General features: G+C 49.7%; 1 pseudogene; it reads left to right on the forward strand.

Annotated features, from left to right (window-relative positions):
* The first annotated feature begins 8,008 nt into the window (after positions 1–8,008).
* Positions 8,009–57,795, forward strand: LOC123442041 (annotated as a pseudogene).
* The last annotated feature ends 14,294 nt before the right edge of the window (positions 57,796–72,089 follow it).

Here is a 72,089-nt window from a genome sequence, read left to right on the forward strand (position 1 = left end):
CGCTACCTGGGCTTCGGTTTTAAATGGACTGACCCATTTAGCGGGTTGTAGCACCGAGGTTTTGAAAACCTTCTAAAGGTTCTAACTGATTTTTTCCGGTTTTGGAAAACTTGTGGAAGGTTTGCTGAACCGTTTTTTTTTTCTGTTTTCTTTATTCTTTTCTATTTTTTTTCTGTTTCTGTTTTAAAAAATATTCTGGATTTAAAAAAAATGTTTTTGTGTTTTAGAAAATTGTTCTTTAAATTCTAAAAATGTTCACAACCAATAATTTTGTTCATGAATTTGAAATTTGTTCATGTTTTAAAATTTATTTACAATTCAAAAAATGTTCTCAGTTTAAAATTTGTTCGCAGAACATTGATTGTCCCCAAGAAATGGAATGCTCATGTTGCAATCTCAACATGATAATTCATGCATTATAATCCCGACAAGCAGTAAGATCCATCACATCATCCCATGCGTCAGTTGCAGTAACTTCTATCAATAATTCAAGAACTCCCCGTAGATATCAGGATCCTAAGTCGTGTACTGAAGCTTGGTTGCCAGAATGGTCGGTGGACAGAAATACCCAAGACATGTCTATACCCTGGAGCACCGTCTGCCTTTTTGTGAACATACCACATGCAACAATGACCTCCGATCTCCACATGTAAAATTCCTGAAGTGGTCAATCAAAGCAACTGAACCATGCTCTTAATGTTTGTTGAAAACATTACACCCTCCCAAGTATGTCAGTACCTAATCGGAGCAGCCTTTAATGTTTGTTGAAACTTCCATGTTGCAGATTCTGATGTGCTAAGGGCATCTCCAATGGTTGTATGATCACCGTTGGTAAAATTGCCACATAGATGATTTTGATGACATGGCGCATAATAAAAGAAGAGAGAGAATGGGATCGTATGAACTTGAAGCAACGGTTCACGCACAAGCTCCGAGGCAAACATGGTTATTTCTTTCATGTTTAGTGGACCCGCTTAGTTATTCTACATACGATTAACATACACTTCATTAAAAAGCTTGTATGATGTGCTGTTGGTTGTTGATGTGGACACTTATACCAACGATTGAACATACGGACTGTTGGAGATGCTCTAACACGAGCAAGGGTGTAATGTTGCATGCACTCAAATGCTTGAACAATACAACATTTATTGGCAAGTGACACTGACACAGGAACAGATGTTGAGAGCAACAAGCTCATAGTTGTTTTTTTTTTTTGAAAGAGGATGACCCCCGGCCTCTAACTAGCTCATAGTGAGAGTAACATTCACTTGGTCATGAAAAACTCTCAACCTCTAAAACAATAGCAGCTATTAACTCCTTCCTTCCCATAGACAACTAATTTCTCTTGTCCAGCAGTGATAAATATGTTAGTGATAGTTTGTAATAGAACGACAACTAGCTCATGAAGTAGAGCTATAGAAAACCCATCAATTATAGTAGGCTCAAAACTTTGGATCGAAATGCCACAATTACTGATGTATACATCATCGAACTAGGAATTATCATAGAACTCCATGGTATACAAAAGAACACGCATTATCGTCCTCTTTTGTTTGTATAAGAAATGAGATACTTGGGAGGTGTATATAAGCTTGTAAGTGCCTTTCTGGGTGCATCTATGCAATTCATAATCTAGTCACATACAAGTCTTTCTTAAAAGAAGGCAGCTCATATTTGCAAGACAGGTTGAGTAAATAGGCAATTTTTTAATTAAATTAATTCACAAGTAAATCATGACATGCTAATATTTGATCACGCAAACACATACTACGCTAACAAGGCGTGGCGGGCCGCAACCCGTGGCGGGATGAGGCGTGGCGGGCGGGGGAGGAGTGTGCCAGCTCACTTCTCTTCTTTAGCTTCAATAGCATGCGGAAGAGAATTCTTTATAAGAAGGTCCAACTTCTCTCAAACTTTCGGACAGTATTAAACTTTCCACCACTACTAATGCTATATAACCCACATGATCTCTCGTAGGTATTCTAAAATTGTTAGATGGCCCCTAGGCAAGTGGTATGCTGCTCTGATGCAATCCACATAAGCAAGTAGCGGGCAGAAAATTAAGTATCCCAGGGTCCCATTGTTTTGCAACAGCATATTGTATCCAAAAAGTGTAGTTGAAAACCAGCTCCTCTCAACAAGTATTTACGACAAGCAAGATTTCATAACTGCCAAGTAGAAATAAGAGGCAAGTCAATTTCATAGTAACTACTTTTTCCGTTCTTTAATACAAATCTTTTTAAAGATTTTAATAAAAAATTATATACGAAGCAACATGAATAGATCTATATTTTAAAATATATTTATATATAAGTTTTTAATAAATTTTTTAAAATATATATTTAAAAACAAAGGGAGTAACTACGTGGAAGCGAGCATGGTAACCGATGGAAAAGATGGCCAAGGTTCGAGACGTGATTCGGCTTGATTGAGAACTGAACCCAATTGCTCCATCGTAGTGGTGACTGCACGTGAAATATTGCCCCACGTTCAGTTTGACCCGAGTCTTCTACACTCACCTGCTGCCACCTTCCTGCCATCCAACAATGCTACATGTACAGGCATTTACATAACGACATGTACAATGATGCTATTTTAGGAGTGTCATATAGGATAAATGATGAGGTGAAAAAAAGAGAATTTGAAAAAAAGGTTTTGTCTTTTTTATTTAAGAGAAGACAAGAGGTGATCTCTTAACACAATATGTCTCATCATATTTTTAGAATAACTTATTATAAAAGATAAGGCTAAGAGATGATCCATTGTAGAATCTCTTTTTTATACATGCCCTAAGCTTACGTGCTGTCTTTTTTAGATAAAACTATCTTATCAACCATTGTATATGCCCTAAGCTTACTGTCTGTCTTCTTAGTTGATATATTTTAATTGGATTAGGGGTGTGTGAAGGGCTCCATCTGGATGAAAATCAGGGGGGACGGTGAAGAATAGTTTAGAAAGGATTCGTAAGCTTGGGGCAAGTACATTGGTTTAGATGGCACCAATCTGAAATACATACCCACGTCATATATAGTTTCTGTTATAGACAACTTCTACAATGGATTTTTTCTAACAATTGTCCGCCTAGGATTGTCACTGTCTGAAACATTAAAAAAACAATCCATGCGCTACAAACAACATGAGTACCAACGCCAGCCATACAACAGGAAAGGGGGCGTCATTAGCCCGCTATTTTCACGCGATTAGACCGTCTGCCGAATTACCGACGACCTTTCCCTTTTCTCTTCATCTTTCTCCTCCACCTCACTAAATATTCTAGGTGGCACCTTGTGACAAACCGAGACCGACGTTCTAGAAGATTTTCTTTTTATTCCGTTTTCGTCGTGTGATTATTTTTATTTGTCGCATCATCATCGCATCGTTCGCATCATCTGCATTGCATCGGCATCTTCGTTGCCGTCAGTTTTCAAACTTGCATCCGTTAGTAGTTGCCGGTTCTCTCCGTTCTCGTCGTTGCCCGTGTTGAGCCCGACCGCACTCGCACGCGCCCGCGGCATCGTTGAAATCTTGTTTTAAAAGTGTGTGTAAAACTTTCTCTGATTGGATTGAAACTTGACGTGCGGTCTTATTTTAATATAGGTAGGCTGTGTGTCAAATTTCGTCGCAATCGGAGTCCGTTTGGTACCCGAACGGTCGACCGTAGCGGCACCGTCTCCGGTCTATCGTCAGACGTTTTTCGGTGTTTTAAAATCGCGTTGCTGCGCCGCACCGTTTCTCTCTCTTCCCCTGCTAACCTACTCTACACGGCCACTTAACCCGTGCCCCGCTGCCTCCTTCGCCTCGCTGCCCCGCACCGCCGGCCGAGAGCTGCGGTGTCTTCTCCCTCCGGCCGCCTTCGACGTCGCCGGCCCTCGCAGCGGCTCGCCGGAGCACCTTCGCCGGCCGGAGCCGTGGCCGCTGGAACCCACCTCGCCATGTCGCCCGCCGCGCGCCACCAGGAGCCTTCGCTGCCGGAACCCGTGCCCCGCCGCCGATGCATCGTCGCCCCTTCGTCGCCCGGATCCGGCCGCCTCCCCCGCCGGCGCTCGCCTCAATTGCCGCCGCCTCGTCCCCGATCCAGATCGGATCGGGATGAGGGAGTTGACCAGGCCAGATCGCCCCCCCCCCCATGAGCCAGCCGGCCCGACGTCGCGTGGGCCCGTCTCTAGCGCCAGCCGGCCAGAGCGCCCCGGCCCGGCAGCCTGAGGCCACTTCCTCGCCTCGGCCTCCTCATCGCATGGGCCCATGGCGCAAGGTGAGCCACCCCCGAGCCCTATTCCCTGCCGCCGGCGCTATATTGCTAAGCTACGCCCTCTTAGTTTCGGCCCATAGTATTTTTAGGAATTTTTTCTGTTAATTAGTTTTTTTAGAAATGCTAGATATTAATACGCCCGTAACTAATTAACCGTGTATCGGATCGCGATGAGTGATATATGAAACTTGATTGTTTTTTCGCGTAGATCAATATTTTGCAACTTGCATGCATGTTTGAAGTGATTTGACTTGCCATATGCCTAGTTTTGCGTGCTGTCCTAATAGGAGTAATCCCGTGTTTATTTTTCGTGCGTGTCCGGATTGCTCAAACCCCGTAGATAAAATGCTCATGTTTTTAGGGACCTTTTGACATGTATTTTAGAGTGGTTGTTTGTATTTTTGCATGTAGGATTTCGTAGCTAGTTTGCTATACCGCGTTTAGGACATAATCTCGCATATACGTGTGGCGATATTTTTGTGTTGCAACCCCATATGTTATATATGTTTCCGGGGTAAAAAAATCCATATAATTTAACTGTGCATTTAGTTTTAGCTTTAGATCAAGTTTGCGCGCGTGATATTTTACCATGTTGCCCTTTTGTTTATTTTGTGGGATTTAATCCGTGCGTGATATGAAGGAGTTGTTAACTAGAAATATGCCCTTGGATGTGTAGACTAGCCCCTGGTGATTTTGGTTGCAATAGAAATCCATGTTTAGGTGTGGTTTGCTTGCTCTCAACATGCTAGGAAAAGTGCTGATTTGGAGATGCTGAAATATTTCTAAGTCTGAAATATGTTATATTTTGTTGCTGTCTTGTCATGAGTTTATCTGGTGATCTGTATCTCTTTTGAGGTTGTTGCAATGGAGTTAGTTGTAGACTTTAGGATTCTCTAGCATGCTGTCAATTTTCATGCCTTTTGGAGTCCTGTAGCTTATGGTTTTGTTGCTGCCAATATGCCTTCAGATCAAAAACTGCAATTTCATAAACTGTGTTTTTCACTAAGTCTGAAACTGCGTGTGAGCAACCATTTTGTGACTTCTTTTCCTGGTGATCCATGCCTCCATGCTAGATGTTATTGGTTGTATGTTGTAGTGCATCTTGACCTCTATTGCCTCATGCCTTGGTTGAGCATTTTGGATTTGTGTAGCTCGTAGTTGTGGGGTGTAGAAAATGCTATGTGGCTGATTTTGGCAGATTGTAGTGATTTCTTGTTTAGCTCGTAGTTGTTGAAGCGTTGCTCCGTTTTGATTGTGTCCTACATGAAACTTTCTTAGAATCTCGTGTAGTTTCATATTATCTTGCTGGTTGTGTGTTTTGAAATGTTGTGGATGCCATTTGCACACATATTGCATTCATGCATCATATCTTGCGGTGTCCATATCTTTTGAACCGTAGCTCCGTTGGAGATGTTCTCTATGTGTATATTGCTTGCAACGACGCGTAGAATCACGTGAACCTATTTTTTTTTTTTTGTTTAACAAATATTAGAAGATGCTAGTTCAGATTTGGATAGAATTATAAATTAACATGCGAGGTCGTTTGGGAGGTGCTGTATGTCATTTCCGACCTCATTTAAAATGCCTAGATAGGTAGTTTAATTAACGCTTCACCTCTTGCCATGTTTAGCCACATTTAATATTGCCGTGTACCTAACCGGGATAGAACTAAATAATTCGTATGTGTAGTTTCGTCAATATGCAACTCGTTGCATATTGAACTTCACTTAATGTGTAGTGTTTGATTGTCGTGAATTGCCATGTCATGTCTTGCATATATTCACAGTGCATGCATCATATGTGTTGTGCATCGTGTGGTGAATATCGTGTGTTGATTCTTGTTTCCGGTTTCCTTCATCTTGATAGATTTCCGCAAGCGTGTCGGAAAGTGAGGACCCGTTCGACTACATCGGTTCGACTACTTCACGGAGTCATTCTTCTTCCAAGCGGATCTCAGACAAGATGACCATTTCCCCAGATACCATTACTATCATTTCCATGCTAGTATTATCGTTTCTGTCGCTATGTCTTGTTTCCTACCACATGTTAAATCTCAACCTCTCAACAATGCCATGAAAACCTTCAACCTGTTCACAACCTAGCAAACCACTGATTGACTATGTTACCGCTTGCTTAACCATATGTTAGCGTTGCTAGTTGCAGGTGCAGTTGCTTCCATGTGATAACATGGGTTCCTTGTTATATCACCCTATTAAATGTTACTTAATTTAATGGACCTATATACTTGGTAAAAGGTGGAAGGCTCGACCTTTGCCCCCTTAGTTTCGACTACCGATGTTATGTTCCATATTTGAGCGCTCCTAACACGATCGGGGTTGTTATGGGGACCCCCTTGATAATTCGTTTTAGATTAAAGCTGGTCTGGCAAGGCCCAACTTTGGTACTACATTTTCCTAATAACCTAATAAAATTGCATAGGGACTTTCCGGACCCCGAGGATAATTAATCAACCCCCGGGCCAGTGCTCCGCATGAGTGTTGGTACCACCTGAGCGATGTCCGGCGCCCCCTGGTCACCCAGGGTTTAGCGATCCCGACGTCTAGCTCATTCGTCGTGTCCTGAGAACGAGATACGCGGCTCCTATCGGGATCGTCGACACGTCGGGCAGCCTTGCTGGATTAGTTTTATCTTTTACGAGATATCTTGTGCATCAGGATTCCGGTGATGCTTTGGGTAATCTCAGAGTTGAGGTTTTCCACTAAGGAATCCGATGAGATCGCGAGCTTCGTGATCGAGGATTTCTATGCGGCTTGTGGTAATTTGTGATGACTAGTTGGAGCATCCCTGCAGGGTTAAATCTTTTCGGAAAGCCGTGCCCGCGGTTATGTGGCAACGTGGAAACTTTGTTTAACACTGGTTCTAGACAACGTGAAGTTAACTTAATTAAAACATGCCAACTGGGTGCGTAACCGTGACTGTCTCTTTCGTGAGCTCCTTCTCCGATCGAGGACACGGTGGCGTTATGTTTGACGTAAGTAGGTGTTCAGGATCATTCATTTGATCATCAGTGGTTCACGTCCATTATGCGTAGATCTTCCCTCTCTTATTTATTGTACTCGTAAGTTAGCCACCTCATATAATGCTTAGTCGCTTCCGCAACCTCACCACTTAACCATGCCTCACCTATTGAGCTTTGCTAGTCTTGACACCTTTGAAAACGAGATTACTAAGTCCCCTATGGCTCACAGATTACTACAACACTAGTTGCAGGTACATGTAAAGGTTACTTGACGCGAGCGCATTGATTGTTCATTTGGAGTTGCATCTTCTTCTTCTTCATCATCGATCTAGGATGGGTTCCACGCCGGCAGCCTAGGATAGCAAGGATGGACGTCGTTTTCTTTTCTCGTTTGTTTTCGTCCGTAGTCGGACCCTGCTTTTCTTCATGATGTTTAAATATTGTACTGATGTGACTCTGATGTAGCTTGTGGCGAGTGTAAGCCAATTTCATATATCTCTTCTTTTCAGTACATGTACTTGTAACGATATCCATTCTTGCGAAACGACGAGATGCGCTTCTATCCCTGACGAGGCCCTCGTGCCAAATTGAGGATAGGATCACATCTTGGGTGTTAACACAGCTCCTATAGACAGCTCAGTCAACCCCATTGTACATGCCCTTATGTAGGCATTCATACGTATAGCATTTTTGCCTTAGCACCACCCACTAACGGCGCACCATTCCCGCGCCTTCCTTCCTTCCCTGAACCCTAACCCTCCCAGCCACACCGCGCGATGCCCTCGCCCCGCCGTCGTCGAGGCGGGCGTGGCGGACGACGCGGCCGTAGTGCACCGACGGCGCCGGTGTCCGCGGATGAGGCAGAGACGAGGACTTGGGCGGAGCTGCCGCTCGATGCGATCTCGGCCATCCTCCACAAGCTCGAGCTGTGGCGCCGCATCAACATGCTGGGCCACGCTGACCTCGACCACGAGCTCAACTTCACCGGGATGGCGCAAGCCGTGGTCCGCCGCAGCGCCGGTAGGTGCGAGGCCTTCGGGGACGAGTACGCCGCCGACCACGACTTCCTCCTCTACCTCGCCGACCAGTGAGATTTCCAATCCCCCCATCCCTTGTTTTTGTTAGGTTAAATCTTGATTAGGTTAATTAATTTGATCCTGTTTAAATTAGACATGCATCGTGAGTTCGGTTTGGACTCTTGTGTGCTGTGTACACGGGAGTACTAGTCATAGTGTTAGAGCATATCTAGTAGAGCCCTCAAACCCTTAAATTTAAAACCAGCTTTAAGGGTTGAGAATTGGTCATTTTTGACACTTTTAAGGGTTGAAAAACAGGGGCAAAGACTAGAACCCTCAAACCCAACCCTTATAACAGAATATTCCGTTATAAGGGTTGGGTTTGAGGGTTCTAGTCTTTGTCCCAACCCCAACCCTTAAAACTTTCATTTGACATATCACAACTTTCACTAGAAAAACACAATCAACCTTCAAAAAAACACGAAAATGAAGATCATTGATGCATGGTTTAATAGTTTACATCACACAATCATCATCTTCCCCCTCTCATCGGCACCATCACCAAAAAGTTGCACCTAGCGCCATCTCCTAGACCACTTCCACGTTCATCAAGCACCTCCACTGTCACCGGTGGTGGAGTCCTCCACACCGCCATCACCACCACCACTCATCGGTGCGTCACCTCGAAGAGTAGAGGACGCACCACGGAATATCCTCTTCCTCTCCGTGATGTCCTGCTTGTACTCCTTCCACCACATCAATTGGTCTTCATCCATGTCCTTCTTGGACATCATCATGTGCTCCTTCTCTTCCACCATGAGTTCTTTCCATGCCTTTGCTTCTTTGACCTTGATCATCCTCTCCTCCATGTCGGCCTTGCGCTTGGCATCTTCACGCCTTGCTTCAACTTGTGCAAGCTTCACCTCTTCCTTCTTCTCATTGATAAGAAGCTTTGTCTCCAATGTCTTCATTGTTAATGCCTCCCTTATGCTTGACGCCTCACCTTCCATCTTCTTCCTTAGCTTATCCTTCTTGTTTCCAGCGGGCTTATGCTCGTTCCTTCCCTCCTATTCACTATCGTCCATCCTAAGCATTGCCGACTTCTTGGGTGCGGTCTCTTGATCCCTCAACTTCCACTTGTCATAAGTTTGAAGAATTTTCCAAACATGTTTAAATGGGAATGCTTTTCCCTTGGAAGCGGCCATCCCCTTGTACCTCAAGTCGGCAATTGCTTCCTAGAAACCCACCAATAGCATAGTAAACATATATGTACTCACATAACAATAGCATAAAAAATCAAAATAAATATGAAAACCATATATGTACTCACATAGTCACTCTCCACGGTTCCACTAGGCGGTGCATCCTTCATTTGGTCCATTGCCGCACTCCAACGAGCACAATGGGGCTTCATCAACTCCCACCGGCCTTGAAGCGACCGGTAACTACGAGGGATGTACCCACCGGTCTTCGGCTTGATCTTGCAATAGACGTCCTCTATGCGTTGCCAATAGCGTTTACCGGTTTGATCGATACCGGTGCTTGCATCCAACCCCACATGTGCCCAAGCACGAACCAAGAGAATATCTTCGTCCTCGCTATAGTTTTTCGAGCGCACGGTGGGTTTTGCAACGACGGCGAACGTCTCCTCCTCTATCTTGGTCACCTCCTCCTCATCTTCCCCTTCCTCCTCCTCATCACCCTCTTCCTGCAAGTCATCATCAAACCCAAAGGGTTTGAGAGGAGGAGCGCCAATGTCCACCTCCGCTTCTTTGAGAATCCCCATGAACGAGGAGCCCCAATGTCCACCTCCGCTTCTTCGAGAATCCCCATGAACGATGTTTGTGGGGCAGGCATTCCGTCGAGCACCTCGTGCACGACGGGCGGAGGTGCGAGGGCCGGGGCGGCCGTCAGCTTCTTCCTGGAGGTGGTCTTCTTCACCTTCGGCGCTGTTGCCCCCTTCGGCCCAAGGGAGGGCTTTTTCCTCACCTTCGGCGCCGCTGCGGCCGGGACGACGGAGGCGACGACCGGGGCAGGCTGGGGGAGGACGACGTGCTGGCCAGCATGCCGCCTCTTCGCGCCGACGGCCACCACTGACGGCACCTCCGGCGCGGGCGGAGGGAGCGAGGACGGGGCCGATGCAGGCGTCGCCGAGGCCGAGGCCGGGGGCGGGGCGACGGGCGGAGGGAGGGACGACGCGGGCGGGGCGGCCGGGCGATGGAGGAGTTCGGTGGCGCCTCCATGGCTCACCGTGGGGGCGACGGGATCGATGAGGCGTCCGACGGGAGGGAGCACGCGAGGGGAAATTTCCCTCCCGCGCAACGACCGGTGGAGTGCGGGTTGGAGGTGGGTTTTCCTCTCCAATCCTCACTTTTACAGATTGGGAGGGCAACCCGAGATCCAATCCGTAAAAAAATTAAAGGGTTTAGGGGTTTAGAGGTCTGTTATTTGCCTTTTTTCGTTTCAACCCATAAATAAACGGTTTTTTCTGTTTATTTGAGGATTTAAGGGCTCTACTAGACATGCTCTTAGTACGCGTTAATTGGCGAGTCCTGGTTCGAGTAGTATTAGGATTGGTGTTGTGTCCAACTAGGTTAGCTTAGCTGAGGCGTCTAGGTTCGTATATATATACAACCCGAGACGTGAGATTGTAACGTGAGGTTATGAAGAAAAGGAGAAAAAGTAATAAAGAAGAAAATTAATGGTAGGAGACATACCCTTGAGAAAAAGATTTGTGCGCGTGTGTTTGTTGTGATTTGATGTGATCGATCCATTGGACAAGTTCCAACCAAGAAGAAAATTAAGGGTAAGAGACGTACCCTTGACAAAAAGATTCGTACGCGTGTGTTCATTGTGATTTGATGCGATAGATCCGGTGGGCGAGTTCCAACATTTGGTATCCAGAGCAAGGTTCAAGGCGAAGTTGTGCTTGCCCCGGGTTGGCGACCCACTAGCGCCTCGGGGCGGGTCATGATGTCGCTAGGTGGTACAGCGGCAAGGAGGATCTGGTGATTGTCGTTCGGCGGCCGAACGGCATGGAGGAAGGCGACATGCTGTCGTCGGCAAGGTGGTGGAAGAAGATCGTTGACGGGAGCGGTGGTGCCGAGGTGCGTTGCCGGAAAACCGTCAAGATCATCGTCCGGGGAGTCAATGTGTCATGCAGGTTAGCACATCTCGTTCGTCATCGTCATCGTCGTCGTGTCAGTGTCGTCGTGTCCAAGTGCTCGTCTCTGTGAGGAGGTGTTGAAGATGAAGCTTAGATCGTCTATGTGTCTCGACAGGAGGATCATGTTCAAATATGTGGGGACGGTGAATCTCTTCAATGAGGCCATGTCTCTACATGAGGCTGGAGTGTATGGTGTAGTGCACGGGGTGGTGTGATCCACAAGGAGACGACATGTATCTCGTTAGGGTGGATAGTGTAGTCCATCGGGTGGTGTATTCCACAGGTTATTAGTGAGGCTGGGTAGTCCAAGGCATATTTAAGGTGGTCCGTAAATTCGTCAAGTTTAAATTAAGAAGAGATTATTGCGATCAATAAAGCCTATTAATTTAACTTGTCGTTGTGCGAGATGAATGAGTCGACAAGGGATGAATCTTCAACGAGCCAAGACCGGAGAAGAACGGAAGACAAGAATCAAGATTAGACAGTGATTGTTAGGTTTAATCTTGACTAGGTTAATTAGTTTGATCCATGGAGCGTGAGTCCGGTTTGGACTCTTGTGTACTGTGTACACGGGAGTACTAGTCATAGTGTTAGTACGCGTTAACTGTTGAGTCCTGGTTCGAGTAGTATTAGGATTGATGTTGTGTCCGACCAGGTTAGCTTAGCTGAGGCGTCTAGGATCGTATATATATACAGCCCGGGACGTGAGACTGTAACGTGAGGTTATGAAGAAAAGGAGAAAAAGTAATAAAGAAGAAAATTAAGGATACTTCTTCTTCGGTACAACCTCCTAAACACAAGGACGGCTGAGATTAAACGATACCCCTTCGTAACAAAGGGCAGGATGGTCTTTTCCCCGTCCCGACGTACGCGCGTTAGCCCGACGGGCGCCAGCTGACGAACCGGCGACGTACAGGAGCCCCGGAATACGCGTCGTACCCGCGTCCACCCGTTGCGACGTGGCGTCTTCACGTCGGTCTGACCGCGGTCAATCCGTCGGTTCCCGAGACCGCGCCATTAATCCCGCGCTGCGTCGTCAGTTCGCGTCGGTTCCCGACGTCGCCGCCATTAATCCCGCGTTGCGTCGCCAGTTCGCGCCCGTTCCTGAAGCCGCCGCCATTAACCACCGCGTCAGCGCCCCCGTCGCCAGCTCGTCTCGTCGGTTCCCGAAGACGCCATTAATCGCCGCGTCAGCGCCCCGTCGTCCGATGCCGCTGTTAGCCCGTTGGTTCGCCGGCTCCCGAGGCGACGCCGTTAATGGCGGCCCCGTCGTCAGAGCCCAGTAGCGTCGGTTTCTAACGCCGTCGCCGCTGGTCCGCTGGTTCGGCGACTCCCAAGGCGACGCGCATTCACTCCGGGGGAGTTACGCCGGCCAGCTGCCCCGTTGCCTCCCCTCCCGTCGGTGCGCTATATATACCCGTCGTCCCGCGGCTCGTCGGCACACCCCTCGTTCCCCTGCTCTCCTTCTCTCCCCCGCTCTTCGTCGTCCCGCCGCTGGTCCCAACGTTCTCTTCCTCCCTCCCCCGTTCTCCGTCGTCCCGGCGATGGATCACGCCGGCGGCGGCGCGTCGGAGAGCAACTGGCCCTAGAGCCTCGACAAGCCTCTAACGTAGGAGCTCTACGACTTCGGCCTCCTCGTCCCGCCGGGGTGCCGCCTTGCAAAACCGTGGAGGATTTGCAAGGACGGCTATCCGACGCTGGAAAACCCCGCGACGCCGGAGCAACTCCGGGTCCATCCCGGCGGCCGCTACAACACCCGCGGCCGGCACGCTTATTGGGATGAAAAGAACTACAATGACGTCATCAGGCGTTACCAGCAGGCGGCGGCGGCAGGCGGCGCCGGCGGCATCCCGGGTCGCGTCGGGCGGCGATCCCCCACCCACCTCCGGCGGCCCGGTGGTGGCCCCGGCTGTCCCGGCGGAGTACGAAGTGCCGCCGGAACAGTTCGTCCTCCGCGAGGACGGCGACCCCGACGACTCGCCGGGGCTACTCGTCGCCATGCGGGCGTCTCAGGCGACGGCGGTGGCCGTGGCGGTGAGGGAACAGGCGGAGATCGCGGCGGCGATCCAGGCGACGGCGGCAGTGGGGGCAAACCCGCCACCCGTCGGCGATGACGACGACGTCGACTCGGACGCCCTCGTCAACAGCTACGACGACGACAGCGACGACAGCGACGACGCGGTGGACGGGCCCGCCGTCGTCTACCTGGACTCCGATTAGATTATAATTTATTAGAATTTAGTAATAATTAATTAAATTTTATTTTAAGTTTTTAATTATGTTCGAATGTAATCGGGAACTATGAAATTTTATCAAAGTTTATTATGAATCTAAATTCAGTGTTTACATTGTTATTATTATTATTATTTATTTGAAATATTTAAATTGTTTACACTAGTTAACTAAATATTTAAATTTTATCTAATATATAAATTTACAAAAATGAAAAATACTAAAAATAAATAACTTATAATTTTTCTTAAACGATATAAACATTCATGAAATTATATTAAATAATATATTAATAAATTATAATTTTTCTTAAACGATATAAAAACATAAAATATTTTCCCAACTTTTGTCGGCACCGGAGAGTAGACATGCAATGATTTCACGCAAAATTTCGACGAAATCGGAGACCAAACGCACGTTGCGTCACGTCTGGCATCTGTTTTTGCCGGTTTTTGAATTAAAATTCGTAAAAAAAAGCACGGATTGTCAGAAAATTCTAAAATATGACGTGTCGCCTTGTGAAGTTCATCGTGAAGCGTGGAAAAAAAATGAATTTTTTTCATGCAGGGTAGTTGCAAGATGGCGTTGTAGCGCCCCTTCCGTCCATACCGACACCCATGGGTTGCACATGAAGTACATGGATGCATTCATGAAATTCACCCAACTTTTGCCGGCAGCTGAGAATGCACATGCAATGATGCCACGCAAAATTTCGACGAAATCGGAGACCAAACGCACGTTGCGTCACGTCCGACATCTGTTTTTGCCGGTTTTTGAATAAAAATTCATAAAAAACGCACAGATTGTTGGAAAATTCTAAAATTTGATGTGCTGCCTTGTGAAGTTCATCGTGAAGCGTGAAAAAAAATTGAAAATGTTCATGAAGGGGAGTTGCAACATGACGTTGTAGCACCCCTTCCATCCATACCGACACCCATGGGTTGCACATGAAGTACATGGATGCATTCATGAAATTCACCCAACTTTTGCCGGCACGTGATAATGCATATGCAATGATGCCACGCAAAATTTCTACGAAATCGGAGACCAAACGCACGTTGCGTCACGTCCGGCATCTGTTTTTGCCGGTTTTTGAATGGAAATTCATGAAAAAACACGGATTGTTAGAAAATTCTAAAATTTGACGTGCCGCCTTGTGAAGTGCATCGTGAAGCGTGAAAAAAATGATTTTTTTTCACGAAGGGGATTTGCAAGATGGCGTTCTAGCACCCCTTCCGTCCTTACCGACACCCATGGGTTGCACATGAAGTACATGGATGCATTCATGAAATTCACCCAACTTTTGCCGGCACCTGATAATGCACATGCAATGATGCCACGTAAAATTTCTATGAAATCGGAGACCAAACGCACGTTGCGTCACGTCCGCATCTGTTTTTGCGGTTTTTGAATGGAAATTCATAAAAAAGCACGGATTGTCAGAAAATTCTAAACTTTGACGTGCCGCCTTGTGAAGTTCATCGTGAAGCGTGGAAAAAAATGAATTTTTTTTCATGAAGGGGATTTGCAAGATGGCGTTGTAGCACCCCTTCCGTTCATACCGACACCCATGGGTTACACATGAAGTACATGGATGCATTCATGAAATTCACCCAACTTTTGCCGGCACTTGAGAATGCACATGCAATGATGCCACGCAAAATTTCGATGAAATCGGAGACAAAACGCACGTTGCGTCACGTCCGGCATCTTTTTTTGCCGGTTTTTGAATGGAAATTCATAAGAAAAGCACGGATTGTCAGAAAATTGTAAAATTTGACGTGCCGCCTTGTGAAGTTCATCGTGAAGCGTGAAAAAAATGAAATTTTTTCATGAAGGGGATTTGCAAGATGGCGTTGTAGCACCCCTTCCGTCCATACCGACACCAATGGGTTGTACATGAAGTACATGGATGCATTCATGAAATTCACACAACTTTTGCTGGCACCTGAGAATGCACATGCAATGATGCCATGCAAAATTTCGATGAAATCGGAGACCAAACGCACGTTGCGTCACGTCCGACATCTGTTTTTGCCGGTTTTTGAACGGAAATTCATAAAAAAAGCACGGATTGTCAGAAAATTCTAAAATTTGATGTGCCGCCTTGTGAAGTTCATCGTGAAGCGTGGCAAAAAAATGAATAAATTTCATGAAGGGGATTTGCAAGATGGCTTTGTAGCACCCCTTCCGTCCATACTGACACCAATGGGTTGCACATGAAGTACATGGATGCATTCATGAAACTCACACATCTTTTGCCGGCACCTGAGAATGCACATGCAATGATGCCACGCAAAATTTCGACGAAATCAGAGACCAAACGCACATTGCGTCACGTCTGACATCTGTTTTGGCCAGCTTTTGAATGGAAATTCATAAAAAGCACGGATTGTTAGAAAAATCTAAAATTTGAGCCTTGTGAAGTTCATCGTGAAGCGTGAAAAAAATGAAAAAAATTCATGGAGGGGAGTTACAAGACGACGTTGTAGATCCCCTTCCGTCCATACTGACAACCATGGGTTGCACATGAAGTACATGAATTCATTCATGAAATTCACCCAACTTTTGCCGGCATCTGAGAATGCAGATGCAATGATGCCACGCAAAATTTCGACGAAATCGGAGACCAAGCGCACGTTGCGTCACGTGTGACATCTATTTTTGCCGGTTTTTGAATGAAAATTCATAAAAAAGCAAGGATTGTCACAAAATTCTAAAATTTGACGTGCCGCCTTGTGAAGTTCATCGTGAAGCGTGGAAAAAAATGAATTTTTTTCGTGAAGGGGAGTTGCAAGATGGCGTTGCAGCGCCCCTTCCGTCCATACCGACACCCATGGGTTGCACATGAAGTACATGGATGCCTTCATGAAATTCACCCAACTTTTGCCTGCACCTGAGAATGCACATGCAATGATGCCACGCAAAATTTCGACGAAATCGGAGACCAAACGCACGTTGCGTCACGTCCGACATATGTTTTTGCGGGTTTTTGAATGAAAGTTCATAAAAAAAGCACAGACTCGTGGAAAATTCTAAAATTTGACGTGCCGCCTTGTGAAGTTCATCGTGAAGCGTGAAAAAAATTTGAAAATGTTCATGAAGGGGAGTTGCAACATGGCGTTGTAGCACCCCTTCCGTCCATACCGACACCCATGGGTTGCACATGAAGTACATGGATGCATTCATGAAATTCACTCAACTTTTGCCGGCACCTGATAATGCACATGCAATGATGCCACACAAAATTTCTACGAAATCGGAGACCAAACGCACGTTGCGTCACGTCCGGCATCTGTTTTTGCCGGTTTTTGAATGGAAATTCATAAAAAAACACGGATTGTTAGAAAATTCTAAAATTTGACGTGCCGCCTTGTGAAGTTCATCGTGAAGCGTGAACAAAATGATTTTTTTTCATGAAGGGGATTTGCAAGATGGCGTTCTAGCACCCCTTCCGTCCATACCGACAGCCATGGGTTGCACATGAAGTACATGGATGCATTCATGAAATTCACTCAACTTTTGCCGGCACCTGATAATGCACATGCAATGATGCCACGCAAAATTTCTACGAAATCGGAGACCAAACGCACGTTGCGTCACGTCCGCATCTGTTTTTGCTGTTTTTGAATGGAAATTCATAAAAAAGCACGGATTGTCAGAAAATTCTAAAATTTGACGTGCCGCCTTGTGAAGTTCATCGTGAAGCGTGGACAAAATGATTTTTTTTTCATGAAGGGGATTTGCAAGATGGCGTTGTAGCACCCCTTCCGTCCATACCGACACCCATGGGTTGCACATGAAGTACATGGATGCATTCATGAAATTCACCCAACTTTTGCCGGCACCTGAGAATGCACATGCAATGATGCCACGCCAAATTTCGACGAAATCGGAGACCAAACGCACGTTGCGTCACGCCGGCATCTTTTTTTACCGGTTTTTGAATGGAAATTTATAAAAAAGCATGGATTGTGAGAAAATTGTAAAATTTGACGTGCCGCCTTGTGAAGTTCATCGTCAAGCGTGAAAAAAAAATTGAAATTTTTTCATGAAGGGGATTTGCAAGATGGCGTTGTAGCACCCCTTTCGTCCATACCGACACCAATGGGTTGCACATGAAGTACATGGATGCATTCATGAAATTCACACAACTTTTGCCGGCACCTGAGAATGCACATGCAATGATGCCATGCAAAATTTCGACGAAATCGGAGACCAAATGCACGTTGCGTCACGTCCGACATCTGTTTTGCCGGTTTTTGAATGAAAATTAATAAAAAAGCACGGATTGTGAGAAAATTCTAAAATTTGACGTGTCGCCTTGTGAAGTTCATCGTGAAGCGTGGAAAAAAATGAAATTTTTTCATGAAGGGGATTTGCAAGATGGCGTTGTAGCACCCTTCCGTCCATACCGACACACATGGGTTGCACATGAAGTACATGTATGCATTCATGAAATTCACCCAACTTTTGCCGGCACCTGAGAATGCACATGCAATGATGCCACACAAAATTTCAACGAAATCGGAGACCAAACGCAAGTTGGGTCACGTCCGTCATCTGTTTTTGCCGGTTTTCGAATGGAAATTCATAAAAAGCACGGATTGTCAGAAAATTCTAAAATTTGATGTGCCGCCTTGTGAAGTTCATCGTGAAGCGTGGCAAAAAAATGAATAAATTTCATGAAGGGGATTTGCAAGATGGCTTTGTAGCACCCCTTCCGTCCATACTGACACCAATGGGTTGCACATGAAGTACATGGATGCATTCATGAAACTCACACAACTTTTGCCGGCACCTGAGAATGCACATGCAATGATGCCACGCAAAATTTCGTCGAAATCAGAGACCAAACGCACGTTGCGTCACGTCTGACATCTGTTTTGGCCAGCTTTTGAATGGAAATTCATAAAAAAGCACGGATTGTTAGAAAAATCTAAAATTTGAGCCTTGTGAAGTTCATCGTGAAGCGTGAAAAAAATGAAAAAAATTCATGGAGGGGAGTTGCAAGACGACGTTGTAGATCCCCTTCCGTCCATACTCACAACCATGGGTTGCACATGAAGTACATGGATTTATTCATGAAATTCACCCAACTTTTGCCGGCATCTGAGAATGCAGATGCAATGATGCCACGCAAAATTTCGACGAAATCGGAGACCAAGCGCACGTTGCTTCACGTGTGACATCTGTTTTTGCCGGTTTTTGAATGAAAATTCATAAAAAAGCACGGATTGTCACAAAATTCTAAAATTTGACGTGCCGCCTTGTGAAGTTCATCGTGAAGCGTGGAAAAAAATGAATTTTTTTCATGAAGGGGAGTTGCAAGATGGCGTTGCAGCGCCCTTCCGTCTATACCGACACCCATGGGTTGCACATGAAGTACATGGATGCCTTCATGAAATTCACCCAACTTTTGCCTGCACCTGGTAATGCACATGCAATGATGCCACGCAAAATTTCGACGAAATCGGAGACCAAACGCACGTTGCGTCACGTCCGACATATGTTTTTGCGGGTTTTTGAATGAAAGTTCATAAAAAAAGCACAGACTCGTGGAAAATTCTAAAATTTGACGTGCCGCCTTGTGAAGTTCATCGTGAAGCGTGAATTTTTTTTGAAAATGTTCATGAAGGGGAGTTGCAACATGGCGTTGTAGCATCCCTTTCGTCCATACCGACACCCATGGGTTGCACATGAAGTACATGGATGCATTTATGAAATTCACCCAACTTTTGCCGGCACCTGATAATGCACATGCAATGATGCCACACAAAATTTCTACAAAATCGGAGACCAAACGCACATTGCGTCACGTCCGGCATCTGTTTTTGCCGGTTTTTGAATGGAAATTCATAAAAGACACGGATTGTTAGAAAATTCTAAAATTTGACGTGCCGCCTTGTGAAGTTCATCGTGAAGCGTGAAAAAAATGATTTTTTTTCATGAAGGGGATTTGCAAGATGGCGTTCTAGCACCCCTTCCGTCCATACCGAGAGCCATGGGTTGCACATGAAGTACATGGATGCATTCATGAAATTCACTCAACTTTTGCCGGCACCTGATAATGCACATGCAATGATGCCACACAAAATTTCTACGAAATCGGAGACCAAACGGACGTTGCGTCACGTCCGCATCTGTTTTTGCGGTTTTTGAATGGAAATTCATAAAAAAGCACGGATTGTCAGAAAATTCTAAAATTTGACGTGCCGCCTTGTGAAGTTCATCGTGAAGCGTGGAAAAAATGAATTTTTTTCATGAAGGGGATTTGCAAGATGGCGTTGTAGCACCCCTTCCGTCCATACCGACACCCATGGGTTGCACATGAAGTACATGGATGCATTCATGAAATTCACCCAACTTTTGCCGGCACCTGAGAATGCACATGCAATGATGCCACGCCAAATTTCGACGAAATCGGAGACCAAACGCACGTTGCGTCACGTCCGGCATCTTTTTTTACCGGTTTTTGAATGGAAATTCATAAAAAAAGCACGGATTGTGAGAAAATTGTAAAATTTGACGTGCCGCCTTGTGAAGTTCATCGTCAAGCGTGAAAAAAAATGAAATTTTTTCATGAAGGGGATTTGCAAGATGGCGTTGTAGCACCCCTTTCGTCCATACCGACACCAATGGGTTGCACATGAAGTACATGGATGCATTCATGAAATTCACACAACTTTTGCCGGCACCTGAGAATGCACATGCAATGATGCCATGCAAAATTTCGACGAAATCGGAGACCAAACGCACGTTGCGTCACGTCCGACATCTGTTTTGCCGGTTTTTGAATGGAAATTCATAAAAAAGCACGGATTGTGAGAAAATTCTAAAATTTGACGTGTCGCCTTGTGAAGTTCATCGTGAAGCGTGGAAAAAAATGAAATTTTTTCATGAAGGGGATTTGCAAGATGGCGTTGTAGTACCCCTTCCGTCCATACCGTCACCCATGGGTTACACATGAAGTACATGGATGCATTCATGAAATTCACCCAACTTTTGCCGGCACCTGAGAATGCACATGCAATGGTGCCACGCAAAATTTCGACGAAATCGGAGACCAAACGCACGTTGGGTCACGTCCGTCATCTGTTTTTGCCGATTTTCGAATGGAAATTCATTAAAAAAGCACGGATTGTCAGAAAATTCTAAAATTTGATGTGCCGCCTTGTGAAGTTCATCGTGAAGCGTGTTAAAAAAATGAAATTTTTTCATGAAGGGGATTTGCAAGATGGCTTTGTAGCACCCCTTCCGTCCATGCCGACACCAATGGGTTGCACATGAAGTACATGGATGCATTCATGAAATTCACACAACTTTTGCCGGCACCTGAGAATGCAGATGCAATGATGCCACGCAAAATTTCGACGAAATCAGAGGCCAAATGCACGTTGCGTCACTTGTGACATATGTTTTTGCCGGCTTTTGAATGGAAATTCATAAAAAAGCACGGATTGTTAGAAAATTCTAAAATTTGAGCCTTGTGAAGTTCATCGTGAAGCGTGAAAAAAATTGAAAAAAATTCATGAAGGGGAGTTGCAAGATGGCGTTGTAGCACCCCTTCCGTCCATACCGACATCCATGGATTGCACATGAAGTACATGGATTCATTCATGAAATTCACCCAACTTTTGCCGGCATCTGAGAATGCAGATGCAATGATGCCACGCAAAATTTCGACGAAATCGGAGACCAAGCGCACGTTGGGTCACGTCCGACATCTGTTTTTGCCGGTTTTTGAATGAAAATTCATAAAAAAAGCACGGATTGTCACAAAATTCGAAAAATTGACGTGCCGCCTTGTGAAGTTCATCGTGAAGCGTGGAAAAAAATGAATTTTTTTCATGAAGGAGAGTTGCAAGATGGCGTTGTAGTACCCCTTCCGTCCATACCGTCACCCATGGGTTACACATGAAGTACATGGATGCATTCATGAAATTCACCCAACTTTTGCCGGCACCTGAGAATGCACATGCAATGATGCCACGGAAAATTTCGACGAAATCGGAGACCAAACGCACGTTGCGTCACGTCCGACATCTGTTTTTGCCGGTTTGCCTCAACAAGAAGATGGGTGAGTATGTTGTTGAATATAACGTTGATGTATTATATGTGTGTGATGCATAATTATTTATTATTAATTACATGTATCAGGAACTCATGTGGATTATTTGTTCTTCATTGTTTAAAAATTGGAATGGTGATACATGAGATCGATCTTTTTCACACGTACAAAACTAATATTAGTACTCTTTACTATGAACACTTATAGTGGACTAAAATAATTTAAGTGTTGCTTTGCAGAGATCAATTGATGATGTGAGGGAGCTAATGATTTCGCAATTGATTTTTTATTTGAAGAACACACTTGGGGAAATTAAAGACAAAGTTATTAGGATTGCAAGGAGAAAGAAATTGATGACATGAGAGGAGATTCATGCGTGTTTGAGTTTACTACCGGACTAGATGATTTTATCATATTTTGTGTTTAAACATTTTATACGTAATAGTAATTATATAGTTTTAGTAATATATAAATATTACATTGTTGTTGAAAATTCTATCAACTGTGCTATGTTGTCGTGCATGCAGTCGACGCGACGTCGGCGCGACGTTTTCTGCGTTCGCGTGGCGTCGAGACATGCAGTTGGCGCTACGTTTTCTGCGTTCGCGTGGCGTCGAGACATGCAGTTGGCGCGACGGTTTTAGCCCAGAAAACGACGGGATCAACGGCCCCGCGTGACGTCGGCGCATGCAGTCTCCGCGACGTCTTTTTTGCACGAAAAAACCACCAGGCATCTGCGTTCTCGTGGCGTCGGGGGATGTAGTCGGCGCGACGTTTTTTTGCCCAAAAAACGACGGGATCAGCGGCCCCGCGTTGACGTCGGCGCATGCAGTCGGCGCGACGTTTTTTGCCCAGAAAACGACGGGGTCAACTGCTCCCGCGTGACGTCGGCGCATGCGGTCGACACGACGGGGTTTCACCCAGAACACACAGCGCCGCCATGGCGTCGGTACATGCATTTTGCATTTAAAAAATAGCACAATCGATGTCGGCTGAAGTGCTCGTAGTATTGTGTTATATAAAATGAACAACATATAACATGAAAAACATATACGTATTATCTTAAATAACAAGAAAAACATATACATATTGTCTTATGTAACACAATATTATTGCAGATGTAAAAATCTAAAGATTACAATAACACCGTTTCGGTCTTCAACCCCAATTACTGCATGAAATAAATTATAGGTTATAAGAAAATAATTACCGAAACAAAACAGCATAAGTAAAATAACAAACAACATATGTACTCTGGATTTTGGTTGCAAGTGGCCTTGTTATGACCTGGAAGTCTGCATAGTCTACATAGACGTCCGCTTTTCTCATCAAATGCTTTTGGTCTTTCATTTTTGGTCACGTCACGAGCATTCTTACCCTGACCTCTAATATTCTGTTTAGGTGCCCCTTTGGTGGACACCTTCACTGGATCACGAATAAGAATATGATTCTGCTTAGGCTGAAATTCATCATTACTCACAAAGCTTTGCTGACTGGGTTCTTCATTATTCAAGATGTCCTTATTCGCTATAACTTCTTTCATTGCTGCCAGCATCTTGTCGAATAAGAATGGGTTATGACATGCGATATAAGCAGCTTCTGCAGATACACTGCTCAACGTACTATATCTAGCTCTGGCCTCCTTACCCGTCCAACCCCATGAAAACAGATCGCTGGTGCGCTTCACGGGCAGTCTAGATCTTGCTTTCTTCGTGAACTGTCGCAGGATACAACACTTAGGTATTGCAGGTAAGTTGAGTGCATTCAAAACATGAAGAATATGCTTGCAAGAAAGGCCTTTGCGAGTCATACTTCGAAAACTGCACTTTATAGTTTCTGCAGAGTTACCTGGTGCGTAGTCCACATTAAACCTATGATCCCTGTTATTTTTCCAAGCAACCACGAATCTGTGACTGTCTGCTCCTCTTAATCTATCAATTACCTCAAGCTGATGTACCTTTTTTAAATCTTCCTGCAAGATGTAAAAGTTTGCCTTCGTGAATGCTTTGGCAGCAAACACCTCAATGGTCTTACACTCAGTCAGTGCTACTCGTAGAGTCTGTGAGGCCACACAATCGTCATGCGATTCATTCTCACGCATGCGCATGATGCAATTCTCATAGTGTACAATCATATCAACAATTGTCATACCATAGTCCAGATGTAGGTGCAGGCATGAGTTCAGGCTCTCGCTCCTCTGATTACTACGCATACCAAGAAATAACCCACCAGACAAATATGATGCAGCCCAAAGCTACTTCTTCCTGTATATCCTATGGAGCCATGTTTTTGTTTTCTCCGTCTGCCATTTCTGAACAAACGCGACCCATCTCTCCTCGAAAACTGCATGTGTGGTGGTGTCGTGGGTATAAGTCTGATAGTAGATGTGTAGGGTACGAAAGGATGGGCAGAGCCTTAGCTACGGCGAGGTTGTATGAGTTCAGGCCCCTCTACGGTGGAGGTAAAAGCCCTACGTCTCAGTGCTCTTGGGAGCTTGTTGTCGAGTGGAATATGGATTACAGTGAATTGTTAACCCTTGCACCAGTGGGGAAGGGCGGCTTATATAGAGTGCGCTGCCCTTCACAACAGTTCGGTGCACAGGGGTGGAGTAGTGGCGAATAAATGCCTAGGTTACAGGTAACGTATGTCTTAAATGCTAATAAAGGTACATGGAAACGTATGACCATTGCCCTCCAGGGGGGTTACGATGTACAGAATGTAATCCAGTCGGTAAGTTTGATACGCTCCGAATGCTCATCTCCGACTGGATGATGGAGGAATCATCACCGACTGGATGATGGGAAGTCCTTAATTCAGTCGGAACTGACTAAGGGCCTTATCCCTTATGAAGGGTAGTCCTTGGGTAGGACCCATAAGGCAGGCCTATGACCCTACCCTAGGACTATAACCCCATCATTAGTCCCTGAATGGATTGGGGTTGGAACGACGAAGTGATGCTTGGAGTACGGGTCCGACTGGTATGGATGCGACTTTGGCGTTGTTTGCCTCGATCCATTTTATCCTCTTGACCAGTGATCCGAGTGGATGTATCTGTGAAACGAACCGTCAGGGACCGAGTGCTTCCGTGGAATCTTTTGACGTGACCAGTCAACTGACAGCGGCGGATTTTCTGGGATCCTCAAATTTCGGTTGCCGCGCGCTCAGCAGGGATGACGACACCGCAATCGAGTAGTATCTGCCGCCTCGATTTCTGTGCCTTCATCTCCTCCACTAATATCGCAGCAACCGGTCGATAAGATTTCGGGGCCACTTGCTAGTGACCTAGTCGAAACCTTATTTAAACCTCTACAGCGAGGGTTTTTCGTTGCACTCGCCTGATAGCTCGCACTTGCCCCGCTTCTCTCGCGACCTCCTGCGCATCCCAAGCTCCTTCCTTCCCCTCCTCCTCCGCGGATCTTCAGCCTCCACCATGACGAAGGGGCAGACGAGCAAGCTCGAGGCACGGAAGAAGAAGAAGAAGGCGACTCCTGCTCAGCTGCGGCAGCGAGCACTACCGACGGGTTGGATCCAGGGGGATTTCCTCCCCTCCATGGTGACGGTGGCAGACATGCTGGAGCTGGTGGAGCAAGGCATGATCGAGCACAAGACGTGGAGGCTGCCGGCGGAGGGCGAGACGGATCCGGCGCCCCAGGAGGGGGAGCGCGTCTTGCTGCTCAGTCATGTGTACCGAGGCTTCTCTCTACCTCCTCATCCCTTCTTCAGAGGTATAATGAACCACTTCGGGGCGCAACTCCACCATTTTCCTCCCAACGCAATAGCTCATCTCTTTGCCTTCGTCATGTTGTGCGAGTGTTTTATCGGCTGTCCTCCCCATTGGGGGCTCTTTAAGCTCATCTTCTCTGCTAGAGCTCAAACCATCAAAAGACTTAGCCAGTCGGACGACAAAACTCATCTCCTCGAGCTCTGCGGAGGCTTAGGCTTCCAAAAGAAAAGTAAAAGTAGCTATCCCGCTCTTCAGTTGTCTGAATCCGTTAGGAACTGGCAGTCGACTTGGTTCTATTGTCAGGACATTGCTTGCCCGAATGCCGCAACTGGACTGCCACCTTTTAGCCTAGACTGACCGGCTCCGCCTAGGCAGCTTGTGCTCACGAAGATGGAGAAGATCCAGATCCAGCCTTTGGTTGATGCGCTGGTAGAGGTCGTCCGAAAGGGGGTCACTGGCATAGATTTGCTGGAGATTTTTCTGGGTCGGCGTATCCAGCCTTTGCAAGCTCGACACCACGCTATGTGGCACTATACGGGGCCTGAGGACTCCACTCGGACAAACCCGAGTTCGTGACCGGGGAGCTTGTGGCGTTGTGGGTCCTCAACATCACAGGCGCCTGCGATAACCCCAGAGGAGCCCGGCGAGTGAAGCCCTTCCGTGCGGACAACCCTCCTCCGAATGAGGTGAGTATAACTTGTCCAGTGCACACAATTGTCTTGGATTTATCGCTTTTTCTTGTATCACTGTCTGACGTCTGATGTTGTCGACTGTATCTCGTGCAGGCATGGACCAACTGGTTTTCTCCTGTCTCGAACGGGAATCCGGCTGAGGAAGAGGAAGGTAGCCAGGAGGGCAGCATGGAGAGCGTCGAGTACGTCTCCGACAGTGGGGAGACGGAGGAGGAGTCCGGAGAAGAAGAGAGGGAAGATGAGGAACATAGCTCGCCACCCCCACCACCAGAGCCTCGGACTAATCGCCGTCACGAACCTGTGGCTCCGTCGGCTCCCCCAGCGGCCTCAAGTGCCCCGCCAGCTCCTCCTGTGGTTCCGAGTGCCTTGCCAGCTTCTCCCGTGGTTCTGAGTACTCGGAGCACAAAAAGGACCAAGGACTCTGCTGCTGAGCCCGCGGGCCAGCCCTCTAAGGTGGGCAAACCGAGTGGATCCTCGGAAGGCTTTGCCGCGGATGAGGATCGCCGTTCCCGTCGCCTCAGCGTAAGTATATTGTTCTTCTATCTTCTTCCAGTATTTGATTGAACTCATGCTTATTGGTCGAGTGAATTTTACTCGACAGAGCTGCCACCTCCGCCACTTCTGTGCCACACCAGGAAGACGATCCCATGGATACGGACAACGTTGCCATGTCCCAGCAAGGTACGTCGTGGCGACTCCGAGAGCTTACATTATTGTTTCACCAATTCTATCTTTGGTCTTGCCCTTTTTCCTGTGGTCTCACGTCGTTCGGTCGGGCTTCTTTCAGAGGTGATTCATGTGGAGGATGACGACCAGAAGAGGTCCGAGCAAGTTGCGGTGCCTATCCTTGAGGCTGTTCCGTCTATTACTACTCCCGCCATGGACGCGCCGCCAACCGAGACAATGTCGTCGACTGAAATGGCGCTCATCGCTGCTGAACCGACTGGAGCAGGACTTGGGATGCCCAAGGAGTCTCTTGTGGTGCCAGGTCCGTCGACCCTCCAGTTCGACGCCCAGGGCCTTCCGGAAGATCAGGTAGGAGCTGCCAAGGGGGCCATGGTGCAGGCGGAGTTGATGGCGGGTGATGCCAAGAGAGCGTACGACTCCATCGCGTCTGTGTACAAGCGAAGCTTGGAACTCCGGGACGATATCCGAGTAAGTGGGCTAATAAGTATTTGCTTTCCCCTTGTAACCCACTGGGTGTTTAAGCAATATACTCGGATACAACATGCTTATTTTGCAGTGGGTTCACTCTTAGTGAACCCAGTGGGTGTAGTCCCCGAGACTTCTGTCGGGTGCTTGCACCGGCAGTTGTCTTTATATACGGTTTCTTTAACTTGATCAGATCAAAACTAATCTGTTCGAATGTTACTGGTGGGGGCACTCCGAGTGCGCCTACTGGATTAGTCCCCGAGAGTAATTTTACTCAGGTCGGGTAGTAGTAGCCTCATAGGCTTGTTTTGTTATGTATCTCAATAGGGCGGACCTATTTGAGCTTCATGCCAGTGGGGTCACTCTTAGTGAACCCACTGGATGTAGTCTTCGAGACCGCTGTCGACTGCTTGCGTCAGCAGGGGTCTGAAGAACTTCGAGTTTTTATTGTTGTCCTTGTTGAATTTGTCTGATCGTCTCTTCGCGCTGACTTGCAGAAGACTTGCAAGATGGGATCAGCGTACAACACTCTAAAAGCTGAAAAGATTCAGCTTGCTGCGGAACTGGATGCAGCAATGCAAGCCTTGGCTGGTCTGAAGGGCGTTCTGGCTGAACGAGAGAAGTCCTTGGAGGAGTCCTGTGAGGCAAACAAGGCATTGGTGGCCGAAATGGAGAAAATGGGGAAACAAAGAACCGAGCTGATGGGACAGATGCAGGTGATGAACAGGCGGTGCATATCACAGGAGAAGTACGTCAGTGACTGGGCAAGGCAGATGATTGCGCTTCTCGGTGGTAAGTTCTGTTCTTCCGAGTGTTTGTTGACTGTGTATTTCATTCTGCGCTTACTTTCTGCTCGTCTTGTCTTTGCAGATTTTTGTATGGACGCTGAGGCTGAAGCAGCTGACGTTGAGCGGTCGGTTGTTCCGAACGTTCCACTCGGCGACGATGCCAATCGAGACATGCTCCGAGTGCACATTCGCCTGGGTAAAGTGGGACCTTTCATCGGTCGACTGAGAGAGATCGTCGGTCGAATCGACAAGGAGCTGTGGCCCGAAGACGAGTCCCGGCAAGAGATGGAAGGGTTGATGACTCGGCTGGAGGACGTCCCGAACCGAGTGCAGGCGTGGAAGAAGTCTGCTGCTCGCTGTGGTGCGGACGTGGCGCTGTCGCTGGTCCGAGTGCACTGCAAGGAGGCTCGCGAAGAGAAGCTGAAAATGCTGCAGTTCGCCAACACGAAGAAGCTGCAATTCAAAGACTTCATGGAGACCTTTCTTGAGAGCACCACTCGCATCGCAGACGGGATCGACCTCGACACTTTCGTGGAGCCTGCCAGTCCCAGTGCCAGTCCTTACGACGCTTGAGAAAACTTTTACCTCGGTATGCCGAGTGGTAGTTGTATCAAACTTTGGCCACTGCTGTTGGCCGTCACATTCGTGGTTCGGTGTGGATAAGCTTGATCTACACCGAACCAACTATCTTTAGACGAACTTTGAATTTGAATCGAATCTTTTGCTCTTCCTTTCCGAAAGAATTGTTGACACGATTTTGGCTCGTGGTTTTTGTTTGGCGTTTCTTGGTGAAGCCAATGGCAAACATGCGGAGCATGCAATTGTCAGTTTTCTTGACATCTGCATGAGCCTCACTAAGGGTCTGGTGAGTCTCCGAGTGGGTCGGTAGGACACACTCGAAGTCAATTTTGTACTTAGGCGATTCGTGATCGCGGCTAACTCTTCGAGTGCGACTGTGGGGTCGTACTCGGAGCGAGTTGTTACTCATGTAATTGTTAGTTGTCTTGAAACCTACATGAGCCTCAATGGGGTTCTGCTACTCATGTAATTGTCAGTTGTCTTGACATCTACATAAGCCTCAATGAGGTTCTGCTACTCATGTAATTGTCAGTTGTCTTGACATCTACATGAGTCTCAATGAGGGTCTGCTAGGCCTCCGAGTGGATCTGTAAGATACAGTCAAAGGAAGCTTTCTACTTAGGCGATTCTTGGTCGCAGACAAGTCCCCGAGTGCGACGTTTAGTGCACAGTCGGAGAAAGTTAATACTTAGGCGATTCTTGATCGCATCTAAGTCCCCGAGTGCGACGTTTAGTTCACACTCGGAGAAAGTTTGTACTTAGGCGATTCTTGATCGCAGCTAAGTCCCCGAGTGCGACGTTTTATTGCACACTCGAAGAAAGTTAGTACTTAGGCGATTCTTGATCGCAGCTAAGTCCCCGAGTGCGATGTTTTAGTGCACACTCAGAGAAAGTTAGTACTTAGGCGATTCTTGATCGCAGCTAAGTCCCCGAGTGCGACGTTTAGCGCACACTCGGAGAAAGTTTGTACTTAGACGATTCTTGATCGCAGCTAAGTCCCCGAGTGCGACGTTTTAGTGCACACTCGGAGAAAGTTAGTACTTAGGCGATTCTTGATCGCAGCTAAGTCCCCGAGTGCGACGTTTAGTGCACACTCGGAGAAAGTTATTACTTAGGCGATTCTGGATCGCAGCTAAGTCCCCGAGTGTGACGTTTAGTGCACACTCGGAGAAAGTTATTACTTAGGCGATTCTGGATCGCAGCTAAGTCCCCGGGTGCGACGTTTAGTGCATACTTGGAGAAAGTTTGTACTTAGGCGATTCTGGTTTGCAGCTAAGTTTTTTTTAAGACCGGAGTCTGCGAACGTGGAAGAATTTTGAATCTGCAAAAACTCAATCTGCTTTGTATTACTTCAACGATACTTGTTCTTTACATTGCTTCAGTCGACGGTCACGTGTAGAAGTGCTTCAGGAGATCTCTGTTCCATGCTCGCGGCTCGTCCGTTTCCCTGTCGAGGTTGTAGAGTCGATATGCTCCGTTGTTTAGCACCTTGGAGATGATGAAGGGTCCTTCCCAGTCGGGAGCCAACTTGTGAGGTCTCTGCTGATCCACTCGGAGCACCAGGTCGCCTGCTTGGAATGTATGACTCCTGACGTGTCGCGCGTGAGAGAACCGCAGATCTTGTTGATAAATGGTTGAGCGAGTCAGTGCCATCTCGCGCTCCTCCTCTAGAAGATCCACTCCGTCTTGTCTTGCTTGCTCTGCTTCAGCTTCGGAAAAGAGTTCAACTCGTGGAGCGTTGTGAAGCAAGTCACTCAGAAGGACTGCCTCTGCTCCGTAAACGAGGAAGAACGGGGATCGCCCTGTAGATCTATTTGGGGTTGTGCGGAGACCCCAAAGCACCGAAGGCAGCTCGGTGACCCATGAGCCGGCGGCATGTCCCACTTCTCGCGAGAGTCGAGGCTTCAAACCTTGCAGAATAAGTCCATTCGCCCGCTCTGCTTGCCCGTTTGTTTGGGGATGCGCCACAGATGCAAAATCCACTCGGATACCTTGGCCTGTACAGAAACCTTTGAATCTGTCCGAGTCAAAGTTTGTTCCATTGTCAGTGATTATGCTGTGAGGTACCTCGAATCTGGAGATGATGTCCTGACAAACTTGATGGCCGTAAGGGCGTCGAGCTTCTTGATGGGCTTGGCTTCAATCCACTTTGTGAACTTGTCGACTGCCACTAACAGATGTGTGAATCCCCCTTGGCCTGTCCTGAATGGACTGACTGTATCTAATCCCCACACTGCAAATGGCCAAACAAGAGGGATTGTCTTCCACGCAGATGTTGGCTTGTGGGACTTGTTAGAGTAGAACTGATAGCCTTCGCATCGGTCGACCATATCCTTCGCCATTTCATTCGCCTGCAGCCATAAGAAGCTAGCTCTGAATGCTTTGGTGACGATTGCTCTTGAGGAGGCGTGATGACCGCAGGTTCCCGAGTGAATTTCTTCCAGGATTAACTGTCCCTCCTCAGGGGAGATGCATCGTTGAAGGACGCCTGAAATGCTTTCCTTGTACAACTGGCCATCAATGACAGTGAACGACTTTGACCTACGGACGATCTGTCTGGCTTGGACTTCGTCTTCTGGTAATTCTTGCCTCAGGATGTATGCAATGATCGGCACAGTCCAATCGGGGGTGACAGCAAGAATCTCCATGATCAAATAGACCACAGCAGGTACTTCGACTTCAGTCGAATCTGTCGAGCTCTTTGGTTGTACTGGTTCCTCTGTGAAAGGATCTTCTTTAACTCAGGGAAGGTGAAGGTGCTCGAGGCAGACGTCACTCGGGACTGGTCTCCGAGTGGATCCGAGTTTCGCCAATTCATCAGCTGCTTGGTTTTTCAGTCGCGGAACATGGTGGAGTTCCAGACCTTCAAACTTTTTCTCGAGCTTCCTCACCGCATTGCAGTATGTGGTCATTGTGAGGTTCCTGACGTCCCACTCCTTCATCACTTGATTAACTACCAAATCCGAATCGCCATAGACCATCAGGCGACGGACGCCGAGTGCGATGGCCATGCGCAGTCCATAAAGGAGAGCTTCATACTCTGCCTCGTTGTTGGAGGAATCAAAGTGTATCTGCAACACATACTTGAGTTTTTCACCTTTTGGCGATATGATCACGACGCCAGCGCCGGAGCCATTCAACATCTTGGACCCATCGAAGAACATTGTCCAATGAGCCGAGTAGATGTGGGTCGGTTGCTGTTGTTCTACCCATTCTGCTATGAAGTCAGCCAGAGCTTGAGACTTTATAGCTTTCTTGGCCTCGAACTTGATGTCGCAGTATAACATCTCCATTGCCCACTTCGCCACTCAGCCCGATGCGTCCCGATTGTGTAGGATTTCCGACAACGGAGCATCAGAAACGACAGACACCGAGTGGTCTTGGAAATAATGAGCCACTTTCTTCGCAGTCATGTAAATCCCGTAGATAAGTTTTTGATAGTGGGGATACCTCTGCTTGGAAGGAGTCACGACTTCGGAGACATAATACACTGGCCGCTGAACCTTGTATGCTTTGCCTTCTTCTTCCCGTTCGACTGTGAGAACAGTGCTGACGACTTGATTTGTAGACGCGATGTACAGAAGAAGGGGCTCTTTACTAAGCGGAGCAGTAAGAACCGGCTGGGTGGAAAGTAGGACTTTGAGGTCGTCGGATGTGATTTGGGCTTCGTCTGTCCACTCGAAAGTATCTGATTTCTTCATGAGTCGGTACAGAGGAAGCGCCTTCTCGCCGAGTCGACTGATAAACCTGCTCAAAGCCGCTAGGCAACCTGTGAGCCTTTGAACATCATGTATTCTGACCGGCCGCTCCATTCGGACGATGGTCCCGATCTTTTCGGGGTTGACATCGATCCCTCGTTCGGAAACAAAGAAACCGAGTAACTTTCCGCTGGGAACACCGAATGAACACTTGGCTGGGTTGTGCTTGATATCGTACCTACGAAGGTTAGCGAATGTTTCTGCCAAGTCAGTCAGCAGGTCAGAACCTTTGCGTGACTTGACTACGATATCATCCATATACGCCTCCACATTCAGACCGATCTGGTCAAGGAGGCATTTTTGGATCATGCGCATAAAGGTTGCTCCTACATTCTTCAAACCAAATGGCATAGTGATGTAGCAGAAGCACCCGAATGGGGTGATGAAGGCTGTTTTTAATTCATCGGGGCCATACAGACGGATCTGATGATAGCCCGAGTAGGCATCAAGGAATGACAAACGCTCGCAACCCGCAGTCGAATCGACAATTTGATCGATGCGGGGGAGCGGAAAATGGTCTTTCGGGCAGACCTTATTGAGATGCTTGAAGTCGATGCACATTCGGAGCGACTTGTCCTTCTTGGGCACCATGACAACATTGGCGAGCCACTCGGAGTGGTGTACCTCGCGAATGAAGTTGGCTGCCAAAAGCTTAGCCACCTCTTCTCCGATTGCCTTCCTCTTGTGTGCGGCAGACCGACGCAGGCGTTCTCGGACAGGCCGAGCGGCGGGATCCACATGCAGTTGGTGCTCAGCCAACTCCCTGGGTACACCTGGCATGTCAGCGGGCTTCCATGCGAAGATGTCCCAGTTCTCACGGAGGAATTGGATGAGCTCGGCTTCCTATTTAGGATCGAGGGTGGTGGAGATGTTCGTCGGGGCAGCGGTGTCGTCCGTCAGGTGGATGCTGACCTTCTTCATCTCTCCCGCTGACTGGAATGCGGACTCCGAAGCTGGCTTCTTCGAACGCATCAAATCAGAGGGGTCGACTGTTTTCTTGTACTCGTCAAGCTCGAGGACAGCCATCTGCTGATCGGCGATCCTCGATCCCTGTTGCAGACACTCCTCGGCCCGCTGCCGATTGCCTGTGATAGTGATCACACCTTTTGGGCCTGGCATCTTCAGCTTCAGGTACACGTAACATGGACGGGCCATGAAACGCGCATACGTCGGGCAGCCCAGAATTGCGTGGTACGCACTCTGGAAGTCCACCACCTCGAACGTCAGCTTCTCCTTGCGGAAGTTCTTGTCAGAGCCGAAGACGACGTCCAACGCGATCTGGCCGAGTGACTTGGCCTTTCGTCCAGGGACGACTCCATGGAACTGCATGCTCCTCTCGCTAAGTTTGGACATCGGAATGCCCATCCCCTTGAGAGTGTCAGCGTACATGATGTTCAAGCCACTGCCGTCGTCCATGAGGACTTTGCGCAGTCGGACTCCTTCTACCACCGGGTCGACGACCAGAGCCTGCCTCCCTAGGGTGGGTACGTGTGCTGGATGATCCGACTGGTCAAAGGTGATCGCAGTCTGAGACCATTTGAGGAACGTGGGGTTGGTCGGCGTGGCCATGTTCACCTCCCTGTTCACCAGCTTCTATCGACTCTTACTCTCAACGTCAGCAAAAATCATCAGTGTTGCATGGACTTGGGGGAACAGATCCTCCTTGTCCTCCTCATCCTGTTCATTGTCCTTTTCACTCGGCTGCCCTTCGCCGAACCCCTGGATTAGGAGGCGACATTGCCGAGTGGTGTGCTTCGGAAATATGGCGTTGCCCTCTTCATCCATCTTCGTGTGAATCGGACATGGCTGGTCCAGGATGGGGTTTCCGAACTGCTTCTTCTTGGGGGTGAACTGAGCCTTCCCCTTGCCCTTGAACTTGGCATTGGTAACGGCTGCGGCCTCTGCCTGCGGAGTGGACAGAGCTTTCTGCTTCTGCTTCCGAGTGCTGTTCCCATCTCCATCGGCGACTGCTTTGTGCTTGCCGCTACGAACGCGGTCCTCTTCTTCGCCATTTGCATAGCGTGCCGCTATCTCCATCATCTTACTCATGGAGATGTCGCCTGTTCGACCGAACTTTAGGTACAAATCTCTGTACCGCACGTCTGCCTTGAAGGCGCAGACTGCTTGGTGCTCTGTGACGTTCTCCACCATGTGGTAGAGGGTCGTCCAACGCTGAATGAAATCGCGCGGGGGCTCATTCTGCTTCTGGACACAGTGCTGGAGCTCCACGAGACCAGCAGGGCGTTTGCACGTCCCTTCGAAGGTCCTGATGAAGACTCGGGCCAGATCTGCCCAGCTGTAGATGCTTGAGGGAGCCAACTGGTTCAGCCACGCTCATGCCGAGCCGTCGAGCATCAGAGTGAGGTGTTTCATGGCGACGTGGTCGTCCCCTCCTCCGATCTGGACTGCCATTCGGTAGTCGTCCAGCCATGTTTCTGGCTTGGATTCTCGTGTAAACTTGTTGATCCCTGTCGCCAATCGGAAGTTGGGAGGGATGTCAGCCGAACGGATGGCTCGACTGAAACACTCGGGACCAGAGACGATGGTCCTGCTTCCACTCAGACGGTCCATATCGTGACCATAGCGGTGGGCTCGGCCCCTGTCCACCCTCCTCTGGGCGATATGCCCTCTCGCGTCGGGCCTCGGATCATAAGTGTCACCGACTGAACGCCGATCATCATGATGTCGAGGCCCATAGGGCCCACCCCGCGGAGGGGTGTGTGAACGGCGACGATCTTCGGGATTCATGGAACGGCTACCTCCCGTGTGTCGCTGATGAGAACCGGGGCTGTGAACTGACCGATGCGTGTTCGCGTGAACAGAACTATTGTGGATCATGTTGTGCGACTCGGAGACCGCTGAATTTTGCTGTTGCGTCGTGTGCAGCAGGGCACAGATCTGCTCGATCCCTCTGCCAGCCTCTGAATCAGTCGGCTGGAGGGAATCGGCTATTTTGGCAGTGGCAGCCAGGTTGAGGACTGGTGTGCGGAACACCTCCACGTTGCTCCGATGAGTGTGCCGACTGGCAGAACGGCGGGGCTGACGGCGAGCGCCGGATGTTTCGCCGACCTCGTGCTCGTTCCAGCCGGTCTGGCGGGGAGTTTCATGGGAGTTGGCCATGTGCACTTCAGCTGCAGGCCCGCGACCCAAGTACTCGGAAGGAAACTCAGTCAGAACTGAGTCCGAGCGCTGGGACGGCGGCGCCACCACAACCGATTCAAGGACCGCCACTTGTGAGGACGCGTTCGGGCGCGCCTGGGCATGTTGCACCCAACGCTGGAGCCGTGGACGGCGGGACCGCTTGTTGCGGCGCACGACGGCGGCGTAGGTCGACACCGGAGCCGACTTCTGGAGAAGAAGGATACCGCGGGCGCCGGCACAGAAGTGCGTAGCCCCGCGACTAGGGAGTGCCTCAACGTCGAGAGGGGCATCCCAAAGCCATGCCGAATCATCGACGATGAAGGAGAGAGCGCCGAAGAGGATCTCGTGACCCATGCTCAAATCTCCACCGGATGACATGATGAAAAGATGTAGTTGCAAACTCGCCGGAAGTCGCTTAGACGCCTGCCCCATGGTGGGCGCCAACTGTCGTGGGTATAAGTATGACAGTAGATGTGTAGCGTACGAAAGGATGGGCAGAGCCTTAGCTATGACGAGGTTGTATGAGTTCAAGCCCATGTACGGTGGAGGTAAAAGTCCTACGTCTCAGTGCTCTTGGGAGCTTGTTGTCGAGTGGAATATGGATTACAGTGAATTGCTAACCCTTGCACTAGTGGGGAAGGGCGGCTTATATAGAGTGCGCTGCCCTTCACAACGGTTTGGTGCACAGGGGTGGAGTAGTGGCGAATAAATGCCTACGTTACAGGTAATGTATGTCTTAAATGCTAATAAAGGTACATGGAAACGTATGACCGTTGCCCTCCAGGGGGGTTACGATGTACAGAGTGGAATCCAGTCGGTAAGTTTGATACGCTCCGAATGCTCATCTCCGACTGGATGATGGAGGAATCATCACCGACTGGATGATGGGAAGTCCTTAATTCAGTCGGAACTGACTAAGGGTCTTATCCCTTATGAAGGGTAGTCCTTGGGTAGGACCCATAGGGCAGGCCTATGACCCTACCCTAGGACTATAACCCCATCAGGTGGCGTAGTACAAGAGTGACCTGAATTCCTTCAATGACTTGTGATGGAGGTGTTTCTGCATGTTTTTTTCAATATGCCATGAACATAGACGATGCCACACGTCAGGAAGCACCTTCCTGATAGCCCTTATCATCGCTGCATCTCCATCAGTAATTACAGACCGAGGCTTCTTCTGGTAGTTAGCTTTCAAAAACGTCTCTAGCAGCCAAACATACGTACCTTCAGTCTCATCTGAAACAATGGCGCATGCAAAAACCACAGTGCAACGGTGATTGTTGAGACCAACAAAAGGGATAAATGGCATTCCATACCTATTCATCTTGTACGTACTGTTGAACACAGTGACATCACCATAATCAAGATAATCCCGACGTGATTGCGAATCACACCAGAACAGGTTGTTCAGCCTACCTCAGCGTCAACGGTATGCTCAAAGAAGAAATCTGAATCCCTGTCCTTTCTAGCCAACATGATACCTATAGCAGTGTCAGCATCACCTTGGACAAATAGTTTCATCTTCTCCCTGTAGCACATATTATACAATTTCCTCCTTCCAAACCCTGTCTTAGCGTACGAACCGTACCTGCTGACAAAGTTATCAAAAATGATATGCTTTCTTATCCCAGCTCCTGCCATAGCTAAAATCTCTGCTTTCTGGAAATCTTTGATTACATTGTGAGACCGGAGGAAAGGGACTTCGTCCGGTTTTGCAAGAACATGGCTGTGATCATCGAAGAAACTGCTGACATACCAAAGTCCACTCTTTCTATCAAGCTTCACTTTTAAATGGGCTTCACAGAAACATCGACTCTCCGGTCTCAGTCTGCGGGTCCGGCCTTCCATGGTTAAAAATTTTGCCTGTCGTTTTCCTGCCCTGGAACAGAGATACCTCCTCATGTGTAAAACTTTTTGGGAACCTTTTCCAAATCTTTTCAAGTCCCTCCTGATACTAAATCCACGATCTTTGGCGTACTGGTTATAGAACATGTACGCCTCTCCTTCTGACATGAATGTCTTGGCCATGACTTTCCAATGCATATCCAATGTCTCTTGCTCATATTCATCATAGCTGATGTCAAGGTCAAAATCAAGATCGCCAACATGCTCATCGTTCCCATTAGAACCATCAACACCCCCCTGCAAAATAAGACATATCACCATGTTCGTCAGTCTTTTGATATATTAGTTTTCATGAGTAATTAGAACATGTAATATAACTTACTTCGCTCATATTTTCTTCATTAGATGCATTGTCATCATCCTCATCATTATCATCATCCTCATCATTATCATCATCCTCATCATTATCACCATCCTCATCATTGTTATCATCCTCATTATTGTCATCATTCTCATCATTGTCATCATGTAAGGTTCTCGTCTCAGCGTCACCATCGGTATTTCTCTGTGCAGATTCAAAAGTGGAAGTGGTAATACAATTTGTATGTTAGTAATAATACAACAACATATTTAAAACATACCTGGGTTCCACTTTCAGCATAAGATTGATCATCGCTGTCATAATCATCATTGTCATCATTAGCATGCACCTATTTAAATTCAATAGCAATTGTAAGTGTTAATGTAATAACTTATATTTTCATTATTTTTAGTCAACGTACACAACACTTACCACTAGTGGAAAACGGGCCTTTGGCCTGGACCCTTTAGTCCCGGCCTCCCTCTGGGCCGGGACTAAAGGCCCGGCCACGTCGCCCCAAATCGCAATGCCGCCCACGAGGCTTTGGTCCCGGCCCGTAAGGAGCCTTTAGTCCCGGTTTGTGTCTCAAACCGGGACTAAAGGGCTACGCGGTGTGCGGCCCGCATGTGCGCCACCTTTAGTCCCGGTTTGTGTCTCAAACCGGGACTAAAGTCCTCTGCCTATATATAGCACAGCCCCCCTCTCCCCTCTTCCTTGCATTTTTCTTGGATGGGTGTGTGCTAGCTCTCCATTTTTTTTATGCACTAGAGGTGTTTGTTGAAATGTGTGTTAGAGCGATGCCGCTTCAGTTCACCGAACACAACTACGATATGAGATGCCCGAGCCACGCTTAAACCTCTTCCTCTTTATTTCTACTTATTCTAAAAGGTTAGCAACTATATTTCCTCGTTTAGACCGTGCGGTACTAATTTTTAGGATCGTGATTGTATTTGATATACTGTCGTATAACGCAGATGAGCCATCCATGGATGTACGGTGATCGACGCACAACCGCTTACAGAGAAGGCGTGTATTCTTTTCGAGATGCAGCCGATGCGAACAAGCATGGTGGTGGCTATATGTTTTGTCCATGTGTTGAATGTCGGAATGAGAAGGATTACACTTCCTCAAGAGTCATTCAGAGCCACCTGCTTCGGTCCAGTTTTATTTCGGGCTATAATGTTTGGACCAAGCACGGAGAAAGAGGGGTTATGATGGAAGACGACGATGAAGAATAAGAGAACGATGATGACAACTACCGATCTATGTTCCTTGAGTATGTTGATACCGCAATGGAAGACAATGAAGAAGAAGATTAGGATGAAGAACGGGAACCAGATGAGCCCGCTGATGATCTTGGCCGGGTCATTTCTGATGCACGACGAGGTTGCGACACAGAAAAGGAGAGGTTGCAGTTCGAGCAGATGTTACAGGACCACAACAAATTGTTGTACCCAACTTGTGAAGATGGCCATAAGAAGCTGGGTAGCACACTGGAATTGCTGAAGTGGAAGGCAGAGACCAGTGTGACTGTCTCGTCATTCGAAAAGTTGCTGGTACTGATGAAGAAGATGCTTCCAAGAAAGAACGAATTGCCCGCCAGCACATACGAAGCAAAGAAGCTTGTCTGCCCTCTAGGATTAGACGTGCAGAAGATACATGCATGCCCTAATGACTGCATCCTCTACCGCAGTGAGAAGTACGAGAATATGGATAAATGCCCGGTATGCACTGCATTGCGGTATAAGATCAGAAAAGATGACCCTGGTGATATTGAGGGCGAGCCACCCAGGAAGAGGGTTCCTGCCAAGGTGATGTGGTATGCTCCTATAATACCACGGCTGAAACGTCTGTTCAGAAATAAAGATCATGCGAAGTTGTTGCGATGGCACATGGAAGATCGTATGAAATACGATAAGTCGAGGCACACCGCTGATGGTCGGCAGTGGAGAAAAATTGAGAGTTCCCGAGATTTGTAGCTGACGCAAGGAACTTATGGTTAGGTCTGAGTACAGATGGCATGAATCCTTTTGGGGAGCAGAGTTGCAGTCACAGCACCTGGACCGTTACTCTATGTATCTACAACCTTCCTCCTTGGTTGTGCATGAAGCGGAAGTTCATTATGATGCCAGTGCTTATCCAAGGTCCAAAGCAACGCAACAACGATATTGATGTGTACCTAAGGCCATTAGTTGATGAACTTTTACAGCTGTGGGCCGAACCAGGTGTACGTGTGTGGGACGAGCACAAACAAGAGGAATTTGACCTTCGAGCGTTGCTTTTCGTAACCATCAATGATTGGCCTGCTCTTAGTAACATTTCAGGACAGTCAAACAAAGGATACAATGCATGCACACACTATTTGGATCAGACAGAAAGTATATATCTGGACAAATGTAGGAAGAATGTGTACCCATACAATCGTCGTTTTCTTCCGCCCAAGCATCCCTTAAAGAAAAAAGGCAAGCATTTCAATGGCAAGGCAGAACCCCGGGGGAAGCCTGCCATCCGTACTGGTGCTGAAGTATTTGATATGGTCAAAGATTTAAAAGTAATCTTTGGAAAGGGTCCTCGCAGCCAACCTGTTCCTAATGGCCCTGATAAGCGCGTACCCATGTGGAAGAAGAAATCTATATTTTGGGAGCTACCCTACTGGGAAGTCCATGAGGTCCGCTCGGCAATCGACGTGATGCACCTGACGAAGAATCTCTGCGTGAATATTCTAGGCTTCCTGGGCTTGTATGGGAAGTCAAAAGATACACCGGAAGCACGGGAGGGCCAGGAACGTCATAAAGGAAGAGATGGCATGCATCCAGGACAGTTTCAAGGGCGTGCCAACTACGCTCTTACTAAGGAAGAGAAGGAAATCTTCTTTGAAGTCCTTTTCAGTATCAAGGTCCCGACTGGCTTCTCGTCGAATATAAAGGGAATCGTAAATATGAAAGACAAAAATTTTCAAAACCTAAGTCTCATGACTGCCACGTGCTTATGACGCAATTGCTTCCGGTTGCATTGAGGGGAATTCTACCGGAAAATGTTCGCTTGGCAATTGTGAAGGTATGTGCATTCCTCAATGCAATTTCTCAGAAGGTAATCGATCGAGAAAGTCTATCAGGGTTACAGATTGATGTGGTCCAATGTCTGGTCAGCTTTGAGTTGTTGTTCCCGCCATCCTTCTTCAATATAACGACACACCTCCTAGTTCACCTAGTCGAAGAGATTAGAATTCTCGGTCCTGGGTTTCTACACAATATGTTCCCCTTCAAGAGGTTCATGGGAGTCTTAAAGAAATATGTTCGTAATCGTGCTAGGCCAGAAGGAAGCATCTCCAACGGCTATGGAACAGAGGAGGTTATTGAGTTTTGTGTGGACTTTCTTCCTGACCTTAAGCCGATTGGTGTTCCTAAATCTCGGTATGAGGGTAGGCTGACAGGAAAAGGCACACTAGGAAGGAAAGCAAAAGTATGTATGGACGGGCATTCTTTCTCTCAAGCACACTACACAGTTCTACACAATTCCACCGTGGTGGATCCGTATATCGTGAGACACAAGAATATTCTACGCTCCGAAAACCCAGGGAAGGCTGACTCTTGGATTAAAGGGGAACACGAGAAGACTTTCGACAGTTGGTTGCAGACACATCTCATGAATGATGACACCGTTGGAGATCAGCTGTACTGTTTGGCCAGGCCACCATCTTCGACTATATGTACTTTCCAAGGGTATGAGATAAATGGGAATACATTTTACACGGTTGCCCAAGATAAAAAGAGCACCAACCAAAATAGTGGTGTCCGCTTTGATGCAACAGACGAGAATGGGCACTATTTGGAAACATATTACGGGTACATAGAGGAGATATGGGAACTTGACTATCGACCTACTTTTAAGATCCCTTTGTTTCGGTGCAAATGGGTGAAGCTGACAGGAGACGGGGTAGTTGTAGACCAAAAGTACGGCATGACAAGAGTGGATCTCAACAATCTTGCGTACATGGACGAACCATTTGTCCTAGCCAATGATGTCGCTCAGGTTTTCTATGTGACGGACATGTCTACAAAAACGAGAAAAAGAAATCAGCAAAAGAAGATATTGTCCGATGAGCCAAAACGCTACATAGTTCTTTCAGGGAAAAGAATTATCGTGGGAGTAGATGACAAGACAGACATGTCAGTAGATTATAATAAGTTTCATGAAATTCCGCCCTTCAAAGTGAAAACTGACCCAAGCATCCTACTAAATGATGAAGATTCTCCATGGCTACGACCCAGAAGAAAACAGAAATAATAGATAGGAATATTGGTGCAATAATGCAATAATGTATTAAACCTTTTATGTAATGCATGTATGGAATGTACTAAACCTTTTAGTTTTGAATTATTTATTCAATCTCAAACACTTTTCATTTTCATAGTTTTGTCAAATTCTCAAATATGCAAAAAGAATTTTAATAAACCTTTGTAAGAGATGAGTTCTCGTTCGAAACCCTGATACTTCGAGAGAGATTGTCCGTTTTGTACACGAAGTGCATCCAATTTTTGTCGTAGCCCCCTCAACTTTTTAACACATGCTATGTGGGTGAAATGATGATAGTATGCCAACTTTCAACATTTTCAGAGTTCATTTGTAGTGCTTTTCAATTTCAGGGTCAACTAGCTCAAAAAAAGTAAATGCACGAAATATACCAAATTAAGTCAGAAATTGTTGAAATTTTGTGATGTGCCTTTGAATGGTGCATTTTGAACACACAAAAAGTATGGAGTTCAAATAAGTTCAAAAAAATGAAATCCCTTTGTAAGAGATGAGTTCTCGTTCGAAACCCTCATACTTCGAGAGAGACTGTCCGTTTTGTACACGAAGTGCATCCAGTTTTTGTCGTAGCCCTCTCAACATTTTAACACATGCTATGTGCGTGAAATGATGATAGCATGCCAACTTTCAACATTTTCAGAGTTCATTTGTAGTGCTTTTCAATTTCACGGTCAACTAGCTCAAAAAAAAGTAAATGCACAAAGAATACCAAATTAAGTCAGAAATTGTTGAAATTTTGTGATGTGTCTTTGAATGGTGCATTTTGAACACACAAAAAGTATGGAGTTCAAATAAGTTCAGAAAAATGAAATCCCTTTGTAAGAGATGAGTTCTCGTTCAAACCCTGATACTTCGAGAGAGATTGTCCGTTTTGTACACGAAGTGCATCCAGTTTTTGTCGTAGCCCTCTCAACTTTTTAACACATGCTATGCGGGTGAAATGATGATAGCATGCCAACTTTCAACATTTTCAGAGTTGATTTGTATTGCTTTTCAATTTCAGGGTCAACTAGCTCAAAAAATAAGTAAATGCACGAAGAATACCAAATGTTTTATTCAATTTCAAACACTTTTCATTATCATAGTTTTGTCAAATTCTCAAATATGCAAAAAGAATTTTAATAAACATAGTTTTTAATAGGAAATAACAAAATAGTTAATAGTTTGGATAGTCAAAATAATTAATTTTGAAAATAGAAAATAGTTTTGAATTATTTATTCAATTTCAAACACTTTTCATTATCATAGTTTTGTCAAATTCTCAAATATGCAAAAAGAATTTTGATAAACATAGTTTTTAATTGAAAATAACAAAATAGTTAATAGTTTGGATAGTCAAAATAATTAATTTTGAAAATAGAAAATAGTTTTGAATTATTTATTCAATTTCAAACACTTTTCATTATCATAGTTTTGTCAAATTCTCAAATATGCAAAAAGAATTTTAATAAACATTGTTTTTAATTAAAAATAACAAAATAGTTAATAGTTTGGATAGTCAAAATAATTAATTTTGAAAATAGAAAATAGTTTTGAATTATTTATTCAATTTCAAACACTTTTCATTATCATAGTTTTGTCAAATTCTCAAATATGCAAAAAGAATTTTAATAAACATAGTTTTTAATTGAAAATAACAAAATAGTTAATTTTGAAAATAGAAAAAAATTGAAAGTATAAGAGAATTTATAGAGAAAATTAAACCTAAATTCAAAGTAACCTCACTTTGAATTCAGGTTTAATTTTCTCCATAATTTCAAATATAGTTTCAATTTTTAAATTTACAGTCAGTTTAGGCCCGTAAGCCTGCTTTAGAGAGGAGCTCGATGGAGATGCTGCACGGGGATTATAAACTAGTGTTAGTCCCCCTCGCTGGGCGAGGTGGGACTAAACTTATCGTGCATCGAGCGGAGGGGCTTTAGTCCCGGGTGGAGCCACGACCCGGGACTAAAGCCCCTCGCCTGCCGCCTGCCGAGACTAAAGTCCCGGGTGGCTCCACCCGGGACTAAAGGGTGTCTTTAGTCCCGGCTCAAGCCTCGACCCAGGACTAAAGGCCCCTGCTTCCCGCCTTTTGGTCTACCGAAAAAGGGCCTTTAGTCCCGGGTCATGGCTCCACCCGGGACTAAAGGGTGTCTTTAGTCCCGGTTCGAGCCCCGAACCGGGACTAAAGATCCTACTATATATACGGCGCGGACGAAAATTCATTTCGTTCTCTTCTTCCTCTCGCTCGCATCTCCTGCCCGGTGCGGCACCGGACTGCCCGCATCGACGCCGCCAGGCTGCCCGCCGTCGCCGTCGCCCTGCCGTCCTCCTCGTCGGCCTCCTCGCCGGCCTCCTCGTCGCCCTGCCGTCTTCCTCGCCATCCTCCTCGCCGGCGTCGTCGCCCTGCCCACTCCGGTAAGCCCCCCACCCCTCCTCCTCCCCACGTACGAAGGACGAGCCGCCGGCGCCCGTCGGCGGGGACGCCACCGCCGCCGTCGTGCCGGCCGGTGAGGAGGAGAAGAAAAGAAGAAAAATGAGAAGAAAAGAAGAAAAAGGAGAAGAAAAGAAGAAAAAGGGAAGAAAAGAAGAAAAAGGAGAAGGAAAGAAGAAAAAGGAGAAGAAAAGAAGAAAAAGGAGAAGAAAAGAAGAAAAGATTTTTTTTGTCATTTAATTCCAATTGTTATTAGGTTTGTGCTAGATTATTAGGGTTAGTAATGTTTAGAATTAGGTTAGGGTTACAAGAAGAAGAAAGATGAACAAAAATAAGAGAATAAGATTAGGAAAAAGGAAAATAAGAAGAGGAGGAGAAGAAAAGAAGAAAAAGGAGAATAAGAAGAGGAGGAGAGGAGAAGAAGAGGAAAAATAGAAGAAGAGGAGAAGTAGAAGAAGAGAAGTTGAAGAAGAAGCGGAGAAGAAAATAAGAAAGAAGAAGAAGAAGAAGAAGAAGAAGAAGACATTTCTACGTATACAGATGCTTAATTAGTGTTTCTTAGATTATTGCTTAATTTTGCTATTGTATATGCTTAAGTGTTAATAGTATATTTTACTATATATACAATTAGTTTATTTTTAGCAAGAAAATTAATAGAACTAGTTTATTTTTTTAGTTCATTACGATGCCTATCCTGCATCCTCGTCGTCGACTCGGCGGAGGACACCTGCTTGATCAGAGGGGCCATGTCCGGGACTGGGCTCCGCCCGGCTGGTATTGGGAGGTGCTACCTTCCGAGGGGCGTAGGTTGGTGAGGAGCCAGCCCGTTGTTGACTCGATCCTTGTTTGGTGGCGGTCGCGTGGGCCAGTGACGGTGCCGAGGCTTCCGGACACCGCGGAGGTGGTACGTCACCGTGTGAGCGAGGAGGATGAGCACGTCCGTCGCTACATGGTTGCGTTGGAGGGCAGGTTCGAGCATACCTGGCAGGTTCTTCAGGGATCTCACTAGAGCTATGATCCTGTGACGGTTCCTTCTCTTTGGGTGTCCACCGCCCGCGACGATACCCGTCGGGCGCTACGGTTCTAGCTGTATCAGTGATGCTATATGTATGATAGTATTCGAGGAGTATTAGTGATAATATTCGATGATGTACGGACAGAAGAGATGATGTAGTTTTGCTTATAATTGAATGCATGCTACTTTGTATACTACTTTGTTTTACGATTTGGTTTTGCTTATTGAATGCTCAAATTGGAAAAGTACTCCTACTTTGAATACTATGCAGAAATCTAGGAGTCCCGGGTGGAGCCACGACCCGGGACTAAAGTTGTTTTGGAACGGAGTTCCTGATAGAATAATTCTTTTTTGGTACAAAGTTCAACAAAGTCCTTTGACACTAGACAATGTGACATATAGAAGGGTAGATGAGATCAGGAAAAATAGGATCATTTTCTACACATCTAGAATGTCGCCATTTTGTTAAATCCTTAAAGGTTAAGAGAATCCGTTAGACATATTTTAGAGTTTAAGTTCTAGCCAAGACCCGGGACTAAAGGTCCTCCTATATAAAACGACACTTCAAAGTTTCCGACCCCTCTTATATAGTTTGTTAGTTTATTAGTTAATCAAATGTCCGTTTTTTGCAGAACTATGGATCCGCATATCAGGAACCTCGAAGAGGAAGAACTTCTCGAGGATATAATCAAAGACGGCCCCGACGTTGAACCAGCTGAATCTCCGTCGTCATATCTAAACTCCTCCGGATATGGAATGGAGGTCGACCGACACAAAGATGAAGCCGATGGGGCAGGAGATAGGTCCAATGACGGGGAAGGTGATAGCTCCACTGATGGAGAAGCCGGTGGAGAAATAATAAAGTCCGACGAGGTATACATACGAAGTTCGACAATCACTTGTAATATGTGAAAAATATTGGAGATAGCTCTATATTGCATACATATACATTCATTTCACGAATGTTTCTCCCTCTTAGGCCTCCACATCGAGCAAAGCTACAAAATGAGGCCCGACTAGAAAGTTGGATGCACGGACGCATTACACCTTTGAGGTGATATTGCCTACGGGCGAACCCAAGCTTCCTAAGAATGCTGCTGACACATTCAAGAAGCAATGCAGAGTTCTCGTTAGGGATCACGTCCCGATCAGCGTTCGGGAGTGGAACAAGCGCAAAGGGGCAGCCGATAGTGACTATGTCGCCGAAAGGTACAAAGATAATCTTTGGAATGATCTCATGTCACATTTCAACCTGCCAGAATGTGAGAATGAAGACGCCGAAGACAAATTGAGGGCCAAAGTCAAGCAGTGGACTCTAAATAAGATGGCCGAACTGTTCCGTAGCTGGAAGAAGAAGCTATGGAAAAACTATCTGAAGACAAAGAAAGTGCCAGTATTCGAGGGGTATCTAGCCAAGCAGGCGAATCACTGGAAGGCATTTCAAGAGTACAAGGAGTCAGAAGCTGCCCAGGCATTATCAGAAAAGAACAAGAAAAATGCCGACAAGAAGAAATATCACCACAAGCTGGGGCCAGGGGGCTATGAGACTGCCATCCCAAAGTGGGATAAGAAAGAGCAAGATCTGCTAGCTAAAGGCATCATACCTGAACCACTCCGTGATGAGTGGGAATTGAAAGCAAGAAATTGGTTCCTTGCGCATGGTGGTTCGTACGACGAAGAAACAGGGGACCTCATCTGCAGTGACGGTCTTAGGATACCCAGGGAGAATTGGAAAAAGATAGTGAAAGAAATTAAGGAGGGAAAAAGACAGTTCACTGCAGATAGAGAGAAAGATTTGCTCACACTGGTCCTCGGCAATGACGAACATGGAGGACGAACGCGAGGCTTCGGTCCTTCTTACCCGTGGTGGCTTGGGTTTGTCAGAGACCAAGACACTTACGGAGGCCGAGCGAGAGCAAAGAAGCGACAACAGGATGAGGAGAATGACAAGTTCAACCAGTTGCTTGCCAGGATTAACGAGCAACAGAAGCAGATTGATGAGCTTAGAGGAGTAGCGCGCCAGGAAGATCCTGCACTCGATATTACCGGCGCCCCATCTAAGCGGAAAAGCAGCGTAGCTGAATCTAAGGCCCCACCCAACGATGCATGAAGAATGATAGAGGGCGGTCCCGGCTACCCCGTGGATGGAATCAAGGAGTCAACATCATGTGAACTCCATTAGAAATTCAAGAACATATCCATGAAGGTGGCCGTCGGACAAGCTTTACCTTCTGACCCTCATGCACGCTGGCATGGCCGTGAGATTCCAGCTGGCTTTGCGAAAGTCGGGGTGGATGAAATCATGGCGGGGTTTCATGATATGGAGCTCGACATAGCTGGACCCGAAGATGAGAGGACACTCGGAGAAGTACTGGGTGGAGTCATCCTATGGGACAAGAACTACATCAAGCTTCCAGGCTCGGCCCCAAGGACAACACCGCCTCCGAGTCGTCTCAGGTCACCTACACCTCCATCACCTCCAAGCCCTCCACATGAAGACAGCCAGCACAACACGAGTCCATCTCGATCACCGCCGCCGGACTTGGGTCGTCCGTCTCCGCCGCCGCCCGCTCCGGATACTAAGCGGAAGCGTGCGAGCAAGAACGCTCCGTCGATGATTTCTAAGCGACGGAGCTCCCCAAAGCGCAAACTGTCGCCCCTCCCAAAGGTACCTCATGCTAATCTTCCTATCAGACCTTATGATCGTACCGCCGAGGAAAGCGCCAGGATAGCAAAAGAACATCATGATGCGCAGATGAAAAAGAAGGAACCCGAGCCCCGCCCGGAATACACCGAGAAGCAAATAGCATATGCAAAATACTTCACGAACCTTCCATCACAGTATGAGTTACACCATAAGCCTGATGACTATACACGCACATTGCAGAAGGAAGTGAAAAAGAGCAGATCACGTGCAAGTGCAAGTGGGAGCAAATCAAGTTCAACTACAAGCAAAAAAAGATCAGACGTTCCTCAGCTTGGACAACAGGCCAAACAGTCGATCCCACCCCTCAGGGTGTTACCCGAGAATGTCCCCCCTCTGGTGCAGGGGCAAGATTTGGAATTAGCAAAGAAGTGGGCGGATGAATGGGGTATCCTGGTTGAAGACGTTCTGGCTTCCCAAGACGAAAGGTTACCCAAGGCTGTGGTAGCCCCTAAGCCACAGTTTGTCATGGGAGCGCCTTTGGTCAGCAAAGATGATCTCCCAACAAATATGCGTTACTTGCATACATGGTACTTAAGTGAATCAAAGAATGGGAGAACGATGATCGTGGTGAGTGTCCCACGGGAGTACTACGGCCGCCCGAAGAAATCCATATCGACTTTGATTAACTCTTCCAGATGTACAATGCCGACGCCCTCGACAAATCGCTTATGAGTTGCTATTGTGTGTAAGTTTTTCAATTCGTTGTCTACATATAACTTGTTTAGTTATTTCAATTCATTGTCTACATATAACTTGTACTCTATTATGCAGAATGAAGATTCTGGAATGTAAAAATAGGAACATCCTAAATATTGGGTTTATTGACCCAAATAAAATACATATAGTGACGCTAACTGATAAACCCAAGGAGGCGAAGGAAAACCTTCTAAGGTTTCTAACAGATCAAAATTTCTGTGACCACATACTGTTTCCATACAACTTCAGGTGAGGGTCTTTACTCTGTTGTGTCCATTCACTTATAAGTGTAATTGATAAGTTACTGACACACACACACACACACACACACACACACACACACACACACACACACATATATATATATATATATATATATATATATATATATATATATATATATATATACATGTACAGCTTCCATTGGATTCTGTTAGACATTCAAATTGATAAGGGAAGAGTTGATGCCTTCGACCCATTATCGAGACCCTTGGAACAGTTCCAAAGCCTGCAGGACATGCTCCATGGGTAATTTCAATCATTCTTGCGCTCTACCGGTCTCTTTCGATGATTTTCTGATATATCAATTAATGAAAAACTTAGCAAATCATTTTCCTTGTCGGGCAGGGTTTGGAAGCGGTTCAAGTGCGTGACTCCCGGTATCGAGCCTGAGAACTTGACCTTTAGAGTGGCTCAGGTAAGTAGTAGTATGATATACTTCTATTTTCAATACATTTATGATGCTAGATTATTATTTTGATTATATATATTCTATTCTCGTAAAGTGCGACCAGCAGCCATGGGGGACGCATCTATGCGGATACTATGTTTGCGAGACCATTCGCACGTTTACCTCTGAGCACAAGGATCACAGATACGACGTAAGCAATGAACATTCACACCTCTATTTTTACCCGTCATTCTTTGTTATCATGATTGATATTCATATTCGTCTCCTCTTCTTATATAGTACACGGCCATGAGGGAGAAGTCCCTACCAGAGCAACGCGCGATTGCTGTTGCAGAGGAGCTTGCGACCTTTCTGAGGACGGAAGCTATAGATGACAAAGGACGATTTAGTGTAGCTAGGGGCCATTACTGATGTTGGTCCATGTAATCGAATAGACGGGCTCTAGTCCCGATAATTAAAATCTCCATATAATTGTATATATATGCTCGCTTGTAAGATAAGTTAATCTTATATATATATGCATATTTATTTCTATTTAGAATTATATGAAAACTAATTCCCGAACACCAAACGAGGCATCACGTTAATCTCCTGAACACCTAAACACTAAAACCCTAAAACCCAAAAATAAACAAAATCTGCAGAAACTCTTTAGTCCCGGTCCGTGTTAAGACCCGGAACTAAAGGGCCTGCCCCTGAGGGCGCTCCGAGGCGCCCACGTGAAGCACCTTTGGTCCCGGCTTGGAACAGGGCCGGGACTAAAGGTTAGGCCTTTAGTCCCGCCCCTTTAGTCCCGGTTGGTGAACCGGGACTAAAGCCCCTTACGGGCCGGGGCTATAGGCCCTGTCCCCACTAATGTACATTGCCATTATATGATTCATCCTGACTCATATAGTTGTGTCCGAGTGATTTATTTGCATTCAATGACGAAGATTCATCCTCACTACTAGAGTCATCGCCAGCATATCCGGTGTTGTCCTGATCTATTAATAAACCTTTCAATAGGTATTGTATCAATGTACAATGAAATCGTGAAAAATTGTATAGATTAAATGAAAAACTTACTGTCCGTCATCGAAGAGTTGATCGACATCGTTCGACGTTGGTCACTGCAACCGCCGGCGTCGAAGCGGAGGGAGAGGGTCACGTAGCCGGTGGAGACGTGTGCGGCGGCGTACCGGCGGCGGCGGAGAAGAGACGGTGGGGGTGTCCTGTCGGCGGTGGAGGCCACGTGTGCTGGACTCGCGGCGTCGGCGGAGACGTGGGGGGGGGGGTGGGGGGTGGAGCCACGTCGGCGCCGGGGACGGCGGTGGAGACGTCGCGGCGGCGGAGTCGGGCGTGATGAAGCTAGGTTGTTTTTCAACCAAACCGCCGACACGTGGGTGACATGGCGTATGTACGACGGGCGGGCGGGCGGACGGGGCGACAGATACGGTACAGAACGTGCAATGACCATACTGCCCTTATACGTTTAGGGGGGGTGTACCGAAGAAGACCTCAATTAAGGGTAGGAGACGTATCCTTGACAAAAAGACTTGTGCACATGTAATCGTTGTAATTTGATGTGATCGATCCGGTGGGCGAGTTCCAACAGATTTCAGGGGCTATCGTTTTGATTTTATTTGTTTCGCATTGGTTACATGTATTTGCCTCCGTTGATATTCCCTGCAAGTGCAATGGATGTGCACCTTCTTTAGATCTCGTTTATCATCGGCGAAAATCGGTAGAAATTTCTGTATGTACGAATCATGCAATTTGCAACACATCTTCGTTAAGATAGCTTCATAGGTCTGTACTGAAGATACGGCGTGCATAAATCTGATGCTGATTGAGTGTTTGTTGGCCCAAACCTCCTACGTCAAGTACTTTCCGACGTACTTTGTACGACGCGGTTCCGACGACCTGTGCTTTTGGCCGTCTAGAAATACACGTGTACGTATACAAGAACCAAGCAGGCAAGGAGGTGGATTGATTCGGTGAAAGCTAGCTAGCTACGGCGTATGCTAGGCAAAGCTGGCTGGCTGGAATTAATCACTCGAGGAATACACGTAGTATGATGGCCACGGGAGCGTGTCGCTTCCGTAATTGCTTTGTATTGATCTAGTTCACGGTTCGGTACATATTACAGGGCTGGTTACATGTATATATATGAGTAGTACAAAGCTAGCACCTAGAGCAATACGACTCGGCTGCTAATTCAAGTCCTACTCGGATCATACATGTAGTGGCACCTGGACACGTACCAGCATTGGAAGGCTTTGTCGTGTTTAACACCAACAATCACCCCCTAAACACGATGTCCTCACTTCACAGCTTGGACGCCGATCCTTCTCCGCATCTCCATGAACTTCTGTCGTCCCAAAGATCTGGTTAGGATATCTGCAAGCTGGTCATTGGTGCAAACGTAGTTGACGTCAATCTTGCTTTCTTCCACGCACTCTCGTAGGTACCGATACCTTGTATCGATGTATTTGCGTCTATCATGACGCACTAGATTCTTCCACCGAGAGATTGTAGACTTGTCGTCAATGTTGAGCACCACTCGTTCCGGTTCCTTACCTGTGAGGTCACCGAGTAGTCTTCCTAGGCACACACCTTGACACACCGCGGTTGCAGCTGCAATATACTCTTCTTCACGGCAGGATAATGCGACCACTTTCTGCTTTTGTGATAGCGAACTCACTATATTTCCTCCCAAGAAATATACCACGCCCGAGGTACTTTTACGGTCGTCCACATCTCCTGACATGTCACTATCACTGTAGCCCAGTAGCTTCATCATCTCCTTCTTCTTCTCTCTCAAATAGACACAACCGAAGTTTGTTGTCTCTTTGATGTACCTGAGTATATTTTCCACAGCTGCCCATTGTTTCGTCATGGGTGCTTCCATGAAGCGACTCATTATGTCAACAGAATAGGCCAAGTCCGGTCTTGTATTTGTGAGATACCTTAACTTTCGGACCACACTTCTATACTCCGTTGCATCAACTGCAAGTGCTTCACTTTTCTTGCTTAGTATAAGACGAGGCTTCATTGGAACATAACTTGGGTTGCAATCTTCCATGCTACTGCTTTCAAGTATCTTCTTTGTATATGCGTGCTGGCATAGTGTGATCTCGTCCGGCTTTTGTTGTACCTCGATCCCAAGGTAGTAACACAAGAGCCCTAGATCAGTCATCTTGAATAGCTCCTTCATTTGTAGCTTGAAGTTTGTAATCACCTCTTCGTCAGCTCCAGTTATCAACAGATCATCCACATAGATGCCCACTAAGAGATGATCCTTTCCATTACCTCGCTTATACATCGTATGCTCGAGTGGACTCTTCTCAAAACCTAGAGAAATCAATGTACTGTCAAGCTTGATGCTCCATGCGTGATAAGCTTGTCGTAGCCCGTACAACGCCTTGTGTAGCTTCAATACCTTGTGTTGCTCTCCTTCTTTGATATATCCCGGTGGTTGCTTCACATACAATTCTTCTTCTAACTCCCCAGCCAAAAACGTGAAGTTCACATCCATGTGATGTATCGTCCAACATTCTTGAGCCGCGAGAGCAATAAGTAACCTCACCGAGTCCGTCCTTGCAACCGGAGAAAACACTTCTTTGATTTCCACACCTTGCTCTTGCACGTTTGCTTTAGCCACGAGCCTTGCTTTATGCTTCACCAAGTTCCCTTTGGCATCCTTCTTGACTTTGTACACCCACTTGAGCTCTATGGCACTATGTCCGTTGGGAAGATCCACGAGCTCACATACTTTGTTGTCTCGGATCGACCTCAACTCTTCATCCATAGCATGACGCCAACACTCTTCCATAATTGCTTCTTCAAAATTTTCCGGTTCCTCGATGTGCAAGCATCGTTGCCCTTTACTTTTCATCTTCACCGAATTTATTTGAAGCGCTTCCTCTGGATAGAGATTAAATACGCGTCGTTCATGTGCTATTGGAGAAGCCACATATTCTTTTAAACTTGCCAAAGTTCTAATTTCTGGCGTTTCAAGACTTTCAGAGAACACACATGCCCCTCCTCCAACGCTGCTTTCTAGGCTGAGTGCCCCTTGCAAAATTTCTAGGATTTGCTTCCCTTCTAGCCCTAGCCCTGGAGCTGCTGTATACAGCTCGTACTGGCCAACACCATCTGGCTTCTCCACTGTGCAGCACAAGCTAGTGAGCAAATCAGCCGCTTTCGTGCCTGCACAACTTGGGTTGCTCCCACCTCTGTTCGATGCTTGACCAATAGCCGCATCAACTTGCTCGTTCGGCACAACGTCGGCTCCGTGCGCTCGGGCATGCTGTCCACGTGGGCTCTCCTCGTCCGGTCGATCTTCTAATGCAATAGATGTGACCGTGCTCAGGATGTCCGCACAACACGAAGTTGCATTCTCCAACATCACGTATGTGCCAAGTTCGTGTGGGCTAAGTGAAGGTCGCCGCATTTCATGTTCTTCTGTCGCGACAACTCCATCACATCCCACGCCGTGTTCTTCTGGCGACACATCTTCGCCGTCTTCCAGTGTGATCACACTGCCACACCTTATGTTATGGTATTCTGGCGTCATAACATCACCTATTTCTAGCGTGACCACACCATCACGCCCCGTGTCATGGTCTTCAAGCGCCATGTCTTCGCCTTCTTGCGTGACCACACCATCACGTCTTGTGTCATGGACTTCTGGTGTCACGACTTCGCCTGGGTGTACTGATGTGGGTGCACTCACCGGACTCATGTCCAGATCATGATCATCTGGATCATCTTCGTCCACTAGTTCGCACATCAGAATCATATCCCCGTCGTCTCCTTCCTCAGCCATGAGCGCCTGTTGCTTCGGTGCTTCCTCGCAGTCAGCCTTGAAGTGACCGAGGAGGCCACACTTATGACATCTCACTTTTCTGATGTCAAACTTCCTCCTCGGTGGTGCAGGCGCATCCTCGTCATCCGAGTCGGCGAAGTTCTTTCTCGCCGAGTGCTGCTTCCCCTTCCCCTTCTTCTTGCTATTGCTCGTGGATCCGCCCTGCTATTCTTTTGACAAGGCAATCCATTGCGCCTTTGTCAGCATCAGGTGCTCACTCGCCTCCGTGTCGCCGAAACTGAGACGAACTCTCTCGTCGTGGGCTTTGAACCTTCCGACAAGATCCTCGACCGTGAGAGTCTTTAGGTCGAGACATTGCTCGATCGACGTGACGATCTGGATGTAGCGCGCCGGCGCGGCGCGCAAAAATCGTCGAACGATCGCAACTTCTTCTAAGGTTGAACCATAGCCGCGTATGCCGTTGACGAGGGTCTTGAGACGGGAGGCAAACTGATCAACCGTCTCGCTTTCCTCCATCTTCAGGCACTCGTAGCTTCTCATGAAGGACTGAAGGTGTGCTTCCTTGACACGGTCATGACCCTGGTGCAGGATCTTGATGGTCTCCCATGCCTCCTTCGCCGTTTTCTTTCCGACGAGGTGTTGCAGCACATCCTTCGGCATGGCGGAGTAGATCGCCGTTAACGCCTGACGATCCGTCCGGTACTTTGCCGCGCCCTTCGCGTACTCGGCGCCGCCGGGATTGACAGCTTCCCAGAATTCCGCTCCCTCCATCGCGACCTCCATGTTCATCGCCCATAGTGCGTAGTCCTCTCGATCCAGCCGGGGGAATTGCGATCCCCCAACCATCGGCATCGGTGCTCTAGCTCCCGCCACAACGATCTGATACCAATTGTTGGCCCAGATCCGACGCTGAGTACTTTCCGGCGATGGTGACGATCGACGACGAACGACGATGAAATCCGATCGGTCCACCCTCAGTGCAAAGCTAGCCTCAAGCTAGCAATCGATCCTTCCGCGTACGTAGCTAATCTCGCCGGATACACAACCCAAGTATGCAGGCAATACACAAGTTGGTGGATGGATTGACGTGAACTAGCACATGCACGTACTAGCTAAGCTAGCAAGCAGGCACCTTGATGGATTCTTTGGATGTCTAGCTAGCTTAGCATAGTCGCCGGAGGAACACGAGAGATTGATGGCCACAGGACCGTATCGGCCCTGCTACTACTTCTTATTGATCAGATCTGATGATACACGGCTGCATACGAGGTGCTCACATGGCGATTTTCTTTTAAAGTATAAGGGAGTTTGCTCTCCGATTTCTAACATTAGAAACCATAGGTTCTTCGGATTACAGCGAATTGAAGTAGCGAAGATAAAAATGCAACAGAAACATGCATATAACTTTTTCCTCTGTGCTGGCTTTCAATCCCGCATTCAATCGGAATGCTGCGTTGATCTGGCAATGAGATTAGTCGAGTTCTTCATATATTCTTTTGTTAATTCAATGGGGAAGGCTTTTTCGGTTTGGTTCGAAACACAATAATGCTAAACTTACGGACACATTTTACAGAGTTTTACGGACCGGAAACTGTGCATTTTTCTAATTGGCCCTCCCCTGAATTTCACCGGTGAGGCTGTGCGCCTTAATCAATTCCGGCCAATCAATGTTAAGCAGCCTGTAAATCCCCCGTAAAAGTTCGTACGTCTAGCAAAGTCCTTCGAAACAGGATACCAGTTGGGAGTTGACATTTCAAGTCTTCTGAGCATTTTTTGGTCAAACAGCCAAATTGGCAATAATTTGAGTTATGTTAATACTTAAACAGAACGAACTCAGCTGAGTTCGTACATATACTAGAGTGCAGAGATTATCCTTAATATGCAACCTGCTATTACAGACGTCCACAAGTTAACATCCGTGAAATGTTCTCTGTCGAATCTAACAATTGGTTCTGAAAGTTTCCAATCACTAGATGATTCTTACATCGCCTCAAGTTTTACTCCGTTAAATTTCTGTTTTCTCAAAATTTAGCCACCCTCAGGTGATCGATGTGTCCTGCAAGAAGCACAGGAACCTATTCCTCTACGCATACCCCTCATTTAAAAGGAATACTGAGTTTACATCCAACCAAAATTTGGTGTTGCGTCGTCAGCCTATGCAATGTCTGTCATGGATCAACCGGGTTGTTCACATATTCGTTTCTTAATGCCATGGGGGAGGCTTCTTTGGTTTGGTTTGAAAATTTACATTTGGGAGTTAGCTTTTCAGGGCTTCTGAGTACTTCGTGTTAAATAGTCAAATTGGCAATAATTTGAGTTAATGTTATGGTTAAAGAGAACAAACTTAGCTGAGTCCATATGCCAGAGTGTACTCCCTCCGTTCCTAAATATAAGTCTTTTAAGCGATTTCAATAGATGTCTACATAGGGAGCAAAGTGATTGAATGTACACTCTAAAGTATGTCTATATACATCTTTATGTAGTCCACTAGTGAAATCTCTACAAAGACTTATATTTAGGAACGGAGGGAATAGAATTTATCCCTATATGCAATCTGCAATCGCAGGCATTAACAAACTAGCATCCCTGAAATATTCTCTGTTCAACCTAATCATTAAGTGAATTACACTAAACCCCTCTAAATTTTGTACCTGTGATGCTATGCAATAACCTGAATCTATGAACTGTTCTACGAGTGGACTGCGATTGGAGCTATGCAAGTCTTTCAAAAATACGCTCTAGCTGCCTGTTCTATACAGCATGCTTCTGCCTTTCCATACACACGGCATACTATTTATTGGTTGCTTGCAGGGCACCATATCTTAAGAGTCTTCGCCTCATTTGTTGCTATAATATTTTTGATGATGGACTTCAAGAGGCGATAATGAAGTTCCCTTTGCTTGAGGAGCTCGAGCTTTCACACTGTCCAAATGTGGATGACAGTGGTGTCTTTGGGGTTATCGGCAAAGCATGCCCACAACTAAAACGCTTCAGACTGAATAAGAATGCATTCTTTGACTTTCAAGCTAGTGATCTGGAGAAGGACGCGGAAGCACTGGGGATTGCGACTATGCATGGGTCCATGAGCTACGGTCTTTGCAGCTGTTTGGCAATAGCATCAACAACAAAGGGCTGACGGCCATCGTGGACAATTGCCGCCATTTGGAGTCCCTTGACATCCGCCACTGTTTCAACGTCAGCATGGATGACGCCCTGCGTGCAAGGTGTGCGCACTGAGGTTTCCGGATGACTCAACCGATGACTACGACTTCCTAAACAAGATCCCTGTTTGGGCGAATTCAGAGCCATTCTGTGTGATTATGTGGGGTCTGGTTCCGACTACGAGCTTGGCTCGGAAGATTACGACTACTTGTCGGGGGCTAACCCCGAGGTAGGCTTATCAAGCCTGCTCCTTCATTTCCGGCCCAATGAACATGAAGATAGAGAGATTTTCAAGGTCCAAGTCTTCTGACCGGCTAGGCATCCCCTGCCGGCTGGAAGACGAGGCGGCCACCTTTCTGGCCGGCCCGGCATCCCTTGCCGGCTAGAACGGAGGCGACCTCTCATTCAGAGCCGGCCTGGTCCCGCCAGCCGGACTGGGGAGGAGGCGGCCACCCACGAGCCGGCTAACCAAGCAGGCTAGCCGGCCGAGGATCACCAGTCACATCAAATCGTAGGTCAGGAAAGGACCTCACGATTAAAGGTAGCTACGCGTTAGCAAATGTACTGGATCGGGGCGCCCGACAGGTACGAGCGTCGGCGGCCACGCCGCTGACCTACCCCGGCTCTGATCCATCACCTAGCCTGATGTCGGACCGTCACACTCCCACTCCATTACTGCACTCGGCGTGGGGAACAGTGGAGGCGGTCGTACTGCCTGCCCATGAAGAATCTCGCGGGGCGACGCTTGACATACAGCGCGTGCTCAGCGTCAACCTTACGTGGGAGCCCCATTGGCCAGCCGACGGGTCCCACAGGTAAACGAGACCATGCAGCCGGCGGGCCCCTCATCGACAAGACAAGACCCTTGTGGGCCCCTGGCCAGCCGGCGAAGCAGCCAGCCGGGTCCCACACTTGTACCCTTTATCCATATTGTAGGCCGGCGGGTTCGTCTATAAAACCCCCCGGCCGCCCCCATGCAGAGGGGCCGATCACTTGCCAGTCATTCAACACTACACACTCACCAACCAACACAGAGCGAGGTAGAGACGAGCCGGCTGCTCCCCTCTTCCTCCTCCCAACGCAGCTCCACGAGCCACATTGTACTCTGTTCCCATACATCAAACACACAAGCAGGATTAGGGGTATTATCTCTACGGAGAGCCCTGAACCTGGATACATCGTGCGTCCCATGCGTGTACCAACCTCGTTTCGAGCGCCCACCTTTATCCCTTCGGTTCTCACCGACTTTAGCCTACCTATGGCATATGTGGTGAGTATTCACTGACATTTGGCGCCCACCGTGGGGCCGATCGCGGCATCGGCTGGCTTCACGCGCTGGGCGGGGCCCCGCACCTACACCACCGGATGCATCGCGTCCAGATCAGTCTGCATGCCCATGGAGCTCGCTTTCGATGAGGCGACGCCCATGATGATCGACGTCCCCGTCCGCCATGCGGATTCGGACGAAGATTCTGATGACGAGGTGCTTCCTAGCGTCGTCGTCGCAGCTATGGAGAACTTCAGCGTTCTCTTCAGCGACCTTCGCCTCAACGACGGCCCACGCTACTTCGGCGAGGACTACGACGTTGGGGCGCTCTGCGCCAGCTTCAACAGGCTCTCTATCGCTGAGACGCCTGCCCACGACGTTTACCCCAGTGACGTCCTCATCTTCGACGGCCCTCCACCGTCGGTGGGGTTATTCACCCCATACCACGTCGCTGCCGTCTCCAACGCCGTGGAGGTGATGGTTATTGGCGCTGGCACCAGCACGACTCCCGGCAAGGCCTCCGCAGGCGCCGGCGAGCCCGCTGCGGCCTCCGTCGACACTCTTCGGGACGCCATCGCCGACCTGAAGACACCGGTCGCCGCTTCCGCCGACCCTGCAGACGCTCGGGCCTCGCTGGAGGAGGCTCGCAAGCGTATCTTGGAGGAGGGCATCGCCGTGGCCTCGGAAAAACGTCGGTTGGAGGCTACAAATCGTGAGTATAACTCCGCATATGGTCTTACTCCGATTTCCGAGGCCCCCAGCCGGCTTGGATCGGTCCGCAGCCGCGGACGGTTCGTCGCCGAGGTCCTAGGCGAGGACCTGCCCACCTACGAGAATCCTACGGCCAACATGCGGGCGGTGCAGGCGGCCATGGAGGAGATGGCCAGCCTGGAAGGCGAGGAGCGCGCCTTCCAGGAGAAGCGCGTCAAGGATCTTCTTGACGCCGCTAACCAGCAGCACGCTTGGTTCGACCCCGGCCAGGCTCATTCAGAGTTCCCGGGGACGAACTCGGGGACTCGTCGCAACCCTAGCGGCCAACACCACTCCAAAGGATCTTCCTCGCATCGCCCTTCCGGCTGGAGGGGCGAGGGAAGCCAAGGGCGGCGCTCGCAGCACCAGAGCGAGCACACTTCGGGCCTACGTCGCGGAGGCGACGAGGGCGACTCGGAGTATGGGGATCTTCCCCCGCGAAGAACTCACGCGTCCGGCTCCCGAGGAGCCTCCCCTCTCGCCACCGGGGCTGGCGCTCCCGCCTCCTAAGACGAGCGGGACGCCCGCCGGCGTATCATCGCCCTGGCCCATTCGGCCCTCCTAGAGGAAGACGGACCTGTCGGTCCGGCTTGCTTCGGCCCCCGGATCCAAGGGGAGCCGTTCCCCCGAGGCTTCACCTTGCCTCGGGATACGCCGAAATATAATGGCACGGCCAAGCCAGAAGACTGGCTGATCGACTACACCACGGCCGTAGGCATCGCCAGGGGCAACAAGCGCGTAGTGGTTCGCTACGTGCCACTCATGCTGGCCCGCTCGGCCCGGACGTGGCTTAACAGCCTCCCGGCCGGCAGCGTCAACTCCTGGGTGGACTTCGAGGAGGCGTTCGTCCGCAACTTCACCGGCACTTACAAGCGCCCTGGTCGGCCTCGCGAGCTAGCCATGTGCGTCCAGAAGGCCGACGAACCCCTCCGCGACTACGTCACCCAGTGGACTAAGCTCTGCAACTCCTGTGAGGGGGTGCATGAGGTACAAGCCATACAGTACTTCATCGACGGATGACGTGACGACACCCTCCTCAAACACAAGCTCATGTGCGCCGAGCCCACCTCCTTGGCGGTGCTCATGGCCAAGGCGGACAAGTATGCCACGGCCGACTCCGCGATGCGCATCAAGGTGACCGCCTCGGACAAGGTTGTGCCTGCGCCGGCTACTCCCAAGCCGACTGGGGACAACCGAGGCGGCCAGAACAACTACAAGCGCAAGGCGGATCAGATGGCCAACAACAAGCTAGTGGCCAACATGGAGGGCGAGGCATCGGCTTCCCAAGCCGGCCCTCCACGAAAGCGTCGCAATCAGGGCAACCCAAACTGGCTGCCTAAGCAGACTCTCGAGCAGCTGCTCGACGCCCCCTGCAAGATACATCCGGGGGCGGCGCCGTCTACCCATACCCTTCGACAGTGCATCATCGCACGCCGGCTGTCGCAAGGGGAGGGAATGCCGGCTCCCCGGGTGCGCACGCGGCGCCCCGTGCACCGGCTCCACATCACGCTCCGCTTCCGCCGCCGCCGCCTTGCGACGACGGCCCACACCCTGACGACTACCCGCATCAAGACGGAGCGTTCGTCGTCTTCACCAGTGAAGGCGACGACAAACACAGCCTGCGCCAAAGGCGGCGCGAGGTAAACACCACTGTCCCCCCGGTTCCTCAGTACATGCATTGGTCCGACAAACCAATTACATGGAGCCGGGTGGACCACCCTGCGGTGATGCCCAACCCGGGGTCATGCGCACTCGTCCTCGACCCCACCTTCGCCTCCAAGAGGCTCACCTGCCAATTCTCCCGGGTGCTGGTCGATGGCGGCAGCAGCATCAACATCCTCTACCTCGACACTCTCCGCAAGCTCGGGCTCAAGGAGACGGATGTCCTGCCAACCAGCACTGTCTTCCACGACATCGTGCCTGGGTAGTCGTGCTCGCCCATCGGCAAGATCCAGCTGGACGTCCTCTTCAGCGACAAGGCCCACTTCCGCCGTGAGTCCATATGGTTCGAGGTGGTGGACCTCAGTAGCCCGTATCACGCGCTGCTGGGGAGACCGGCTCTGGCCAAGTTCATGGCTAATCCGCATTACGCCTACCTGAAGATGAAAATGCCGGGTCCCAAGGGCATCATCACTATTGTTGGCGACTACAAGAAGTCGCTCGAGTGCGCCCAAGATAGCACTCGCCTCGCCGACTCCTTGGTGATTGCCGAGGAGAAGCGACAGATCGACCGGCTCGTGGCCCAGGCTACCGAGCAGCCGGCGATTCCTTCTCCTCCATCCCAATCGGCCGACGAGGGCTCTTTCAAGCCGGCTAAAGAGACCAAACAGGTTCCACTCGACCCTGCCAACCCGAAGCAGTGCATCACCATCGGGGCTGGCTTCAACCCCAAATAGGAAGGCGAGCTCGTCGACTTCCTCCATGAGAATCGGGACATCTTTGCATGGTCCCCCAAGGACATGCCGGGTGTCCCGAGGAAGTACGCCGAGCACAAACTTCACGTGCGACCGGATGCAAAGCCGGTGAAACGACCTTTGCGCCGCTTCGCCGAGGGGAAGCGGCGCACAATCGGAGAAGAGATCACCCGGCTCCTTGCAGCCGGCTTCATCATGGAGGTTTTCCACCCGGACTGGCTGGCGAACCCAGTCCTGGTGCTGAAGAAGAACAATACATGGCGAATGTGCATCGACTACACTAGCCTGAATAAGGCCTGTCTGAAAGACCCCTTCGCGTTGCCTAGGATAGATCAAGTGATCGACTCCACTGCAGGCTGCGAACTGCTGTCATTTCTGGATGCTTATTCAGGCTACCATCAAATCAAGCTGGATCCAGCTGATCGCCTGAAGACCTCCTTCATCACGCCCTTCGGGGCCTACTGCTACACCACCATGACATTCGGTCTGAAGAACGCAGGTGCGACATTCCAACACTGCATGCAACAGTGCCTACTGCCACAGATTGGCAGAAACATCCACGTCTATGTGGATGACATCGTCGTCAAGACGAAGCAGCACTTCAGCCTCCTCGACGACCTGCGAGAGACATTCGCCAATCTGCGCGAATACAAGATCCAGCTCAATCCGGAGAAGTGCGTCTTCGGGGTCCCAGGCGGCAAACTCTTGGGGTTCTTCGTATCCGCCCGCGGCATCGAAGCGAACCCTGAGAAGATCAGCACCATCGAGCGGATGGTGCGGCCGGCTCGGATCCTGGACGTCGAGAAGTTCACCGGCTGCTTGGCGTCCCTCAGCCGGTTCGTCAGCCGGCTTGGCGAGAAGGCTCTTCCACTCTACCAGCTCATGAAGAAGATGACGAAGTTCGAGTGGAACGACCAGGCGGATAAAGCCTTCCGCGACCTCAAGCGGGTAATCTCGAGCTTGCCAATCTTAGCAGCCCCATCTGAAAGGGAACCCATACTCATATACATCGCGGTGACCACCCGAGTGGTCAGCGTAGTGTTGGTAGTTCAGCGCAAAGAGGAGGGCAAGGCCCTGCCAGTGCAGCGCCCTGGCTACTACCTTAGTGAGGTCTTGTCCGCCTCTAAGCAGAACTACCCTCATTATCAGAAAATGTGTTATGGTGTTTACCTTGCTGCTAAGAAATTAAAACAATACTTCCAAGAGCATGCCATCACTGTGGTGAGCACTGCTCCGCTATCAGAGATCATGGGTAACCGTGATGCCACGGGCAGAATTGCCAACTGGTCCATCGCCATGGCGGACCATGACATTCGGTACGAGCCTCGCACCGCCATCAAATCACAGGTGGTGGCCGACTTCTTAGTCGACTGGGCCGAGACCCAGTTCGAGCCACCCCCTACAGACTCCACGCATTGGCGGATGCACTTCGACGGCTCGAAGATGCGGACGGGGCTGGGAGCCGGCATCATCTTGACGTCTCCGAAAGGGGACCAACTCAAGTACGCCCTCCAGATCCACTTTGCCACCTCCAACAACGTCGCCGAATACGAAGCATTGGCCCACGGCCTCTGGCTTGCCAAGGAGATTTGCATCCGGCGGCTCATATGCTTCGGCGATTCGGACCTGGTGGTGCAGCAGGTCTCTGGCGAATGGGACGCCAGGACGCCAACATGGCAAGCTACCGCTTCCTCATCCAGCAGTTCAGCGGCCCCTTCGAGGGTTGTGAGTTCCACCACGTTCCCAGGGCGGAGAATGAGGCGGCAGATACGCTGGCAAAGATCTGTCCACAAGGCAGGCCATCCCAGCCAGCGTCTCCCTTGAGCAACTCCACAAGCCGTCTATCAAGCCGTCTCCGGAGTCGGCATCAATCTTCGTACCAGCCGGCTCTACGATACAAGCGCCGCCAGCTCCGCCAGTTATGTCGGCTACGGACCCCACGCCGGCTGCACTGGCGGCACCGGCTCCAAATGTGGCACCGACTGAATCTACGGTGCAAGCGCTGTCGGCTCCACCAACTACGCCGGCCTCCGATCCTAATCCGGCTCCATTGGTCCACCCGACTCCAACAACGCCACCAGCTACAACGACAACCTCGGCTCTGCCCGGGCTCGAATCCTCCCAGTGGGTGGACGTCATGGAGATAGACGAGGAGCCGGCTGCAGCAATAGCACCGGAGACGCCAGCAAGCTCAGGGGCTGCAGAGGCCCCCAACAGTCAAGACGAAGTGGAGGCGACCCTTGTGTCGGCTCCATCGTGGGCTCAGGCCATTCTGGCCTTCCTTCTTCGCGACGAACTTCCTCAGAACGAGGCGGAGGCGAGACAGACCCAGCGCAGGTCTGCCGCCTACGCCATCATCAATCACGAGCTGGTGCGACGTAGCACGACCGACGTGTTCCAACGCTGCGTCGAATCAGAAAAAGGGCAGGAGATCCTCAGAGACATCCACCAGGGGGAGTGCGGGCATCATGCCGCCTCCAGAACCCTGGTGGCCAAAGCATTCCGCCATGGATTCTACTGGCCCACGGCCCTCGAGGAGGCTGTGGATCTGGTGGACAAATGTGAAGGCTGCCAACGCTTCAGTGCACAAAGCCATATGCCGCCTTCAGCGCTGAAAACCATTCCCTTGTCATGGCCATTTTCCGTCTGGGGCTGGACATGGTTGGGCCCTTCAAGACGGCTCGTGGAGGAATGACGCATCTTCTGGTAGCAGTCGACAAGTTCACCAAGTGGATCGAAGCTAGGCCTATCAAAAAGCTTGACGGCCCCACGGCTGTCAGGTTTATCACAGACATCTTTGTCCGATATGGCGTTCCCCACATCATCATCACCGACAACGGCACCAACTTCGCCAAGGGCGCCTTGGCGCTCTACTGTTCCAAGGTAGGCATCCAGCTCGACCTGGCCTTAGTGGCACACCCCCAGTCAAATGGCCAAGCGGAGAGGGCCAACGGCCTGATCCTAGCCGGCATCAAGCCAAGGCTGGTGGCACCACTGGTCAGGTCCGCCGGCTGCTGGATCGAAGAACTGCCGGCTGTACTATGGAGCCTCCGCACCACGCCCAACCGGTCAACCGGCTTCACTCCATTCTTTCTGGTATACGGGTCTGAGGCCATCATTCCCACGGATGTCGAATTCGACTCGCCTCGGGTCACCCTATACACAGAAACGGAGGCGAAGGAGGCCAGAGAAAACGGTGTGGATCTCCTCGAGGAAGCAAGGGACTTGGCTTTGAGCCGGACGGCCATCTACCAACAGAAGCTGAGATACTACCACAGCAAAAGGATCAAGCCCCTCTCTTTCAGGGAGGGAGACTTGGTCCTCAGAAGAATCCAGCGCACTGCCGGCCAACACAAGCTCTCACCCCCCTGGGAGGGACCCTTCATCATCAATAGGGCGTTACACAACAACGCTTACTACCTGATTGACGCCCAGAAGCCAAGGAAGCGCAAGAGGGACGACTCCGGCCAGGAAACGGAGCGCCCATGGAACGCGGCGTTGCTTCGCCCGTTCTATTGCTAAAAGGCCGAAGACAAGCGAAGGAAAGAGCATACACATGTATCTTCCTCCCGCTCCGGGAAACAAAGAAGGCAATAAAAAGGACATGCTCCATGTTTCTTTCTATCAAGAGTTATCACTCATGTGTACGGGCTACACAGCGTACCACCTCTTGCCAGCTTGCTTAAGCTCGGAGGTTGTGCATCGCAGCCCCTTGCTAGCTTTAAACAAGCTCGGGGGCTCGCCAACCACTCGGACGGTCAAATCCTTGTAGTCGGGCACATAGTGTACCGGCTGAATCCCGGTCCATCGCTTGAACCTGCGGGCTGGCTCCGGTCGCTCGGTTCGCGATGTGACGCCGGGTCAGGTCGAATACATGCACAGTCCGGCTATACTTGGGACGACCGGCTCGGGCCGGCTCGATCGTATATACGATCCCATTCAAGACTCAAGACGGCCTCTGACTGCCGGGAACAACTAATATGGCGAAAAAAGCAGGCTCCATGCTTTCTCTTGCTGAAAGAGTTTTCACTCAGTGTACGGGCTACACCGCATACCACCTCTTGGTGGCTTGCTTAAGCTCGGAGGCTACGTAGAAAAAAGCAGGCTCCATGCTTTCTCTTGCTAAAAGAGTTTTCACTCAGTGTACGGGCTACACCGCGTACCACCTCTTGCTGGCTTGCTTAAGCCCGGAGGCTACGCCGCGCGGCCCCTTGCTAGCTTCAAACAAGCTCGGGGGCTCGCCAGCTGCTCGGACGGTCAATCCATGTAGTCGGGCACATAGTGTACCGGCTGAATCCCGGTCCATCGCTTGAACCTGCAGGCAGGCTCCGGTCGCTCGGTTCGCCGTGTGACGCCGGGTCAAGTCGAATACATGCACAGTCCCACTATACTAGTGACGACCGGCTCGAGTTGGTTCATTCTAGCCGGCCTCTGATTGGTTTATGTCTTGTTCTTTACGTCTTGATGGCTTCGGATAAGAGAAGTCAACCAGGAATCAAAAGACGGGATCATAAGACAACACGCTTGGTGACGAATATAATGCTGAATATATACATTCATAAAAAGCATTGGCCCACGGCCCACGTTCGTTACATCCCTCCGACGGTAGAACAAAAAACACAAAAGGACGCCAGTTACGGGACAACGACCTCAGGGGTCGTCTCGGCTGCCGCTCCTGATGTGGAAGCATCGCCGCCTCGGCTCCTCCCGAGGTGGATGTGCCGTCTCCCCCGTTGCGGCCCCCGGCTCCGCTGATCCCGGAGTCGGCATATGCCCCACCGCTGGAGGCAGCTGCAGATTCCGTAGCCCAGGCCGCCTCTTCGGCGCTGCCATCGACGTCATAAGGCTGGAGGCCGTGCAGATCCTCGGCGATCACGCCGCCGTTCTCACCCCGCTCCAAGACGAAGTCATCCCAGGCGGCGTACTCGGCGACGGCGCTCGCTCTCACCTGGAGCTCCTCCTCCATGCCTTGCAGCTCCGCCTCTGAGCTGTCATGCTGGGCAGCCAGCTTGCCCCAAGTTCAGGTTGCGATACCAAGACTTGGCCAAGCGCAGGGCCATATAAGCCCCAGACCTCGCGACGGAGGCTTGCCAGGCGTCCAGGCGCTCTCCACCCGCTGCGAGCCAGCGGGCAAGCCGGCTCATGGTCGTCGGCTCCACGCCCTCCGGCCACAGGGCCGCCACCATCGACGAACCTGCAACCTGAAGCTGAGTCACAGACTCGCTCAGGACGTGCAGGCGGGCCCGAAGGCCCACGCCGATCTCCTCGACGCTCCAGCCGGAGGTAGTATCTACCTCCTGCCCGGCCGCGCGGCGCTCCTCGTGGCACACCTCAACGGCGGCGTCGGCTGCGACCTGGGTCTCGGAGAAGAGATCTGGGGTAAAGATAGCCGGGGCGTAAGAACACAGCAAGAGGAGGAGATGGCCAAAAAACCAAACGCAAAACAAGGAAAGGAAACCTACGCTGGAAGGCGTCGTCGGTCTCATGAAAGACCTCGAGGACCTCGCGCTCCCGCACCTCACTCACATGAGTGAGGCGGGCGACTTCCTCTTGGAGGGTCGCGACGGACTCCAGCGCCTTACCCAGCTACGCTTGCTTCTGGGTAAGGGCGTCATCCTTCGCCCTCAAGGCGGCGTCCTTGAGGTTCGCCTCCTCAAGATGGAGCGACGCGAGGCGGTCCATGTCAGCAGAGTAGGAGGCCTCCTTCTCCTGCAGCATGGCCCACGGCCGCTCCAGCTCGACCCGGCCAGCCGCCTTGAGCTCCTTCTTCTCCGCCTGAAGAAGGTCCAGCTGCTCTTGGAGCCGGCCGCCGGCTTCGCGAAGGGCATCACGCTCCGCGGTAGCCTCGCCCAGCCGGACTTCAAGCTCGGCGATCCGTCCATCAGCCCCCAGGTGCTCGTCCCGAAGCTCGTTGTACGCCTCTACGCGAGCATCGTATAGCGCCTGCCAAAGGGGAGAGAAAGGGAACAAGATTAAGATTCGACCTGGTTAAAAGCATAACCAGCCCGATTCTCGGGGGCTACACCCAGTGGGTGCGCTTGCGCGCCCCCACTGAAGAAAAATATGCAGAAGAAAAAGGCCTCCAAGAGATTCGGACCGGTTGGCAATCAACTCGCCCGACTCTCGGGGGCTACACCTAGTGGGTGCGCTGTCGCGCCCCCACTTACGTCAAGAGAGGAGACAAAAGTAAAGAAAAACCAAAACAGGCAAGGCCTACCTAGGTGCGGGCTTCCAGGCGCTCCATGTCGCCGCATACCACGCGGGCCGCTGCTCCACCTTCGACCGGCTGCTGTCAAACAGCGTCACCAGCTCCGGCACGCCGGACAGAACGGTGCCGGCGGGCATTCGCAGGCGGGCCGCGTTCGCCGCCCGCCACGACTTCATGGGCCGGCTCCCAGGCCGGCCCCCTGCCCTTGGCGCGGCAAGGCCCTGCTGGGGGACGACGATGGCGCCGGCTCCTGGTGCCGGATCGATGACCGACTCGGGCGCCGTCCAAGCCGACGCTACTTCCTCCACAGGAGGCGGATCAGCCGCGTCCGACGCATCCATGGTCACCCCCTGGGGCGTCAGGGGCCGCGTCCGGCGCGGCCAGATCCAGCACCGGCGCGTTAGGAGCTGCTTCGGCCCGGGGAGAAACCGGGATCGTCTCCAGGTCCACCCGCTCCGGGGCTGCCGGCTCAGACGGCTGGGTCCCTTCGGTCCTCGGGGTTGGCCTGGAGGCGGCCTCGCTAGCTGGCTCCTCCACACGGGCGTGTGCGGAGGGGTCATGTCTAGCCTTCGCACGCTTCTCCGCCGGCCTCTCAATCCGGCTGGGGCAAGGCTGATCCATGACGACCTTCCCCGCAGCCGTGTCCCACCGGCGCTTGGACTCTATCTCCAGCTCCCTGTCGGCAGCATCAGCCGCTGCCCAGCCGGCCCACTCGGCCGTGGAGGCGGTGTCTTCATCCGCATCCTCCGCCTCCCTGTCGAGCCAAGCTTCTCAGGAACAAAGTTCATCTCAAAATACGGAAGAGAGAAAAGAAGGAAACCATACGCGACAATTACCGGGACCTGCTTCCGGCCACCGCCACGGTGCCTTTTGGCGCCGTCTGCCCACTGCCCAGCTGGAGGACCCGGCACCGGTCGCTTAGAGGCCGGCCGGGATGCTGTGGCACCCTTGCCCTTCCTCCCGGCTGCCTCGTCAGCAGCGGTCGCTCCGCCGCTTTGACGCTGGCCGCGCAACGATAGTGGGCCGGTGACCTCCTCCACCTCGTCGGAGTCTCCTTCGAAGGCTGCATCAGAGTAGAATGAGGCTTCCTCATCGTCATCCGTCCAGTCTGCTAGGGCGTGCCGCGGGTACTCACCAGATGGCTCGGTCCCTTCCGACTCTAGGGGATCTCCCGTGCCGGCGAAGGAGTCCGAGCGGGGCTCCATCGCATCCTCATCCTCCATCTCGGAGGCGCCGGACGCCTCCACGTCGGGAGCAGGCTGAGGAAGGGACCCCTGCAGGGTCTGGAACATCTACAAAAAAGGAATTCAACCTGGCTCAGCAAACGCCGCCGGCTTCAAAACAAAACGACAAAAAAGAAGGGAGAAAGGCTACCATGGGAGGCTGATGAGCCTGGTTGAACGGGGACATCCCCCACGTCCATTCCCCGCCCTCATCCATACGGGCGGTGGAGATCAGGTTCACCCTCCGCGCCACAGCGCCCGAGGTGAGCCTCTTGATGGACAATTGGCACGGATCAGGCCAGCCGCTCATCTGGCACACCAGATGCGGCCGCCTCTGCAGAGGCAGAATCCGGCGGACCACCATGGCGGCGAGAAGGTCGCGGCCGAGGAGGCCGCTCTCCCTCAAGATATCGAGGTGGGCGTGAACGGGCGCCACCTTAGGATGCGGCTTGGGGGTCTTCGCGTCCCAGTTCTACCGCGTCGGAGGGGCGATGGCGAACGGGGGCATGTTAAGGGCGTCCTGGGCCGGGTCGGTGCTCCTCACATAGAAGAACCCCTTCTGCCAATGCTTGATGGAGTCTTGCAAAGGCATCTGGGGGAAGCCGGACTTCGGGCGATGATGCACCAACGCGGCCCCGCACGGCGTCATGGGGCGCGGCCCCTTGAGCTTCTCCACCTTGGATTTCTCCATGGCGATGAATTGCTGCTTGAAGAAGAACAAGCTGCGCCACAGATCGACGCGAGGCTCAATCCCCACGAAGCCCTCGCACAGGACCACGAAGGCGACCAACTGCAGTATGGCGTTCGGCGCCAGATGATGCGGCTGCAGGCCGAAGAACTGGAGCCACTCGGCGAAGAAAGAGCTAGCCGGGAGCCCGAAACCCCGGTAGAAATGCTCGGCGAAGACCACCACCTCTCCCGCGACAGGTGCGGGAGAGGCCTCGGAGCCAGGAAGGCGCACCGACACTTGGGAGGCCGGGGGCAGCAGCCGATGATGAAGGAGCGCGTCGATGAGCCCCGCATCGACATCGCTGCCTAGCCAGGCCCCCTGCAAGGACGCCTGCTGTGCCGACGACCTCTTCGAAGAAGATCCCCCGGCCATGGCTACGGGTGGCGAGAGCTCGAAGCGGGCGGAGGAGGTCTCGGCAGCAAAGAAGAAGGAGACGAAGGGCGCGAGCTCTTCTTCTCAGGACGCAAGGAGGAAGAAGGCACGGAGCGGGGCGAGAAGAGGGGGCGAATGGCCTCCTCGAAACCCTCGCGTCCCATTTAAACCCCACGAAGCATCGTGGGGATGGGATCCGGTGCGCGCCGGGCCCCATTAATTCCGCGTATTACGGGCGGTAACGCTCCCCTAAGCCCAACCGTCGCGGAGTAAATCGCAGAAGATCTCCCGGGCGGAGGCCGAGGGGGCGTTGTGGCGGGACCCAGGGTCCAAGCCCGGTCCCGTCAAGCAGTAATCGCCATCATTATGCCAGGCGGGGCCTGGCACGTGGCGCTCCCCGGGCCAGTTACGACTGGACCGAAGCGTCGCTTCGAAGCTGCCCGGCTCCGAAGTCGGCGTCCTTCAACGCAAACAACAGCCAAAATATCAAGACAAGACAACAAGCCGGTGAGGCCGCCCGCCCGCAGGCAGCAGACCTCGCCAGCTTCGGGGACTACTGTCGGGGGGATAACCCCGGGGTAGGCTCATCAAGCCTGCTCCTTCATTTCCGGCCCAATGGACATGAAGATAGGGAGATTCCCAAGGCACAAGTCTTCTGACCGGCTAGGCATCCCCTGCCGGCTGGAAGACGAGGCGGCCACCTTTCTGGCTGGCCCGACATCCCCTGCCGGCTAGAACGGAGGCGGCCTCCCCTTCAGAGCCGGCCTGGTCCCGCCAGCCGGACTGGGGAGGTGGCGGCCACCCACGAGCCGGCTAACCAAGCAGGCTAGCCGGCCGAGGATCACCAGTCACATCAGATCGTACGTCATGAAAGGACCTCACGATTAAAGGTAGCTACGCATCAGCAAATGTACTGGATCGGGGCGCCCGACAGGTACGAGCGTCGGCGGCCATGCCGCTGACCTACCCCGGCTCTGATCCATCACCTAGCCTGATGTCGGACCGTCACACTCCCACTCCATTACTACACTCGGCGTGGGGAACAGTGAAGGCGGTCGTACTGCCTGCCCATGAAGAATCTCGCGGGGCGACGCTTGACGTACATCGCGTACTCAGCGTCAACCTTACATGGGAACCCCATTGGCCAGCCGAAGGGTCCCACAGGTAAACGAGACCATGCAGCCGGCGGGCCCCTCATCGACAAGACAAGACCCTTGTGGGCCCCTGGCCAGTCGACGAAGCAGCCAGCCGGGTCCCACACTTGTACCCTTTATCCATATTGTAGGCCGGCGGGTTCGTCTATAAAACCCCCCGGCCGCCCCCATGCACAGGGATCGATCACTTGCCAGTCATTCAACACTACACACTCACCAACCAACAGAGAGCGAGGTAGAGACGAGCCGGCTGCTCCCCTCTTCCTCCTCCCAACACAGCTCCAGGAGCCACATTGTACTCTGTTCCCATACATCAAACACACAAGCAGGATTAGGGGTATTATCTCTACGGAGAGCCCTGAACCTGGGTACATCGTGCGTCCCATGCGTGTACCAACCTCGTTCCGAG

The sequence above is a fragment of the Hordeum vulgare genome, chromosome 3H (assembly GCF_904849725.1).
Source record: "Hordeum vulgare subsp. vulgare chromosome 3H, MorexV3_pseudomolecules_assembly, whole genome shotgun sequence".
Taxonomy (NCBI): domain Eukaryota; kingdom Viridiplantae; phylum Streptophyta; class Magnoliopsida; order Poales; family Poaceae; genus Hordeum; species Hordeum vulgare.